The 63,322-nt window shown below is 45.4% G+C and overlaps 4 protein-coding genes across 5 annotated transcripts; 3 read left to right on the forward strand and 1 right to left on the reverse strand.

Annotated features, from left to right (window-relative positions):
• Window positions 1-6,994: 6,994 nt before the first annotated feature.
• LOC123489194 (von Willebrand factor D and EGF domain-containing protein-like) lies at window positions 6,995-17,026 on the reverse strand. Its single transcript, XM_045219854.1, has 13 exons — window positions 17,010-17,026; window positions 16,925-16,965; window positions 16,214-16,404; window positions 15,058-15,289; window positions 14,316-14,381; window positions 13,358-13,590; window positions 12,824-12,913; window positions 12,475-12,637; window positions 12,032-12,249; window positions 11,580-11,653; window positions 11,162-11,435; window positions 10,613-10,815; window positions 6,995-7,145 (listed from the first exon to the last, which is right to left on the reverse strand). The coding sequence occupies exons 1-13, from the start codon at window positions 17,024-17,026 to the stop codon at window positions 6,995-6,997; spliced, it is 1,953 nt and encodes a 650-aa protein (XP_045075789.1).
• Window positions 17,027-17,090: 64 nt separating this feature from the next.
• LOC121560988 (uncharacterized protein C2orf78 homolog) lies at window positions 17,091-19,026 on the forward strand. The gene is made up of 2 exons (XM_041873740.1): window positions 17,091-17,166; window positions 17,489-19,026. The coding sequence occupies exons 1-2, from the start codon at window positions 17,118-17,120 to the stop codon at window positions 19,024-19,026; spliced, it is 1,587 nt and encodes a 528-aa protein (XP_041729674.1). The 5' UTR covers window positions 17,091-17,117.
• Window positions 19,027-20,304: 1,278 nt separating this feature from the next.
• LOC121560983 lies at window positions 20,305-33,517 on the forward strand. Its single transcript, XM_041873734.2, has 5 exons — window positions 20,305-20,848; window positions 32,007-32,413; window positions 32,570-32,654; window positions 32,855-32,997; window positions 33,434-33,517. The coding sequence occupies exons 1-5, from the start codon at window positions 20,305-20,307 to the stop codon at window positions 33,515-33,517; spliced, it is 1,263 nt and encodes a 420-aa protein (XP_041729668.2).
• A 5,260-nt stretch (window positions 33,518-38,777) lies between these two features.
• LOC121560989 (ADP-ribosylation factor-like protein 4A) lies at window positions 38,778-41,495 on the forward strand. Of its 2 annotated transcripts, none has more exons than XM_045219853.1 (2): window positions 38,778-38,854; window positions 39,851-41,495. In XM_045219853.1, exon 2 carries the CDS (start codon window positions 39,954-39,956, stop codon window positions 40,554-40,556), a length of 603 nt encoding a protein of 200 aa, XP_045075788.1. In that variant the 5' UTR covers window positions 38,778-38,854; window positions 39,851-39,953; the 3' UTR covers window positions 40,557-41,495. The 2 variants fall into 2 exon arrangements, with proteins under 2 accessions (XP_045075788.1, XP_045075787.1); XM_045219852.1 differs by lacking the exon at window positions 38,778-38,854 and adding an exon at window positions 39,155-39,384.
• The last annotated feature ends 21,827 nt before the right edge of the window (window positions 41,496-63,322 follow it).

The following is a 63,322-nucleotide window of genomic DNA, read 5'->3' on the forward strand; positions in this document are numbered from 1 at the left end:
GACCCAGAATTACAGCTGCTGCGGAAAGTTCACATTTAGGGGTTAACTGGCCTCTGGTGCAGCCCAAATAAATGCTTCACAGGTTCAAGTAGCTAGCATCAACATCAACTGTTCAGAGGGAGATTAAGTGAATCAGGCCTTCATGGTCGGTGCTGCAAAAAAACCACTACTAAAAGGACACCAATAAGAAGAAGGCTTGCTTGGGCCAAGAAACAGCAATGGACATTAGACGTTGAAATCTGTCCTTTGGTCTGGAGTCCAAATTGGAGATTTTTGGTTCCAACGCCGTGTCTTTGTGAGGCATGCGGTGATCAACTGGTTGATCTCCGCATCTGTGGTTCCCACCGTGAAGCATGGAGGAGTGTGATGGTGTGGGGGGTGCTGCTGGTGACACTGTCTGTGTTTTATTTAGAATTCAAGGCACGCCCATGCAAAGCTATGTGTGCAGCATTCTGCAGCGATATGCCATCCCATCTGGTTTTGCGCTTAGTGGGACTATCATTTGTTTTTCAACTCAACAGATATGACTCCCAAAAAACACCTCCAGGCTGTGTAAGGGCTATTTGACCAAGAAGGAGAGTGATGGAGTGCTGCATCCAGATGACCTGGCCTCCACAATCACCGACCTCAACCAAATTAGAAATGGGGTTTGAGATGGGTTAGACCATAAAGTGAGAAGGAAAAGCAGCCAACAAGTGCTCAGCATATGTGGGAACTCCTTCAAGACTGTTGGAAAAGCATTCCTCATGCCAAGAGTGTGCAAAGCTGTCATCAAGGCAAAGTGTAGCTACTTTGAAGAATCTAAAATCTAAAATATATTTTGATTTGTTTAACACTTTTTTGGTTACTACATCATTCCATATGTCTTATTTCATAGTTTTGATGTCTTCACTATTATTCTACAATGTAGAAAACAGTAAAAATAAAGAAAAACCCTTGAATGAGTAGGTGTGTCCAAACTTTTATTGACAATATTGTATATGAATTAAAACCAAAGAACAAGGTGCTAACCCCGCTAACCTTCCACGATGTTCCCCATCTCCAATCATATCCATACGAATAGCCCTTCACACTTGAAGAACCTGAATGAGTGGGCCTGGGGCACACCGGAGCAGGGCGAGTCCGCCTGGAGTCACTATAGAGTCGATATTCCCTGACCCCGTGGTTGAGGTCAGGGAGTCCAGGTCCACCTTGCTGCTCTGACCTCTGTTGTGATTGGTGGTGGAGACTCTGGTGATAGTTTGGTCCTGAGGGCTAATAGGTGTCTTTCTCTCCATGGAGGACACTCTCTTGCTACCCGATGAGGGCCCCTCAGTTTTCCTCCTTTTCTGGAAGGAGGAAGAAGAGGAGGAGTTGGAGGTGGTGCCAGTGATTTCCCTACTGGAGTCTTCTGTCATGAATCATCTTCTCTGTTGTGTGGCTGGCTATCCACCAGCACTGGAAGTTAAGAGGATAGAGCTTGATTTTTATGCTCATTTATTATAACTCAATTCCTCTATCAACTAACCCTATCAATCCATCAACTAAATGATCAGGTGACCCTTCTCACCTGTTGTGGTGCTTCTACCAGTGTGTCCGTTGCCATGGAGCCCAGTGGATAGGGTTACAGATGTACCCTATGGACACATGTGTGCTCTCGAAGCACTGCACCCCCTGGTGTTGTGGTTGTCTGGAGCAGGGCCTGGCCTGATGGTTTGCGTGCCAGAACCTGGTGACCTCCAGTGGGTACAGCAGGTGCGAACTGCGGGCACTCTGAATAGGCTCATAGTCATCACCCTTACCCACTGGGAAGGCTCTGATTCAACTACATAAAGGAGAAGAGGAGGTAGAATATAATTACTCACAGTCAATATAAATATATTGATGAGAGAATGAGGGTAAGAAAGAGAGATACAGAGACAGGGAAAAAAACAGAAACGTGGGACCCACTGCAACTCTTCCCGTCCCAGTGTAACCACTCTGGACAGGAGCCACAGGTGAATGAGCTCAGTGTATTGTTGCAGCCCACCCCAGAGGAAGGCGGCTCTGCGGCACATTCATCCAAATCCCTCTCTACAGGTATGACCTGGAACACAAAAAACAACATAAAGTACACAGCCTTACACACACAGGATGTAATCTACTAACAAAACATCATACTCCAAATTCACTGAACCAGAAAAGAAAATGTGGCCCTGCTTGTAGGCTATCCACACACTGAAAGAGTGGTCCTAAAAGTATACTTCTTAGAATGCATATCTTCATAACCAAAGAATGATTAAAAGTAATAAAGCATCTGAGACCCAGAAAAAGTCCAGAAAAGCATCAGACACCCAAAGTGGTGCAGTATTGGCATGGACAGCATGCACAACATACAAATATGTATTCCTCATTAAGCAATAATGCCCGAGGAAGTGTGGTATGAATTGATATGCCACAGCTGAAACTGTTCTTAAGCACGACGCAACGTGGAGTGTAATCTGTCATTAGCAGTATTATCATTCCACCCATATTCACCTAAAACCCCCAAGATGCCTTTTTGCTATTATGAACTGGTTACCAACATAATCAGAATAGTTAAAATATAGGTTTTGTCATACCCGTGGTATACGGTCTGATATACCAGCCAATCAGCCTTCAGGGCTCAAACCCCCAGTTTGCAATTCTGTTTTTCTGTCATGTACGTACATATCATTCGGGGGGACAGATGCAGGAGAAAGAGTTGGGTCGTCTATACACTTGGCCATGCGGCAGGGGTTACAGGAGTTTACAGTCGTCTATGTCCTCCCTCACACACCTGTCCCCTCTGAAGCCAGCGGGACAGATACATAGGTACTCCCCCACTGCAGAGAGGGAGGTTGATGTTGTAACACCAGGAAGCTCTGTTCAGACAGCCACAAGGGCCACACAGAGACCTGGGGACACACAGTGGAATAGGATATGTTAGTAGAGCTTGGTATCTGAGGTAAGCTACAGAACATGGGTAAGTTACTATATCTTGGTTACATGGGTAAGATGCATGGGTAAGGTACTGTGTCTTGGTTTTGAATGTCCTGCTAGTACAGTAAGGCTAGCATAGCCTTGGATACAGGACATGCTCATACAGTATGTGATCTTTGACGAGCAATGATAATTACACATCTAGAGCTCCCTCTCCATATTTAGACCTTTTAAGCGTCACTTTCAACAGCCTGTTGGCATGGTAAGCGAGACTAACCCACTACTGGACAGAGGCATGCGTCTCAGCATTGTGTCATCTCTGTGTTGGTGGGCAGAAAGGTCTATTGTGGAGGTGGAGGTGGCAGCGTCAGTAGCCTTCCAGATGACCAGGCCAGCGGGGGAGGGAGGCGAGTCACTGGGGCCTGACTCCAGAGTGAACAGCACATAGAGCCCTCTGGGTCCTGAGCCTGCAGCTGGTACACAAAGTTCTCCCCTGGGACGTCTGCAGACGCCCTGGGCTACCTGAAGCTGCTGGGGCTGAACTCTCTGCCAGGAGCAGAACAGTATTTAGTAATAACATAATAATAACCTAATACTTTAATAATTTCGTAAGGTAAAGGCCATATTCATATTTGAGGAAATAATGTTCCTTTATTTCAACTTGTTTTATTGATATGTTTTATCGATCTTTTGTAAAATTTTAGATTTTCTGTTTTCATTCCTCGTTCAAACCAGTTTAATCTGGAGTGGTTTGGCCTATATTTTATATTAACAACGAAAACTAAAATCAAAACACAACAAAAAGAAGGCATTGGAACACATTGAATCAACCACAATTACAGTACACCAAAGTACTTTAAGTTTCTGTAATTACGCTGACCTCAATCACACCTTATTCCCCTACAGCATGACCAACTCTGAGCTGTTGACATGTTTACATATTCCAGAAACCATGCAGCCATATTGTGTTCTCTGTGACCGTGTGCTCTCGTCCAGTAGTTGGTGGTAGCAATATGCCTTTTCCGATTTCAGTTGGCTTGGTATGAAGTTGTATACAGGTGCATTTGTATAATATTAAAAGTAATTATAAAGTACTACATATTGTAGTTTAGTAGGGGGTGCTGTCTTACTCTCAGCGGTGGACCATGTGTCTTGGAGGAGTCTGGTCGGCATATCAAGCAAGGGCTTCTGGGATTTCGGTCTCCCTCTCCATACCATACATGTATCCAATGTTGCATGTTTTCTCCTGGGGATCGATACACCTTAGCAACACAATTGGCATATATCTGTTTGCCTTTTGAAAACATCAAACATCTAATCTTGCTCATTCAATTAGGAACCAGGAACACTTTTCGGACCAAAAGAGAACAGGGCTAGCATTGACCTACTGCATACACACGCAAGTGAACCTTGATTGGACTAAAACACCTAATTGTTTCCTGTGTTCAGGTCTCATGCAGAAGGTAATCTATGCCAGCTTCAACCCTATCATCTCACCCACACCACTTCTATATGGACCTCCAGCATACATTAAATGACAAACAGAGCATTGGCCACTTTTTGTTTGGGTGATAAATGTTCTGTTTGAGTTCTTCAGAGGAAACTGGTTGGACACATAACTACGAGAAGTGGTGCTCAGGTAGCACATGGAGATGTGGAAGCACGCATTCCTCAGCCTGAAGTGTCCCCACTTGCGCCACATAGCCCTAGCTTTGTGTGTGGCGTCGTGTGTTAAGGCGCTTCCAGGCTGGTCGTGGTAAGTTTACTGCATCCCCCACGCGCTACCACTCACATTTAGTTTAAAGAAGGGCCAGGCCGCATTGCTGGAATTTCCTGGTGGGAAAGGGGCCTGAAATGGCTTTCGCCTGAACATCTGTTGAATGTCCCACAACATAATGTACTGTTCTGTTGAATGTTAGTGGCTGAAAAAAGAACACAAACTACGAGAAGTTGATTCTATACATCCACTCCAGGCTGAGAACACTTCCTCAATCAAATTGGAAAACACAAGGAATTCTAAGGACATGAAAAAAAAGGAAAAAGTTAACTGTTAGAAGTCTTGAATCATTTACAAATCAGACTCTAATCATTCAAACAACACATTCTGATCTTGCTACCAGAAACGTTGCTTGATACCATTAAAACCCTGAGAAAAAAAACAAAGAGAAACCCACCCTCGAGGTACAGAGAACGTCAGCATTGAGCGTGCAGATCTACAGGTCCATCGAACGGGGTCAGGATCTTGGCATTGCTGCCTAGCCGTAGCATCGTTGGACACCTGCCAAGACAATGTTGTAATGACTTACTTATCTAGTGACTTCTCTGTAATAAATATTTACAGAAGCTACTACTATAAGTAAGTTATCTTGTCCGGGTTTCACCATCTTAAAAACATCTGGTAGGTGTCTGCAAACAAACCATATCAGAACACTAGACCAGAACACTGCCCTACTCAAATAGTACTATTGTTTAGGGCTCTGTTATCCAGCTGTATTTTATGGGTCATTGGCCCATTCCCAAATGAGTCTGTGGACCCATTGGTGGAGTTGGGGCCTTTTGGGTCACAGCTTAAACTGGCAGTTCCTGGTTAGAAATGGCAAAAACATTACTGAGATGTGCTGCATAGCGTTGTTCCACCTGACTTTGATCTGCCGCGTGCGGGGGGTCCGTCGGTGGCCACTATCCGGGTCCATCGCCTGCCAGTGGGTTGTCTGTACTCCAGGGAGCCGACCCACTCCAGACCTGACACATCCAGGAAGGTAGCCGGGAAAACGGGTTCGTCCAGGTCCACTCACCATCCACAAGCTGGACACACGCAGACAGAGACAGGCGGGGGTCAGAAGTACTGTGCTACAGAAAATAATATCACGAAGTATGGAGGTGTGTGTGTGTGTGTGTGTGTGTGTGTGTGTGTGTGTGTGTGTGTGTGTGTGTGTGTGTGTGTCGGTGTGTGTGTGTGTGTGTCGGTGTCGGTGTGTATGTGTGTGTTTGTGTGTGTGATGTGGTATGGTACCTTTTCCTTCAAAATTCACACTTGAGGATTCATAGGAGTCTTTGAAGCCTTGTCCAAAGACCTGTACAGTGGGAGCAGTCACTCTGTCTGACATCACACAGTGTCCCTCGTTCTCAGCTCTGTGATCTCTGGAGTCTGGTCTTCCCATCCCAGACGACACCAGAGACAGACAGAAATAGAAAGCAAAAAAAATGCCAGCAGGTTTTTTAATCGCTTTACTAGGATTAGCTAATTACTGTGATATGTCTTTCATTTTGATTAACTATAAGCCAAACCCTGGCCTAGTGTTGACTTACAATATGTATGATTGACTTATAGATGTGTGTTACTGATCCAATCCTGCCCTCTTCTTACCAGAGATAACGCTGCAGTCGTAGGAGCCGAATCCGGGGAAGCACAAACACCCCCACTCGGAGCACTGCCCATTCCCATTACATAGATTAGGACACTTGAGGAAGGACAACATGTCCTGGTGCTCTCCCTCTCTCCCCCTCTCCTCCACTAGCCTCCTCTCACACTCGTTCTCAAGCAGAGGCAGAGTGGCGCCCACCCAGGCCTGGTCGTCCTTTAGCTGGAGGTCGCTGACGCACATAGCCACCGCCTGGCTCACTATGGCCGGGCCTAAGAGCCGGCCGCAGCCCAGGGCCACACTGGAGTTAGCCACCACCCGCTGGCACTGCACCCTGGCCTGGAGCTGTGTTAGCCCAGACGGGGGTGGAGCCAGGTGTGGAGGAAGGGAGGACTCGGGCTGGGCTGCCAGCTCGTGGTCCTCTGGGAAGGGAAGTAGGTGAGCCCTCCAGGTCGGACTGGCTCAAGCTCTGGTAGGGCGTGTTGGGGAGGAACTGGTAGGGCTGGCGCCTTCACGGCTTCTCTGGTTGTTGGCTCCATGGCTGGAGCCTGTTAGGGTAGAGCTCTCTCTCTCCAGGCTGGGAGGCGGTGTCTCGGCCTGGCCATGCTGGTTGGAGTTCCCTGAGGGGGTAGACATGGTGGCCTTTGAACAGCTCTACTGAGTTGATGTATTCGGCAGTGACATCTAGCGAGTGGGGATTATACTGTGGAGTCTCACGTTGCCGTGGTGATAACAGGAGGAGTCGGAGCCAGGGATTGGCTGAGACCTGGTTCGCGGGATTTGGGGCGGGACTCTTCTTCACAGTTACAGTACCTGTGAGGGTTTGGGGCGCTCTGATAGGCCGGAACGGTGTCAAACAAGCTGCTACCAGGGGAGGGAGTCTGCCAGAAGAGAAATACAAACTCATCAGTTAGGATTTCTAGTGGAAATACATCACAACCACAGCTGAAAGAGCTCATGTACAGTACCAGTCAAAAGTTTGGACACACCTACTCATTCAAGGGTTTTTCTTTATTTGTACTATTTTCTACATTGTAGAATAATATTGAAGACATCAAAACTATGAAATAACACATATGGAATCATGTAGTAACCAAAAAAGTGTTAAACAAATCAAAATATATTTGAGATTTGAGATTCTTCAAATAGCCACCCTTTGCCTTGATGACAGCTTTGCACACTCTTGGCATTCTCTCAACCAGCTTCACCTGGAATGCTTTTCCAACACTCTTGAAGGAGTTCCCACATACAGTGGGGAAAAAAAGTATTTAGTCAGCCACCAATTGTGCAAGTTCTCCACTTAAAAAGATGAGAGAGGCCTGTAATTTCCTATCATAGGTACACGTCAACTATGACAGACAAAATGAGAAAAAAAATCCAGAAAATCACATTGTAGGATTTTTAATGAATTTATTTGCAAATTATGGTGGAAAATAAGTATTTGGTCAATAACAAAAGTTTCTCAATACTTTGTTATATACCCTTTGTTGGCAATGACACAGGTCAAACGTTTTCTGTAAGTCTTCACAAGGTTTTCACACACTGTTGCTGGTATTTTGGCCCATTCCTCCATCAAGATCTCCTCTAGAGCAGTGATGTTTTGGGGCTGTCCTGGGCAACACAGACTTTCAACTCCCTCCAACGATTTTCTATGGGGTTGAGATCTGGAGACTGGCTAGGCCACTCCAGGACCTTGAAATGCTTCTTATGAAGCCACTCCTTCGTTGCGGGCGGTGTGTTTGGGATCATTGTCATGCTGAAAGACCCAGCCACGTTTCATCTTCAATGCCCTTGCTGATGGAAGGAGGTTTTCACTCAAAATCTCACGATACATGGCCCCATTTATTCTTTCCTTTACACGGATCAGTCGTCCTGGTCCCTTTGCAGAAAAACAGCCCCCAAAGCATGATGTTTACACCCCCATGCTTCACAGTAGGTATGGTGTTCTTTGGATGCAACTCAGCATTCTTTGTCCTCCAAACACGACGAGTTGAGTTTTTACCAAAAAGTTATATTTTGGTTTCATTTGACCATATGACATTCTCCCAATCCTCTTCTGGATCATCCAAATGCACTCTAGCAAACTTCAGACGGGCCTGGACATGTACTGGCTTAAGCAGGGGGACACGTCTGGTACTGCAGGATTTGAGTCCCTAGCGGCGTAGTGTGTTACTGATGGTAGGCTTTGTTACTTTGGTCCCAGCTCTCTGCAGGTCATTCACTATGTCCCCGTGTGGTTCTGGGATTTTTTGCTCACCGTTCTTGTGATCATTTTGACCCCAAGGGGGTGAGAGATCTTGCATGGAGCCCCAGATCGAGGGATATTATCAGTGGTCTTGTATGTCTTCCATTACCTAATAATTGCTCCCACAGTTGATTTCTTCAAACCAAGCTGCTTACCTATTGCAGATTCAGTCTTCCCAGCCTGGTGCAGGTCTACAATTTTGTTTCTGGTGTCCTTTGACAGCTCTTTGGTCTTGGCCATAGTGGAGTTTGGAGTGTGACTGTTTGAGGTTGTGGACAGGTGTCTTTTATACTGATAACAAGTACAAACAGGTGCCATTAATACAGGTAACGAGTGGAGGACAGAGGAGCCTCTTAAAGAAGAAGTTACAGGTCTGTTGAGAGCCAGAAATCTTGCTTGTTTGTAGGTGACCAAATACTTATTTTCCACCATAATTTGCAAATAAATTCATAAAAAATCCTACAATGTGATTTTCTGGATTTTTTTTCCTCAATTTGTCTGTCATATTTGACGTGTACCTATGATGAAAATTACAGGCCTCTCTCATCTTTTTAAGTGGGAGAACTTGCACAATTGGTGACTGACCAAATACTTTTTTCCCCACTGTATGCTGAGCACTTGTTGGCTGCTTTTCCTTCACTCTGCGGTCCAACTCATCCCAAACCATCTCAATTGGGTTGAGGTCGGGGGATTGTGGAGGCCAGGTCATCTGATGCAGCACTCCATCACTCTCCTTCTTGGTAAAATAGCCCTTACACAGCCCGGAGGTGTGTTGGGTCATTATCCTGTTGAAAAACAAATGATAGTCCCACTAAGCCCAAACCAGATGGGATGGTGTATCGCTGCAGAATGCTGATGGTAGCCATGCTGGTTAAGTGTTGAATTCTAAATAAATCACAGACAGTGTCACCAGCAAAGCACCCCCACACCATCACACCTCCTCCTCCATTCTTCATGGTGGGAACCACAGATGCGGAGATCATCCGTTCACCTACTCTGCGTCTCACAAAGACAAAGCGGTTGGAACCAAAATCTCAAATTTGGACTCCAGACCAAAGGACAGATTTCCACCGGTCTAATGTCCATTGCTCGTGTTTCTTGGCCCAAGCAGGTCTCTTCTTCTTATTGGTGTCCTTTAGTAATGGTTTCTTTGCAGCAATTCGACCATGAAGGCCTGATTCACACAGTCCCCTCTGAACAGTTGATGTTGAGATGTGTCTGCGACTTGAACTCTGTGAAGCATCTATTTGGGCTGCAATTTCTGAGGCTGGTAACGCTAATGAACTTATCCTCTGCAGCAGAGGTAACTCTGGGTCTTCCATTCCTGTGGTGGTCCTCATGAGAGCCAGTTTCATCATAGCGCTTGATGGTTTTTGCGACTGCATTGAAGAAACGTTAAAAGTTATTGAAATGTTCCGTATTGACTGACCTTCATGTCTTAAAGTAATGACGGACTGTCATTTCTCTTTGCTTATTTGAGCTGTTCTTGCAATAATATGGACTTGATTTTTTACCAAATAGGGCTATCTTCTGTATACCCCCCCTACCTTGTCACAACACAACTGGTTGGCTCAAACGCATTAAGAAGGAAATAAATTCCACTAATTAACTTTTAAGAAGGTACACCTGTTAATTTAAATGCATTCCAGGTGACTACCTCATGAAGCTGGTTGAGAGAATGCCAAGAGTGTGCAAAGCTGTCATCAAGGCAAAGGGTGGCTATTTGAAGAATCTCAAATACAACATACATTTTGATCTGTTTAACACTTTTTTGGTTACTACATGATTCCATATGTGTTATTCATAGTTTTTGATATCTTCACTATTGTTCTACAATGTAAAAAATAGTGAAAATAAAGAAAAACCCTTGAAGGAGTAGGTGTGTCCAAACTTTTGACTGGTACTGTAAATGTTCAAAATGATTAATATCCAAAAGCCTGCTCCTGTTTTGCAGATCTAAAGAAACTGTATAGGCATAGGAATTACAATGAAAGCTGCAATGCAATCATTGGTAGGCTGGTTAGAATCTGCAAACTCCATAAAGTTAGGGACTAGAGGTTGATTTGAGATTTGGCATCAGACTAACCTCCATTCAGAGATGAAGGCTGCTACGTCTTCATTGTCCAGCGCTGCGCCCCCTGCTGTGTGGAGGTCATTGTGCGTCTGTCCGTCATACGTTCCACACAGGCCCTCGGTGTAGCCCCAGTCTGAGCTGGGGGCCCTCAGGGTCAGACTCATGCCCCAGTCAGACACATCGGCACACACAAATGCCCCAGACGAGAAGGTAATCTACAGCACAGAAAGAAAGGGGATTAGATCCTATTGTATTCTGTTGTATTTCATTTGATTTTACTCTATTCTATTGAGACTAAATTATTTTCTGCTTTCCAGTGCTTCGCTATATCATCACAGTCTGTATCATATCATAATTAGCATAAACAATTGAATCCCGACTTTGCACTGTAAGTTTACACTGCCTTTCACAACACCCTATTGGCTAATGACTACTTCCTGTGGGCGTGGGCTTCCACTCAGTAACCTTTTATTTTTCCTGGCACCACCAACTCATCAGAGGACAACTTTATTTTTAAAAATGTTTTAATGTTACATTTTATTTACTTATTTATTCACTCACTGTGACTTTGCGTCCTTGGTAAGACTCAGTGATGCGGATGCCGCTCTTGCCCACGTCCCTGTTCTTCACTGACAGGTGCGGCCTGGTGTCCCCCAGCTCGCCGTTGCACATGTCGAAGGCTATGACGTCACCGCCGTCCCTCGCGACGAAGCCGCACATGCACGAGGCGCCGTGGACCACGCTCCCGCACTCCCACTGGCGCACATGGACCTCGAACGGCTGCCGCGTGCTCTTGTACAGCACAAACGTCCCAATCTGGTAGTTGTCATACTGCCTGGAAGGAAATGCATTAAATACATTACAGTACAGTATCAGTTACTGTAATGTGTATTCTTGTGATTGTTATTATATTTGCAGACTAATATTGCCATGACTGCATCTATCATTTATGCTGACTAAAAAGGAGTGATTGAAGTACCTGCCATCAAACGTGATGATGTGAGGATCAGTGAAAGAGTAGCAGTATGCAGAGGGAACATCCTTCACTGTGATCTGAAAACACAAAGCAGATATCACATATCAAATATAATTTATTTCATTTTCACATTCAGCTATCTAGATGAGAAAATAAAGTGTATACAGAACATGCTTATATGATTGTGTTGGCAACTTACAGTTTGTGTATGGGCAATTGTACACTATACAGTATATACAGCATCATAGCATATTCTCCATTGAGTGAGTTAAGTGTAACAACCTAGACTGGTCCCAGATCTGTTTATGCTGTCTTACAAAGTTTTATGCCAAACAGTGTGACAATGACCATGGGAGTTGGCAAGATAGCACAAACAGATCTGGGACCAGGCTAATAAAAACCATCCCCTCTCCTCCCAACCCATCACAAGGTTTTTTTTCTTCCAGTTACAGTACCTGGACACTCTGTGGTGTGTAGCCGCTCCAGAGGAAGTTGGATGTGACGATGGGTTTGACAGAGATCTGTGTCGTCCTGTCTCCGTCCCTGAGGAAGTCTGTGACAGCGCTGAGGTGAACCAGGGCCTGGCTACACACCCCGTTACGACACCCCAGGCTCTGGGAGAGATCCACCTGGCACGAGGACAACACCACATCTGGACCCAGCAGATCCTCTCCTATGGAGGAACAAATAGATCATTTAATGGTTGTTGTCGTTGGCTTTGTTTTTGTCTATTTCGTAGGGATACCGACATGTCAGAATGCGTTGTCACTGGAGAATCAAGACGCTATGGAAATCAAACGTATTGCCAAAATCAGTTATTAAAAATACTAAATTGTGAAGAATATAACTTTACTGAGGTGATACTGTGAGTATGCAGGATTACTTACGAAGCCTTTACCTTGATTGCTTGTACTCAGGTGTAAGGAGAGAGTACACTGCTCTGTGGAGGAGGAGGAGGAGGAGGAGGAGGCATCGCCAGGGCAGGGGACAGGGATGGTACTCTCCACAGTCAACTCATAGTCCTTCCCATCCTCAGACACAGTAGTCACCTCTGGTCTCAACTGCAGAGACAAGTCACAAGAGACATTCTGACTAACCAGTGACTACTTAAAACAAAAGGAGACACACAAACCCAGACCCAGAGAGAGAGACAGACAGACAGGCACGCCCGCACACACACCTTACACACTTTACACACACTCAAACACCAAATCCTTGAAATAGTGTTCTCTATCTCTTTGATTTACCCTGATCCCGGCGAAGAACTCTTTGCTCTCCACTGGGGTTCCCTGGATGTCCGGCGAGTCCAGAAAAAAACTGGAGCAACTGCAGTAAATCTGACAGAGAGGGAAGGACAGCCACAGCCGTTCAAGAGGAAGAGAGAGGCTACAGTTCAGGATGTATAAAAGCCTTTACAGTTGAAGCCAGGTGATAGACATGATACCACAGTAAAACAAAACAACATGTCTGACTAGAGTTTCATAAAAGGATGACAAGACAATATACTGTTTAACTTTGATGGCCGGTGGCAATCTAGGTTTTAAACACGGCCAGCTCTATCGCTCTATATCCTCACTTGTAAAACAAATTCACTTCAGTTTTGAGAGAGAGCTCGGAAGCTAGCATTGTTTTTGCGTTTGACTGTTTTACAAGTGAGGTAGAAGCTACCCATAACCGCAAGTCTCGAATCAAATTGCACTACCCTCGATCTTATCCTTAACCATTAGAGAGAGGAAAGATATCTGACCCTGCGTCAGTGGTTAGGGGTAACTTCTACCCACCTTGTCCCCCAGTCGGAGGTTGATCCCGTCCAGCTCGATGAAGGCAAAGGTTTGGACAGTAGTCTCCTGTTTCAGTTCTTCTTTGGTGCCTTGGGGGGAGAGGCGAGACCAGGCCACCACATAGCCTAGGGAGCTGTTCAGGCTGTGGCCTTCGAAGCTGCACTTCAGGTAGACGATGCTCCCAGAGAGCTCTGCTACTATCACAGGCACCGCTGGGGAAGGAGGCTGTTTAGCTGGAAGGGATAACGGAGTCGTGTTCAGTAGGGTAAACCGTAACAAAATGTTTAGCAACATGTTTTATTTGACAAAATTAGACTGAATGTCTTGTTGGACAAAATGGGAAGTACCTACCAGTTGCACTCAGTTTTCTTCCTACTGAACATGTCCCTGGTATTTACATGGATATAGCAGGTAATCATTTATACAGTATTTGGGTGATATGAGATGGTTGTGTATAATACAAGCTTGGCTGAATGTTTTTGTCTTGTGACCCACCAAGTAATCAAAATCAATATTTCAGGCAAGGAACCAGTCATCAGCCACAGCCCAACAGTGGGTTCCAACATTTTGGTCTATTTCTGTAACCCTAATCAGGGAAAGGGGCCAACCATAACAAACCAAAACAGTAGGTACCTTCTCCTATTTATAGTATTCCTTCCAACTTGATAACTTCTCTTGTGTGAATTAAAGTTAATTAAACCATCCACCTATGTCCCCAGCCCCCCTCCTCCTTCGCCATAAAACCAGAGGAGGGATAATTCATGACCTCAGTGAGAGATGTCGTCATGGAGATCGTCATGGAGATGGGGCGAGGGACGCAGGCGGCAGGACACACATGCTTAGCTCATTAAGAGGACCTGTGAGGGGCCTGTTGCTGCATTCCACACCGCCTGGCAATTCTGACGTGGCTTGTTGTGGTGTCTGACTTTAACAAGGGCCTCCTATAGACCTCACTCACCTTTACACGTTCCATCAACCTCCACCTCGTCAGGACCACACACCACCGCCGCAGAGTCTGACATCTCTGCATGGTGAATAATAGCAGGACAATTAACAGACAATGAACAATGGTGGTCGTAACAGTTAACGCTACAGAGGTCTGAATCACTAGCACATAAATAACAGTTGAATGAGTTACATGCAGTTAGTGCTAATTCTCTAGTGTTTTTGACAGTTGTATCATGTCACCTTTACATCCGCTATTACCACTATAAGAATTCCCTCTTAAATAATTAAATTAGATCTATTCTATTCTAGGAGCATGTCCAGCATTTAGCAAACACTTTTAAAGAAACCTACAGCACTGTCACGTTTACATTGACACATAAAGAGATCAAAGCATAGAGCATTGGCAATACGCTATGAAAGTGATGCAGCATTACATCATACTTCCGGGGTCAGCCCTAATCTTTTGAATGGGCTTGACGATTATACCATCAAATTCATGAAAACACGGTCATTTACACAATTCTATTTGTGTTTGTGGATGAATTGACTTCTGCCAGATAGATGCCTTTTATGACATTTTGGCGCTGAAGACCATTGCGCTACGTTTCTGCCCATTGAAGACCCTTCAAAAAGCCTACAAAAGAAAAAAATGACTTCAAGGCTACTTCCTGGAAAATGCAGCCTCACTTTCATAGCGTATAGAGCTCCTCATTGCCTCCACCTAAACAGACTATCGTAAACAGCTGCTGTACCCTGTGCGCAGTAGCCCATGCAACCCTGGGTGGGCTGGAGCAGGTAGACGTAGAAGTCTCCACAGTTGCGCACGGTGACAGGGATGCGGAACAGGCAGCAGTCCTTACTGCTGCTGAGGAAGAACTGCCAGGTGGCACAGGCCGTCAGTTGCGTCACCTCCAGGGGCCGCGGGAGGCTCTCGCCCTCCCCCAGAGACAGCCACACTGGGGCCTGGGTCCCACAGTGGTTCACCTGGTGGACACAGATGAAGACAATGGAGAACAGAATAAGACTACTTGAGCCTGGTTCCAGATCTGTTTGCACTGTCTCGCAAACTCCTTGTCACTCATTGTGACAATAAGTAAGACAGCACAAACATGTCTGGGACCAGGCTAGTTTATACTGGGTGGTAATAATACAACTACATGGGTAATGATTGGTAGGGCGACACTTTGCAGGCAACAACTGCAATATGACACATGACAATGCCCTGGGAAGAAGAGGAAGCTGACACCTATGATGGATCCTTCAGTCTGCAGCACAGCAGGCAGCCCAGGTAAAATGAGGAACTGAAAATGTTTCCTGTCTCTCTCGTCTCTCTCCTGTCTCTCTCCTGTCTCTCGCTCTCTTTGGTCCTTTGCTTAATGCTAATACCATCCCAGTCTCCTTGGAACAAAGAGCCTATGTTCACTTCAAAGGCCAAGACTAGCACTCATGTTACCACTGCAATGACTGGGCTACTCACTGAAAAGTACTCTAGTGCAAGAAGAGCTAGCTTATATCATTGGGACAATGCTCTTCTGTACTGTTCTGACTGAGGCATAGCATTTGCTATGAAAGACCACCTAAACCAGGTGTGTCAAACTCATTTTTCCCCGGGGGCCACAATTGGTCTTCAAGGAGGTCCGGAGGGCGGCACAATTTAAAAAAAATATATTTCCTCGCCGTCAAAATATGTAAAAAAGATAGTCCTCTAGCCATCGTTTTTTGGAATTTCCAATGCTCCCTGACTGTCTAGCTTTCATTTCGGTGATTATTAGCAAGCTGGATACAGTCAAGAAACAATATGGGTGTTTGCGACACATTGGGGGATGGGGTGACCTCCATACATTGTAACATGCTTTGAGACCTAGAGAGAAAAAATACTATAAAATAAAACGTATTATCTGTATTTACCTCCACACATTGTGTGGGCATGCTGGCGGGCTTGTCAAAGATCTGGAACTGGTACCAGCCTGGTATGAGGGAATGGTCACAGATGAAGTCCTGGAGGGCTGACTGCTGTAGGCTGCGGGAGCTGAAACTGGTGCTGCGGTATGGGTTCTGGAGCAGAGAGTGACCCCCCGGAGCACATTCTGGGGGCAGCACTGAGGATAGACACAAGCAATCAAATATAGCATAAACATGAGTGAATAAGGTGTTGCTGTGTTTTCACTCAAAGCATGTACACGCGCACGCATATGCACACAAGTTACCGATGCCAAGTTACCCCCTCAACACACACACAATCAACTGAGTTAGAAATGAAACACTATGTCAATACTATGTTGCAACCATGTAATAACTAGGCCTAGCCTAATCATAACAACTGTAAAATAGGAGTTATGGGATTATGAGACAAATGAATGTTGGAAATATATTGATCTTGGTGATCTTGTTTGTACTTTTGTGCAAAAAAACGACAGTTAACAAAACAATGATTTTCTGGAGATGGAAAGTCTAGGAGTTGTGACTAGAGGTAGTACAGCTACAACCAGACGTTACATTTCGTAGCAGGTTAGGAGAGCATTTTAGCTAACCCTAACCCTAACCGTTTTCCTAACCTTAACCTAAGTCTCCTAACCTGCCACGTTAATTATCCTAACCTGCTGCATAAATTATACTAACCTGCTACGAAAAAGTCACTTCTGGTCGTAGTTGTACTCCCTCTAGTCAGAACCAAGTAAAAAATGGTGACATCATAGAGTGACACTGATATTCTAGGTGCATCAATCAAACAATTACTTGACAAAACAACGAAGTATTTTCAAAAAATATTATGTTAAAATATCTAAAATAACAAAAATAACTGTTTATAACTATGGAGGACCCTTTCCAGAGTAACGCCTTCACACCTGACTCAACACAAGGTAAGTATTTTCTGTTCAATTACAATTCAGAGCTCTCAAAACTGGCTGTTAGCTTTTAAGCTCTCTAACTACATTTTACATTTTTACATTTTAGTCATTTAGCAGACGCTCTTATCCAGAGCGACTTACAGTTAGTGAGTGCATACATTTTTTTTATAAAAAAAACTATCTATGCTTTATTCTAAAGTTGGCATGAAATTATCATTTTGGATGACAGAAATTAACAAGGCAAAGGCATAATGACTTTACAAATGCATTCATTCATAATAAACTGTACAAAATATTTTGTGAATAAAAAAATGATAATTTGGTTTCCTTTCAGGAAACAGCTTGCTGGCAGGACAGATAACTCTGGTCATAGATCACAGCACAAACCCTCCGGTTGTAACAGCCCATTTCCAGCAGTCTCCCAATCATCCCAATCTCCCACATCACTATCTTCATCATCACCATCAACCCATTCCTTCTCATCCTCAAACCCATCAACATGCTATCTATGGCACATTGTTGTCTACCAAAGGTCAGCCCCCTCAGCCACCACCAGTGCCACAAATCTGGGCAGTATGCCCCCCACCAGGGTACATATATGTGGCTGCACCAGCACCAGCACCTGCAACCAACATTACCATGGCACCTATTGACACAACACTGAACACTGGCAATCCAGCTGTCCCATTGGAGGAGGCTACTAAAAATAAAGAGGAGGAAGCAGAGCAGGGAAGAGGGGAGACAACAAAGAAGACAGCCATCTTTGGAGAGGTTGGTGACAGTAGTGATGGCGTGAACAGTGAAAAGACAGAAGGTGAAAAGAGGGATGGTGAAGGTGTAGAGGAGAGTAATCCTAGTCCAGTGAAGTGTGCTGTGAAGGAGGTGGTTCAATGTGCAAGGAGAGATGCTGCAGATGGAGGTGGGGACAGAACAGGTTCAGACATTTCATCTGCCAGGAAGCAGAAAGGTAGCGTTAAGGGGGCTAAATTAGAGGCGGGGCCTACCCCAAAGGCTCCCCGACCACCCCAACCTCCAAGGAGCCGTCTGGGTCATCAGATGATGCAGTCTGTTCAGGTCTTCCACAAACTCGGGGTCAAAGCTCAGACGTCCAATCAGTCCAACCAGTCCATTCCCAATGAACAAATGACAGAAGAAAAAGTCATTTTGATGGACCAGGAACTGCTAGACTTTGAGACGATTCATGTTACCGTAGCAAACTGTAACTCCTCAGTGGTGGAAAAAAGAATACGAGATGATGTAGATACTATTGGGGCATCCCAAGCTGAACATCCTTCGTCTGCAAAACCAACTGTCTTTGACAACCCAATAACACTTGACAACCTTTCACAGAAGTCTGCTAGCTGCACAACCAAGTTTGTCTCCCCATTCTGTCAGAGTAGGCAACCAACTTCATTAGGGGGAACAATCCATAGCGACCCCACACACTCCCAACCCTTCGCACCACCCACTACCCAAAACCACACCCTGTTCAAAGCCCCCAACCCTCACCTAAGGAGAAGGTACCGTGGTTCTCGCCATCAGTTTCCCTCATTACCCAACACGTACCATCACCCAACCCCTCCTGGGCAGCATGGGAGGTTACCCCCCCCTGATTCCCTCTACTTCCCCAGCCCGTGGCAGGCCTCGGTGCCCATCTCTCTGTGGCAGAGGGAGGAGAGGGAGGACATGAAGAGGAAGACCCAGCAGCAGAGAGAAAGGGTGTCCCGGATCACCAAACAGGGCTGGGACCATAATGTGTTCATCAACAGGGAGCAGTACACTCTGGAGAACTACCTGAGTAGTCCCACAGTACCCATCCTGAAGGGCACCATGAGTGCCTGGAAAAAACTAATGGAGATCTGGAATAAATGAATGGCCATTTTTTGTTTGCACGTGTTTTGTGTATATTTTCGTAAACTATAGTGATGCACAGGGTATACTACAAAAGATGGTAAAGGTGGCTCACTTCTATGTCTTCTACATTGACTGTCACTGTACTCTATGCATGTCACGGACAGTCGTGTTTCACTAATTTAATGTGATGTGATTTACAGGGAATTGTCAAATCCACTATGCACAGTGAGGAGCTCCACTTTGTATGTGATTGTCTTCTACTTCCCTTACATCTATGTTGTAATCTAATGTATCCAATGACAGTTCCAGCTCGGAGCAGGAATGTTTGGTAGTTGCCACAGTAACATCAGCTGTGTTCACCTCAGTAACAGTTCTGACATCACAGTCAGGTAATGGTGGAGCAACATTCTAAAAACATTCTAAAATGTGCTACTGATGCTCTTGATTTTATGTAGGTTTGTCCTTTACAATGTGTCTGACATAAGAGCAGAGGATGAAAATGAACTTTCAGTACAATTACCAACAACAATTATTACAGCAAGATCATGGTAAGTGTATGTTGTTTGAACGTCTTTTTGTTCAGTCTAGAATAGTAGCAGAACCACAATACAAAAGATTATGAAATAATCAGAAAATGCTTCACAAAGAAAGTGTACTTAGATCGTACTAGCATCAAATATGATTACTATTAATTGCAAGCCTAACAAAAATAGATAACCTAGATGGTCATGATTTCTCAAATATTTAATAGCAAACTAATTTGATTGTCTTCAATATACAGGACACCCTTCAAATATGGGCCTAGATTCTGCTGTTCTTGCAAACATTTCCACAGAGGCCTACACCTCTGGAGGTATCATCCAGCCATCTACACAATTGATTGATTATGTCTACACTCCACACCCTCAGCCCCTTCCGATGATGCCTATTGGACCAGCCTGGCCCACCTGGTCCTCACAGCCATATCCCCAACCATACCACTGTGCTCCAACCATGGTGGGTGTTGCTATACCTCCCATGTCAGTGGTTGATCCCAGCATCCCCTCTATGGTGATGGAAGGAGAGAAGGAGAAGAGGCGACGAGCTGTTAGGTCGAGGCCAAAAAGAGACCCCAACAGTTTCACTCGGAAATATAGGAGATTGATGGAGGTGATGGGCAAGACTGGAACCAAAATTGACAACACCTCTTATACAAACTATCAGAGGTTTGGGAACACAAACGATATGTATAAGAGATGGGATGCTACTGATATGGTCAATCTTCCAAGTCAGGCAATTGAGGCCCAAACAGAAGATATGGGTACCTCTGACAGAGACTTGTGTCAGAAGCAGAAATATATGCTAATGGTTAATGAAGAGCAGAACAGCATGAGGGAAAAGAGAGACGAAGACAAGATGAATAGAGAGCAAGATGGAGAGAAAACCCCAAAAGTGAGAGCTGTGGGACTGAAAGGCCAACATGAGATGAGCATGAGTCAGAGCATTCGCAGCCAAGTGAAAAGTCATAGCCCAACTAACTATGACACAGTGATGGCAGTCGGACAGGACGTTGCAGGTGACGACAGGAGCTTTCAGAGCTACCCTATCATCGTTCACTCTCAGCAGCACCTGGTCAGTCCGTCTCTCTTCAGCCAAGACGGGAACTCTCACAGTCAATGTCCTGAGATACCCTTCAGCACCATATCCCTGTCAGAGTGTGCAGCCCTCATGGACACGTGTCTCTTCCCACCTTGGCCACAGGGGTCAAAGGCTTTTGTAGTTGGAGAAGACACAGAGACAGGCTTGGCCCCTGCTGCCTCCAATGACAGGTCAACAGACTGCCATAGCAATGAGAGTCATAGTAGGTATGTGCCCTTGGATGACAGCACCTTGATTGATGAACTTTACTATCAGTACACATGCGACAGATCTACAACATTCTTACCAGATGGACAGGACTAAAGAATGGAGAGAGCAGGTTCAAAATCATCTGAGACTTTTGAAAATGTTTATCTGGCTCTAATAAATTATATATTTTCAGCATTCAAAACTGTATTGTGACCTTTTCTTCCATAGCTACGGGACATTTATCCCCCCGCTCATAATAGTAGGCGTACTGTGTTCACAATGTTCATCAAAAACCATGTCCTTTGAAAAAAGAAGCTTGAAACCCATTGGTAGTCTACAGGTAATTTTCGCACTTCATTTTACGGTCTACATACAATTTAGTCCCAATGTAGCATTATCAGTTAATAACATTAGCATATCACTTACCTGTTTGAGAAAACATTGTATTTGGGAGTAAAATGATAAGGAAATAAAAAAGTTTCACAACTATTTGAAGTTTCATCGTTCACGAGCCAATGTGAAGCCTTCCAAAATGACCACTGACAGACCACGGTTTTACAAAGGTCCTTGGCTCCTCAAAAGGTATGCTCAGTTCAGCTGCCTTCGGTTTTCCATTAGGCTAAAAAAGGAGTAGGGATAGGCTGAAATAAGATAAAATCAAAGACACAGCCGAGAGTCAAAGAAAGTCCGTTTCTAGGAGGTTCGCAAGAGCTGATAAAAGCACTTCCCCGGCACACCGGACTGCGGCGCGTGACAACAAACTCCACGAGCAATAGCAGCATCATATTAGGAGGAGCATCCACTAACCTTATCTCGACCGAATCTACAGCGGCGACTGTTTGGACAAGGACAAGTGATAAGAGTATTGAAGTCGGGGACTATTCAGCTGTATCAACAGGAAAGTGGTCGAGTCGTCATGATTGTGGTCATTCATTCACTGAGAACTGATGCAGCTTTCCATTGTGAGCAAATGAAATAAAAGTAGAATTTTGATGCTTTTTTTGTTGTTGAAAATAATGGACTGTTATTACAATGTTTGTTCTTGGCACAATGTTATTAGTTATGATTGATTTTTCCTCTGGACTGTAATTACCACTCAACAAACTGTCTGTGAACTCTACCCAAAACACATAATTTTGTCACCGTTGGTGCTGCTGAGTGGATGACATTATGTTGTATACTATCACCTTTACAAATGCATAATAAACAAAAACAACGGAAATTAATTATAGCACTGCAAATTTATGACAATATCATTAGTTGATTGAAATGTTAACACTTGACCAATTTGACCGAGCTTGGCAGGTAATTTGCCTTTTAATTATTCTGCAGTATACTATAATTAGACACATTCCATACTCCCACGTAGGACCAGAACAAGTATGGTTAAACTGAATTTACCACAGGCAAAGAGGTGTACAGCCTATGAAAACCTTTTTTCCCTAGTCATCCAAAAAATGTGTTGTTTTCTCTCTAAATATCCAACGACAATCTAGGCGATAATGATTTCCATCCACTATGCAGTCATGGGATGTTTAGTCACTACTCCAATCCACTAAACCAGATGATCATACTGTATCTTTCAGGAAAATGACTCGGCCAAAGACTGGGATTTTGGATAGGCCAGATATCACTTGGGCCAATGTAGCTCACTCTAAACTGTATCCATTCTCATTTTAAAGTGCATTGTGCAACCATATACCTTACAGCAGTGGTTCCCAACCAGGGGTACTAAGACCCCTTGGGGGTACTTGGCCTATCCACAGGGGGTACTTGAGAAAACTTATGAGACCATAGGCTTACTGGTAAAATGCACATGAGGGGGTACTTCAGGGGTACTCCGGGCAGAGCAAAATTCAGTTGGTGGCACAGTAAGCAAAAAAGGTTGGGAACCACTGTGCTTACAGCATTCCAAGATCTCTTTCAGTGTTTAGATTTGACCTGACAATGATCGCTCAGTTTGAATTGTTTATACACAGATGTAGGATATTAATTTGAGCCAGTTTGCTACAGCATGAAAATAATCCTGAAGCAATATGTGAATTATTATGTGGATTCTAATATGGAAATGTTTTGTAGGGGCTGATACATTTTTTGTTATGGCAAATCAAGTCTGACATTTCTAAGTGGAAATTACAAATGTTGGAAGATTTTTTAAACCTCGAATACACTACATGTTTGCTTTTCATTATGTACTGGGAAATTATCAGCAACAATAGTGATCAAATTAAGATTCTACATCGGGAAAAATGGGAAATGCTATTAATTGCTGAGCCTCAGTTGAACCTATAATATAACGGCAATGTGTGTGAGACATAAAAATGAGTCAGATCACCAGAAACCAGATGTTGAATTGTGTTTATAAAGACTGCAATTTTCCCATAGCTGTGGACATCATTCAATAGCACATTGAAATCCCACACTGACATTTGTTTGAGAACTGTTGAAATTACATAACACATTATTAAATATCTCTATAAAGTCAGGACTGATACCTTAATGGGGGGGTTCAGTGGGCTCAAAGAGCTCATGAAAAACAAACAAACCAATCAGATGGGTGATCTTTTTTTTCTGAAGGTCATAGAATGGTTTTCACATGATGACCTTTATATTCTGCTGGAGAAAGGTTCTCTAACCGTCTTGTCCAGGGCTTTCTCCTTTCGACTCTCAGGCAGAGGGAGGAACAACCTCTTGCTCGTAAATCTCCTGGACCATCAACCTATGAGAGTCTGGAAAATCTATCAGGTAAAGCACAGATATTCCCCCTCATGCAGTTTCTCTCCCATAACAAGTAATTAGGTCAAATCTTGTTCATTCCTAATCACTTTGTTTTTCAACCATGTGAACACTGTATACAATCATGTATAAGTCTAATCTTGGGGGAAGAATAAGTGATCTCACCAATTAACAAATACAGGTAACTGACAATTTGATAGTTTAATCTAAACACGTGACCTCATTTTGTGCAATTTTCCCCATCACAATCAGTTATGCATGCATGGAGTGAGGAGAAAATAACACTACTTCCTATACCTCCTGTGGGAAATCTGATATCAGCTAATGGAACCATGGAACAAAACCAGTGTGTAATTACCTTGACCTTCGCTTACAAACCCTGATTGCACAACTTCATGTACACACAACATGATTTTGGTATTTATATTGTTTATACTTTTAGCCCCTAATTTGTGCAACACAAAACGCGTCCCTCTCACATACAATATTTACATCACAGTGTAAAGCCTACTACTAAAAAAAATATAAATAAAAAAAAATGTGGAAAGTGGTTATCCCACTGGCTATAGGGTGAATGCACCAATTTGTAAGTCGCTCTGGATAAGAGCGTCTGCTAAATGACGTAAATGTAAATGTAAAGCACACACAGTTTTAACTATTTCACCAACAGAACAAAACAAAGGAAGCAAAATACTAAAGATAAAGACAGAACAGGCTCCATGATTTATGGCACAAGGAAAAGTAAATGATAGCTCTAGTGACAGGCCTTACAGGGCCATTAACGGACTGACCTTGTCCATGTAGCCCAGTGGTGTTGCAACAGGGAACCACTCAAGAGGCCAAAGCCATACACATGTCCAGACATGTTGTCACGATCGTCGGGTACAGAGGACCAAGGCGCAGCGTGAAAGGTGAACATATTTATTAAATAATGATAACACGAACAAAAACAACAAATGATAACGTGACGTCCTCGGTCTAACACAAACCACACTGGAACAAGATCCCACAAACACTGTGGGAAAACTGGCTGCTTAAGTATGGTTCCCAATCAGAGAGAACAAGCAACAGCTGATACACGTTGCCTCTGATTGAGAACCACACTGGCCAACATAGAAATACAAAACTAGAACAAAAACAAATGAAAACTCACACCCTGGCTCAACATACTAGAGTCCCCAGAGCCAGGGCGTGACACATGTGCTCACTTGCCCAGCCCACTTCTGCTTATTGAAATAAATATGGCACTATGGAGAAATTGAGAAAGTGATGCTCATTATAATCAATTGCCAAGGAGGAGGTACTGCTGAGCAGATTGGTATATCGACATTGTCAATTGTTATACAGACAAAAAGGATGGGAGGCTATTATATAACATTATAAAAACGATGGAAATAGTTTCATTATTTTACTAGACACTATGCAGTATTAAAGCTGTCGATATGCATGACCTTGTTTCTAGTGCCCTAGCTGCACAGTAAATAAAAATAACCCTCACACTGCTTGTTGTGCTCCAGAAACAACCTAAACTATGAGGTCTTCATCAGGTCTCATGTCAGTTGCTGACCTCTGAACTTTTTAGATATGCATACAGTGTTCCACCCTTTCTGACATGACATCTAAGTATGACATTGACCCAGCACCCTGATTTACACTGCAACCTGTTCACTGAAATGAAAGATGAAAGTACTTACTTAAACCCAATGCACTGGGGAAATGAACCTCCCCTTGACCCTTTGATCGCAATGGAGAACTACATCATACTGTTTCTTCACTTTAGGTCTTGTTCTTGTATAATAATTACATAATGTCTCAATTAACTAGGCAAACAATCCCGGTCGAGGAGAGAGACGGCTTCTCCATTTACATTTACGTCATTTAGCAGATGCTCTTATCCAGAGCGACTTACAAATTGGTGCATTCACCTTGTGATAGCCAGTGGGACAACCACTTTACAATTTTTGTTTTCTTATTTTTTATTTTTATTTTATTTTTTTGTTGTTAATTTTTCTTATCTTTGAAAATATATATTTCTTATCTTTTAATTTGTAATTTTTTAGAGTATATTTTTAATTTTAATTTGTTTTATATATATATATATATATATTTTGTTTGTTTATTTTTTATTTTTCAAAAAAAAAAGTATTATTATTATTATTAATATATATATATTTTTAATTTATTTATTTTTACATTTTTGTGGGGGGGGGGGGGTAGAAGGATTATTTTTATACTATCCCAGGTATTCCTTAAAGAGGTAGGGTTTCAAGTGTCTCCGGAAGGTGGTTAGTGACTCCACTGTCCTGGCGTCGTGAGGGAGCTTGTTCCACCATTGGGGTGCCAGAGCAGCGAACAGTTTTGACTGGGCTGAGCGGGAACTGTGCTTCCACAGAGGTAGGGGGACCAGCAGGCCAGAGGTGGAAGAACGCAATGCCCTTGTTTGGGTGTAGGGACTGATTAGAGCCTGAAGGTAAGGAGGTGCCGTTCCCCTCACAGCTCCGTAGGCAAGCACCATGGTCTTGTAGCAGATGCGAGCTTCAACTGGAAGCCAGTGGAGTGTGCGGAGGAGCGGGGTGACGTGAGAAAACTTGGGAAGGTTGAACACCAGACGGGCTGCGGCATTCTGGATGAGTTGTAGGGGTTTAATGGCACAGACAGGGAGCCCAGCCAACAGCGAGTTGCAGTAATCCAGACGGGAGATGACAAGTGCCTGGATTAGGACCTGTGCCGCTTCCTGTGTAAGGTAGGGTCGTACTCTGCGAATGTTGTAGATTATGAACCTACAGGATCGGGTCACCGCTTTGATGTTAGCGTAGAACGACAGGGTGTTGTCCAGGGTCACGCCAAGGTTCTTTGCACTCTGGGAGGAGGACACAATGGAGTTGTCAACCGTGGTAGCTAGGAAAAGGAAATCGCTAAATGGCATATAATATTATATGGCGAGATCATAATAATAATAATGGAGCGGGCAGTCCTTCCCCGGGAGGAAGAGCAGCTCTGTCTTGCTGAGGTTCAGCTTGAGGTGGTGATCCGACATCCACACTGATATGTCTGCCAGACATGCAGAGATGCGATTCGCCACCTGGTTATCAGAAGGGGGAAAGGAGAAGATTAATTGTGTGTCGTCTCTGTAGCAATGATAGGAGAGACCATGTGAGGATATGACAGAGCCAAGTGACTTGGTGTATAGAGAGAATAGGAGAGGGCCTAGAACTGAGCCCTGGGGGACACCAGTGGTGAGAGCACGTGGTGCGGAGACAGATTCTCGCCACGCCACCTGGTAGGAGCGACCTGTCAGGTAGAACGCAATCCAAGAGTGAGCCGCGCCGGAGATGCCCAACTCGGAGAGGGTGGAGAGGAGGATCTGATGGTTCACAGTATCAAAGGCATCAGATAGGTCTAGAAGGATGAGAGCAGAGGAGAGAGAGTTAGCTTTAGCAGTGCGGAGAGCCTCCGTGACACAGAGAAGAGCAGTCTCAGTTGAATGACCAGTCTTGAAACCTGACTGGTTTGGATCAAGAAGGACATTCTGAGAGAGATAGCAGGAGAGTTGGCTATAGACGGCACGCTCAAGAGTTTTGGAGAGAAAAGAAAGAAGGGATACTGGTCTGTAGTTGTTGACATCGGAGGGATCGAGTGTAGGTTTTTTGAGGAGGGGTGCAACTCTCGCTTTCATGAAGATGGAAGGGACATAGCCAGCGGACAAGGATGAGTTGATGAGCGAGGTGAGGTAAGGGAGAAGGTCTCCGGAAATGGTCTGGAGAAGAGAGGAGGGGATAGGGTCAAGCGGGCAGGTTGTTGGGCGGCCAGCCGTCACAAGTCGCACTGTTGCATGTGTTGCTTTTTTGATTTCTAAGACCAAACATCCTCTTTCTAGACAAAGATAAAAGTAGTCCTACCTAAGGGAGGAGGGGTGAGAGGGGAGACAGTTGAAGGGATGGGCGGGAATAGCTGGATCTAGGACCCACAGTCACTTTTGTGGCTGCGCTTAAACAACGGTAAAAACAGACGGCGGGTTCTGGTACATCAGTCAGAGACGGGCTGTGGCCCAGGCAGACAGAGGGGCGTTGAGCTGGAGGAGAATGGCTGGGGAGGAAATAGGAGACCGTTTAGTAATGAACCCAAGCAGTTAATGGGAGAACCATTTCCACAGCCCACCTCCACAGTCCAAACATATACCATCGGCTGCCATTTGTTCTTTGTATTCTCAATCTGTATTTAGCTTTGCGTCTTTTTCTTTCTTTCAGTACACCTACAGCTACCAGAGATATCTCTCTGTTTTACAGCGTGATTTGTCTGGGCTATTCACTTTTTTGTGTTCAGACAATATAGCAATTAGGCACCGTTGACAGTTCTCTGCTTTGGCACTCTTCACTAACTTACTGTGGGGTTAAGTGGGATGTGTTTAAGTGTACTTAAACAGAGGGTCAACACTGGCCTCTCAGGTTGACAGCTTTGACAAAAACCCACAATAATTGGTACAACCGAACCTTGAGGGCATGGTAGCTGTAAAGGACACTGGATACAATGGCGAGCACTATTCTAAGACACAGCTGAAAAGGCAAAGGTTGAACCAAGTGCTCTATCTCAGCTTTATAGGGGCATTAGGGTCAACTCCTTTACAGGGGCTGTATGGCCTGTATCGGGTTTCCTGTTGCCTTTAGCCTCTCCTGTCAGCTGTCCTGATGGGCCCAAATAAAAAAGCCACCACAACAACTGCGTGGATAAACTCTCCCACATGCAGATATGTATTTGTGTAAGGGGATCCCCTCCACTTTACGTCTGACCCCAATAAATTGCAGCTGTGACCTCGGACCTCCTCTGTCTGTGTCAAGACCGAGGTTCCATCCTCATTCGCTATAGGATATTGGGAATCTATCAGGAAAAAAAGAGAGTAAGGTTTCTTTCAGAATGCCAATTTTTTTTTTTTACTCATAGCACAATTGACCATTATAGATGGCTGATAGCTTTTATTTGTTTCATAGAACAACGAACAGGACTTGGCATAGCACAATGGCAACTGAATACCATGATCAATGCAGTTATGGTTTGTGTATGTTTCTCTTAGTTGCCTAGAGAGCACTGACCTGAATGGAGGAAACAGCCTTGACGATAAGTCATTATATTATTCTATACACCGTAATGTCCAACAACTTCATTGTTGCTTGGGGATAAAGCTGACAAAACACTGAGATGTGACCAGATCCATTTCACAATGACCACAAAATGTTGATGGAGGGGGCTACTCATTTTACTATTGGGCCAGTTGTTACAAAGACATAATGAAAGATGGAAATGTATTGTGCAGGACAGAACTTGCTGGTGACAGTCTGACTTGTCTGGGAGGCTTAGTCTGTAAAAGTGTCTCCATGTAGCTATAGTAGACATAAAACAGCTGTCTGATTCAGAGAATGATAGCAAGTCAGGGTCTGGAAGAGGCATAATCTCCGCATGCCAAGTCCTGGCCTGTCTCTAGAGGGTTTCTGATGAAGCATTCATTATGAACTCTTTACTTACCAGGTAGGCTACACTGTGTCTTACTGATGAAAATACGCCTCGGAATTTAACTGAAATAGTGAGAGAACTGCTGAAATACATATATTTACATTTTACATTTTAGTCATTTAGCAGACGCTCTTATCCAGTAAGTGAGTGCATACATGTTTTTTTCATACTGGTCCCCCATGGGAAACGAAACCACAACCCTGGGGTTGCAAATGCCATGCTCTATCAAATGAGCGACACAGGACTATATTACGTATAACAAGAGACATTCCCTCTCTACATCTATGCAGACTCCTCTTTCTCTCTCACACACACACAGAAGAGCCTACCCAACTGATGTTATCAACACACACTACATACTTTTCACTTAGAGTATGTAGTGCCATCTAGTGGTTTCTTCTTTACCTCACCCCACCTGACAAGAGGTAAGCTATTGGAGACCAAATTAATAATTCAGAAATAATTAGAAATGCCCTCTGTCAACCTGGACTCAAGGGTAGACCTAACATAGTAAAGGTAAATCAGGCACACTCCAATTAGTATGATATGTTACGTTTCGTATGGTATGTATTAATTTGTGGATGTCCATCATCCATTTTGTATGATACGTTATGAATTACAATTCGTACAATATGTTACGAATTTGCAAAACGTATGATACACTATGTGGACACCCCTTCAAATAAGTGGATTTGTCTATTTCAGCCACACACGTTGCTGACCGGTGTATATAATCGAGCACACCGCCATACAATCTCCATAGACAAACATTGGCAGTAGAATGGCCTTACTGAAGAGCTCAGTGACTTTCAACGTGGCACCATCATAGGATGCCACCTGCTAGAGCTGCCCCGGTCAACTGTAATGCTGTTATAGTGAAGTGGAAACGTCTAGGAGCAACAACGGCTCATCCACAAAGTGGTAGGCCACACAAGCTCACAGAATGGGACTGCCGAGTGCTAAAGCACGTAGCGCGTAAAAATCGTCTGTCACTATCGAGTTCCAAACTGCCTCTGGAAGCAACGTCAGAACAAGAACTGTTCGTGGCCGAGCAGCCGCACACAAGCTTAAGATCACCATGCGCAATGCCAAGCGTCGGCTGGCAAGCGTCGGCTGGAGTGGTGTAATGCTCGCCGCCATTGGACTCTGAAGCAGTGGAAATGCGTTCTCTGGAGTGTTTAATCATGCTTCACCATCTGGCAGTCTGACGGATGAATCTGGGTTTGGCGGATGCCAGGAGAACTCTACCTGCCCGAATGCATAGTGCCAACTGTAAAGGTTGGTGGAGGAGGAATAATGATCCGGGGCTGTTTTTCATGGTTCGGCTTGGCCCCTTAGTTCCAGTGAAGGGAAATCTTAATGCTACAGCATACAATGACATTCTAGACGATTCTGTGCTTCCAACTTTGTGGCAACAGTTTGGGAAAGGCCCTTTCCTGTTTCAGCATGACAATGCCCCCGTGCACAAAGCGAGGTCTATACAGAAATGGTTTGTCAAGATCGGTGTGGAAGAACTTGACTGGCCTGTACAGAGCCCTGACCTCAACCCCATCGAACACCTTTGGGATGAATTGGAATGCCAACTGCGAGCCAGGCCTAATCGCCCAACATCAGTGCCCAACCTCACTAATGTTCTTGTGGCTGAATGGAAGCAAGTCCCCGCAACAATGTCCAACATCTAGTGGAAAGCCTTCCCAGAAGAGTGGAGGCTGTTATAGCAGCAAAGGGGGGACCAACTCCATATTAATGCCCATGATTTTGGAATGAGATGTTTGACGAGCAAGTGTCAACATACACTACATGATGTTACAAATTCCAATTTGTTGTGGCTAACGTTAGCTAGGTGCCTAACGCTAACGTTAACTAGGTGGCTAAGTTTAGCTAGGCTAGGGGTTAGGGTTAAGGTTAGGGGAAGGGTTAGTTAACATGCTAAGTAGTTTCAAAGTAGCTAAAAATTAGTAAGTAATTAGCTAAAATGCTAAAGTTGTCCATGATGAGATTCAAATACGCAACCTTTGGGTTCCTAGATGTTGGTGTTATACGCCCACCCATCCAACCCGACTAAGTAACCTTCTGTTTTATGTATACCAAACGTAACATATCATACTAATTTGAGTGTCCTGGATTTACATTTACTATGTTACGTCTAATCTACGAGACCAAGCTGCCTCTGTCCACACATCCTGACTGTGTAAATTACCATATTATTTTATATTCTGTTACTCATAGCAATTCAGTGATCAAACACATTTGTGAACAGACAAACACTTTTGATTTAATCAAATATTCTAAGAAGCTACACTAAAGTTCACACATTCGAAAACTACCCTTCAGGATAGAAAGTCTACCAAGCGCAGACCGCATTATTTCATATGCCTCAAAATTGCTTAGTCAGTCTTTACTAATCTGACGGGTCCTTAAGTTTGAGGGTTGATATTGGCATTCAGAGGGCACATTGTTCCTTGGTTGCTAGGAAGTTCATGTTTCTCTTCTAGCAGAGTCTCCTGCTGTGCTCAGCATTTTGCATATTCTTTATGGAAAGTCTCCAGACCCTGGTCACTTAGCAACCACTTTTATTGTATTGAACACTTTCTCCCTGTGTTGTCCCTTACATAACATCAAACAGTGCAACCTGAACTTGAAACTTGCAGTGATTTCTGAACATGTGTCTTCTGTAACAGATTGGTGTCTTTGAAATTCCAGGTAAGAGTAAAATGATTTATCCCTGGTCAACGCTGCTTGATGTTTTTAAAAGAGGTTGAAGAAAAATGTGTGTAATGTTAGACACTTGAGAGCTTTCTACTTCTTATTGTTGGAAGTTCAATAGCCCTTCTTTTTTTCTTTGCACCTGAACAGGTTATCGTTCATTCAATTTCAGGACTGAGATATCACAATGACCTCTAACAGTTATTTGGATCCTTCAACATCAGTTTATTTTAATAAAAAGACAGTATTTTCTGCCAACCTGAACTTGGCCACCATAAGAAGCAAAGGCTTTATCCGTCCTCATTCTCCACATCAGGTTGATCCATGGAACTTGAAGCCACCAGATTTCTCTCCTAAACTCTACACATCTCTGAGTGTCCCTCGAAGGAAGAACACAAAAAATACACACCAACATTTACTGTCACTTGCCTCCAGTGAGACAGCCTTCAGAGTGGACAGAGTTACCCCAAACATTCTACTTACCGAGATTGACCAGAATAAGAAAGCCTTGCCAAAGTTCAGTACATCATACAGACCTCCTGGCTCTTTAGAATCCAAGCTGATGTTCGTTAAAACAGGGAAATACCCTCCTGTGACCTACAAGAACCCTAAACCACATAACTTTAGACCGGTATGGTGCTGGAACATAACACCTTCCTTAACATGTTCATTGTGATTTCTATTAATGGTACAAAATACTGGTACTAAATTCTTGCCGTGTATGATTCTAACACAAGATGGCAACAAATATATTGAAAATATTTTGCTCTGAAATATTTCAATTCAGCTTGCTGATGACATGCCAAATATAGTTACTGCAGCTGAAAGGGATCCTGGTCACTTGAACTTCAAATCTCAGCACCTGAGTATAAGTAAGTCAGCTTTCCTGGATATTGGTGTGTAGACACTGCTCTATTAGTGTAATTAGACAATTTCCTAAGCATCATCCATTTATCATTTGAAAGCTATGTCCATGGCCTTTTATCAAAACTATGCCTACATTACACTGATGTTGCACAGAAAACTCAGCAATATCCTGCCGACTGTGACACTGGTTTTCATTCTACTCCAGTTAGGGGCACCAGATCGGACACAGACATTTACTCAAGGGAACCTTTGGGGAAGATGGACACCTATAAGCCAACAGAGCCCAGATGGGAGGCCAGGCTCACACTCCCTAAATTGCCATGGCCCTCAAAATCTGCCTCCTACACTGTGAGTGGGCTGGTTTATACCCAGCCTGGCTATAGGCCCCACACCATTTTAATTCAATGCTTTCATGTCTGCTTCAGGCCATTTCAGTAGCGTGAGTGTTGAATTGGTCAGTTACCATGTTATTATGCTGTTAAACCCAAAAGTGCTAAAACAAAACGATTTCCCCGCCCGCCACTGTTTTGGTAAAAAGCTTAGGGTTGGGGCTGGAGAAATGTAACCACTCTTAAATTCATAGACAGAGATATGGATATCAAGGACTGACCATCCATGATGTCAAAATTATTGTTTTAACTATATGTTTTAAAGCTATACAGTGTAGGGTCATCTTTAAGCCATTCAAAAGCCTAGAGCATAAGGCAAACCCATAATAAATATAGTATATTCTGCGTCAAGTTTCTACTGATATACATTTTCTGAAATATTTTCTTCTTCTCAGAGACACAGGCACAGACGCGGAGTGTACAGTGCTTTCATGGACAGAGTAGAGGAGAAGATCTCCAGCTCTTGGAAAACTGTCTGACACTTTGATCTCCTAGGTCGTCTATGGAGTCCACAGCTGTGCAGTGATAAGTGCATTGGCTCCCCTAAAATGTCCAGTATGTTAAACCAAACAATATGTTCTAATCTGGGTGTGTGAAAGGCATGGCTGAAATATTTGCATTCACAGAAAGGAATCTTGCAGGCTATAGCCTAATGAAAATACTTCAAGGTATCATGAAAATACAATAATTGTAGGCTAGACTATAGAGTTCATTGCAAAACAATTGCCCTTGCCATGACTCTTTTTGAAAGATATGTCAGTTTTTAAAAATCTAGGCCTAATAGGAATCTATTCTCTCAGACAATAGGCAACAAAGATAATCCCAGTAACTGGAAAATGTAAACAATGTGTGTTATTACAATGCCATTGAAACTCATTTCTAAAATGTAGGCCTATATGCTATTAAAGTGGACAATTGGAAAGCAGCTAATCTCGGTTAATCCAGAACTAATGTCTTGAGTAATTGGTCAGAGGCTCAATTAAATTATGGGTCCATACGTGAGGGAGGGAGAAGGGAACAAAGAGCTCCACCCTCTCTCTTTGCAAATTAGGGGCAAGTCTATAGGGCAAATGATCCTTCCCCTTTCCGAAATTCTAAAGCACCGGAACTAATGCTGCTCTTTATCTCACACATCCCGTTGTATCATGACAGATCTATGGTACCATTTATGTTTATGTAGTCTGTCCACGAGAGATTAGAGAGCAGCCAAACTAATTTCGGAACCCAGAACCAAATTATTGCAAATGTTTGTTCATGTTACTAGCGATTACATTTACATTTTAGTCATTTTGCAGACGCTCTTATCCAGAGCGACTTACAGTTAGTGAATACATATTTTTTTATACTGGCCCCGCGTGGGAATCGAACCCACAACCCTGGCGTTGCAAACGCCATGCTCTATCAACTGAGCTACATCCCTGCCGGCCATTCCCTCCCCTACCCTGGACGACGCTGGGCCAATTGTGCGCCGCCCATGAGTCTCCCGGTCGCGGCCGGCTGCGACAGAGCCTGGATTACAAGCACATCCCTATTGCTAAACATGCCCCACATTTGTAGGATATATACAAATTCACATTTGAGAAAAAAGTTATGTATATTTAGAAGTTGTAGCCTACACATTGTATTCCTGACCTGGGGGGTATACTACAAATCAGGATCAATTATTTCGCCAGCTAACTTTTATAAGCAACAATAAATAAATTGGTTTTATGGTTCATTAAAAAAGCTAAACTTAGATATGTATTTTCGTTTGTTAAATCAATTAGACCATGACCATGTCAAGCTTATCTTTCTACAAAATACAAAAAATATCCGAATATTTAGACAAGTTAGCTGGCTAACTCCATAATCGTGTTTTGTAGTATACCCACAGATTTCTAAACCTTGTTATAAACTGGGTGGTTCGAACCCTGAACGCCGATTGGCTGAAAGCGATGGTATATATTTTTCCTGTTGTAATTACGTTGGTAACCAGTTTATAAAAGCAATAAGGCACCTTGGTGGTTTGTGGTATATGGTCAATATACCACGGCTAACGGCTGAATCCAGGCACTCGGCAGGTAGCCTAGCGGTTAAGAGAGTCAGGCCAAATATTGAAAGGTCGCTGGTTTAAATCCCCAAACTCACTGGGTAACAAAAATGAACGGTCAATGTGCCCTTGAGCTAGGCACTTAACCCTAATTGCTCCTGTAAGTTGCTCTGGACAAGAGTCTCTAGTAAAAATGTAAGATGTTGCGTCATGCTTAAGAACATCCCTTAGCTGTGGTACATTGGCCATATATCCCTCTGCACCAGAGACTATGGATATACTGACAAGATACAAGTCTCTCTGCCCTAACAAAACCTTTGTCGGCAGGCGGGCTGTCTAGCTCCCGCCTATCCTTTCTTTGGATTGGTGGATACATCTCATTATTGTAATCCTTTTTTAATATTCGATTAGGGTTGTTGACGTCAACTGCCTGTATTCAATGGAGAGAGATGCAATGTTACTAGCCTCATGCCATGAGTATGCATAGCCATCTCCAATATAAAATGTTTTTTTTTCTCAAAGTTGCCTACTTATATCAGTACACTCGTAACAACTTACGAAACTTCTAATCGATCAAATTAGAAGCAAATAAGCCATTAATTTTTTTGTTGACTAAATTCGACACTCTCATTGACCTCCATATAAAAACTCCTTGCTTGGTGTGCGAAACAACGCCACCTGCTGTAGGGATACAGATTTTCCGCCGAGTTGGGCCTCTTTCTCTTCCTCTGTCTGTTTGTACAAAAACTGGTTTGACCAGGATGGCGCGCATTGGTCATGTCCACATTTTACCCACAGGTACTTGTGCTGAATAATTACAATGTTATTTGTTGATGGGTGTTTGCCTAATATCTTTCTTTGTTGAATATGTATGTGATATTATGTCCTGATGTGTTGAAATGTATTATGTATTGGCTAGTGGTATTGAAACTAGTGAAGTATTGATTAGGCTATTTATTTTAATTGAGGAAATACCTGTTTATGTGCATTTTGGATTATCCCAGTGTTAAGGGTTGGGTTATTTTTTTTACCTTATTAGCCTCTGGTGGCTCGTTTTCGGGAGAGTTCAGATAAACTCAGCTGTGTGAGGAACTGTAGGCACTTTGCCTAGTTTGAAGGCACTCTGCCTAAAAGGAAGCTAACCTTCTGCACCTGTAAATAAATACCACAATTTTGGGCATTTTGCACCTGATTCCGTCTGACTACTCCTTCACAACTCCTTGACAAGACGGCCAGTGCAATCCAAGATCACTGGGACGTCCCTAACCTAACCCATACCTTAACCATTTTAAATGTAAACTTCAATGGGGGGCTATTTATAAAAACATAGGCTAGCGTATTTATTAAAAGTACTATAAAATATATCATATATAATTAACATTATTTCAATAGATACCACAGGATTAGAATTTATACAATTAATCTTGTGATTAATTGTATAAACCTCTCTTTCGTAACGTCTGAGATCCCCAGAGATTGGAAAGCTGCCGCGGTCATCCCCCTCTTCAAAGGGGGTGACACTCTAGATCCAAACTGTTACAGACCTATATCCATCCTGCCCTGCTTTTCGAAAGTTTTTGAAAGCCAAGTTAACAAACAGATCACCGACCATTTCGAATCCTTAGAAAGAATACATTAATGATTAAACATAATAAGTTTGTGCTGTACTGATATAGATTGTTTAACATAACAAGCTGTGATTAATGTGAGGAACCGTTAGGGGTAGGCTGAGACAGACTTGTGACTCCACACACACACACACACACTGCCTCTTTGTTAAACTGCTCAAGGACATGTGTACTGCTACAATGAAGAAGAACAAACTATGTCTGAGGTTGCTGACTCGTGACAAGTTGTAAAGATAACAACTAATGCCCGGCAACAGTGAAGCGCCAAGGGGCTGGGACCAGCAGCGCCAACGATAGGTTGGGTAAGTTTAAACCACACCCAGCCTCTATTCTGACAGGCCCAGCAGGGAGCGGGAACTATCTCTGTCAGAGTATTTAAAGAAGAACTTATAACAATAGCTCAGTTCTCTGTCTGCCCCTGCGTGGTGTTTCAGTGGGCCCGTATATACGGACATCATATTTACCATTCAAGTGTTTGCATTAATTAAAATACTAGTCTATTTTAGAAGACGTGTATTGACTTCTTTTTGTTCCTATACCAGATTTGAATTGACGCAATTTGACAATAGCCTTGGTTTCTCAAATGACTGCCTCACCTGGTTCACCAACTACTTCTCAGATAGAGTTCAATGTGTCAAATCGGAGGGCCTGTTGTCTGGACCTATGGCAGTCTCTATGGGGGTGCCACAGGGTTCAATTCTTGGGCCGACTCTTTTCTCCGTGTATATTAATGATGTCGCTCTTGCTGCTGGTGACTCTCAGATCCACCTCTACGCAGACGACACCATTTTGTATACATCTGGCCCTTCATTGGACACTGTGTTAACAAACCTCCAAACGAGCTTCAATGCCATACAACACTCCTTCAGTAGCTTCCAACTGCTCTTAAACACTAGTAAAACTAAATGCATGCTCTTCAATCGAACGCTGCTGGCACCCGCCCACCCGACTAGAATCACTACTCGCGACGGGTCTGACCTAGAGTATGTGGACAACTACAAATACCTAGGTGTCTGGTTAGACTGTAAACTCTCCTTCCAGACTCACATTAAGAATCTCCAATCCAAAGTTAAATCCAGAATCGGCTTCCTATTTCGCAACAAAGTCTCCTTCACTCATGCTGCCAAACATGCCCTAGTAAAACTGACTATCCTACCGATCCTTAACTTCGGCGATGTCATTTACAAAATAGCCTCCAACACTCTACTCAGCAAATTGGATGTAGTCTATCACAGTGCCATCCGTTTTGTCTCCAAAGCCCCATACACTACCCACCACTGTGACCTGTACGCTCTTGTTGGCTGGTCCTCATTACATGTTCGTCGTCAAACCCACTGGCTCCAGGCCATCTATAAATCACTGCTAGGCAAACCTTATTTTAGCTCATTGGTCACCATAGCAACACCCACCCGTAGTATGCGCTCCAGCAGGTATATCTCACTGGTCATCCCCAAAGCCAACATCTCCTTTGGCCGCCATTCCTTCCAGTTCTCTGCTGCCAATGACTGGAACGAAATGCAAAAATCTCTGAAGCTGGAGACTCTTATCTCCCTCACTAACTTTAAGCATCAGTTGTCAGAACACCTTACCGATCACTGCACCTGTACACAGCCCATCTGAAATTAGCCCACCCAACTACCTCATCCCTATATTGTTATTTATTTTGCTAATTTGCACCCCAGTATCTCTATTTGCACATAATCTCTTGCACATCTATCATTCCAGTGTTAATACTAATTGTAATTATTTTGCACTATAGCCTATTTATTGCCTTACCTCCATAACTTGCTACATTAGCACACACTGTATATATATTTTCTGTTGTATTTTTTGACTTTATGTTTTGTTTTACCCCATATGTAACTCTGTGTTGTTTTTATCGCACTGCTTCGCTTTATCTTGGCCAGGTCGCAGTTGTAAATGAGAACTTGTTCTCAACTGGCTTACCTGGTTAAATAAAGGTGAAATAAATACATAAATAAAATAAAATAATTATCATTATAAAATCAGTATGCGTGGGATATATTTTGTACCATTGACCAATCAGTTTGAAAGTAAACAAGATAAGGATGCATCATGGGGCGGCGCTGTTTAGCGTGTGGGCAAACCAAAACCAAGCCACATGCGACACACGAACACTGCAACAAAATAGAAAAGCGGTAAGTTAGACATTTTTTATAGTTCAATAAGTTGTTCATTTTAATACATTCGTATCACAAACTATTTTGTGACTTTTCTTTTACTTTTTGTTTTATTTTACTACGACTTTTTACGAATATAGCCTTCAGAATGCTTGGCTTGGCTTGCTATGCTATGTTAATAACCATTCGTCATGATTATGGTTAGACTTTGACCTACTACCAGATACGTTTTTATTATAGGCATGGTTCATGTTGCATATTTACATCTATTGGCTGGAATAATGACGTTACAGCAACAGGTGATGGGCGTGTTTTGAATGGGTACATTATTGATGGGGCTTCCAGTTAAACCAATCGGTTGCTCGAACGTGAGCATAGTTTTACACAAATTGCACTGCAGTATTATTCTATGGGAATGAAACCGTCTAGTAAAAATAATAGAACGCTGCTGATCGCGCGACAGTCATCAGAAGCCCTGGATTGTGAATATTGGATAACATGTTACTGGACCTCGTGAACACAGATCCGCATATTCAGAGTGGATAGATGTAAGTGATGCCCTGCAAGAAAATGTCTGGCTGGACGGAACGGTTGTAGCCTATGATAAAGATTCATGCCGCAATTTGAGAGCCTGGTATCACGTCAAGTGACGTTGCTGGCTGTCAGCATCTGTATGCCTGTCGACTTAATTTTAATTTGCGCGCCTATCCTTGGCAATAGGCTTGTGCATTGCTGCCGCCTAAAATTCAAGTGTGTAGCGTACTTTGACAAAGTCCGGTATTTCTGCATGGTATTTTCATTTGAGCCTATATAATTGAGGGTGTCTAATGAATGTCATGCATTTGGCAGTACTTAGCTCATATGCTGCCCTCAATAAGTGAATAACACCTGGATAACTGATTTGATCACCTATATATATGCTATAGGTATTCTGTGTCGATTTAAGTTTATGTGGTAGACTTATATTTGTGTCCTATCTTTGCTTGGCTAAAGTAATATTTGTTTTGTTTTTAGGTCACTGCTGCAATCCATTTGGAATATAATCAGTGCCAATCATCGTTGTTGGAGAAGTGGACCAACCCTTTTATTCCACCTGTTCTTCCCCACATGAGAAAAGATGGGGAATGGATTATCTGAACCACAGACTTTCCTCTCGAGAATCTCTTTCTTTCAGTCGTTCCATATCGCCATTTTGGGACTGGACTCTGCAGGTAAAACGACTGTCCTGTACAGGTTGCAGTTCAATGAGTTTGTCAACACAGTGCCTACCAAAGGCTTCAACGCAGAAAAGGTCAATGTGTCTTTGGGTGGCCACAGGACGGTGACCTTCCACTTCTGGGACGTAGGTGGTCAAGAGAAGTTGCGTCCATTGTGGAAGTCATACACACGCTGTACCGACGGCATCGTATTCGTGGTGGACTCTGTAGATGCCGAACGCATGGAGGAGGCTAAAACGGAGCTCCATAAGATCGCCAAGACCGGAGACAACCAGGGAGTGCCACTGCTGGTGGTGGCTAACAAGCAAGACTTGAGGCACTCTCTGAGCCTGGCTGAGATTGAAAAGGCGCTAGCTCTGAAGGAACTGAGCCCTGGCACGCCCTGGCACCTGCAGCCCACCTGTGCCATCATAGGAGACGGACTGAAAGATGGCATGGAGAGACTCCATGACATGATCCTTAAACGGAGAAAGATGCTCCGCCAACAGAAGAAAAATAGATGATCAAGCAGTGAACTGAATCTCTTGTTTTAAATGAAGGACACAAGGAGATGTTCTCGCACCTGGGTGGATATAGGAGTTCTCCCACAGGCTTGGCACACTGAGTTTTATCAGTCAATGTTAAACTGTAGGTATATCGTGTCTCAGACAGCAAAATGTCTTACTTCATCTTAAGTATTTCTTGCATTTTAGTGGTTGAGAAAGCACTATGAAGGTAAAGGATTTGGGGTTTATGATTAAAGAATGGTTTTGATCCTTGGTATTAGACCATTAGTAATGGATATTTCAAAATCGAATACCAAAAATGACATGAGTTTGATGAAGAACAGAAAGAATATGTCACCTTTCTCTACAAAGGTTAGTGGAAGGACAACAAACACGGTCTTCCTCAAAGGGAACTTTTGAACCTTGTAAGCTACTTTTAAATGTTTTCTTCCTTCTCAAAAGGAAGGTACAGTCTTGCGCTTTTTGTCTGTCTAGTGTCTGTCTGTTTGTTAATGCACTTTAGATGACCTTTTTTGATGATGGAGTTTACAGCCTTGATGTTTCCCAATAGAGCTTATTACACATAAAGTTTAGTTGCATCAAAAGAAGCCAACTGTAATATGCTACTGTACTGGGTCCCTATTGGCCACATGGACAATAGATGGGATATGTTTTTCATGTTTTCATCTTTAATAAAGCCTCTTTACAGCACTGCTTTTGTTTTGTATGAAGGATATATTGCTATTTTGATTATTTGTCATAATATTTTTTGAGAAGTTCCGCAGATCTGATAAGCCTGATGAGATGTTTAAAATGTATGTCCTCTGATTCTCATATTTGAAAGACACTGAAGTAAATCAAAATGAATCTTGGTTGCTCATGCTCACACTTTGTACTGATGGATAATGAATCTCCCTTATTTCTCTTTCTGAAAGTAAACAAGACGCATATGATTGAGGTGATGGTGGTTGAGTGTTTACTTGCAGTGTGATTATAGGGCCTGGAGTCCTTTTATGTTTTCTGGAGCCAAGAGGCTCAGTAATGCAGTCAGGGCAGTCTACTTTGTGTACGCCAGGCCAGACGACATACCCTGTACAACAGGCTGGGGCAGGAGGGGGCTGGGGGAGGCAGAGCATTTTTGTGATGGGGGAGAGGCTGTTGTCACATAGCTCAGTGAAGTGATGCCTGTTGCTCACCCATCCCTTTAGAACAATTGTAACCCTGTACTGTAGAGCAACAGGGGGGAGCAACAGTTGACCTACTAAATATAGTGCTATATTTACATATGTTTCCCCCTGTTGTTCTGTTCTTTACAATGCTCCACTTCAAGTGCAGAATTTGCTCTTGGTTCATCAGACATATTTGACAAAATTATTAGACCTGGTTGTAATGGTCCTGTATGTTATAGATGCCATTTCAATGTCATTTCTTTCCTAATTCAAATGATATTAGTAATATTAAACCTACACCACATTTTACAATGTCTATCTTTGATTGATATGCATCAGGTTTCAAAGAAAGACAGTACTGCCCTCAGGTCCACGATTAATGTTGAGGTGTCACTCCTTGTCTGTGTTGAGCAACTCTTCCCAGTTTGTTTTCCAAGGAAGGAAACCCTGTTGGATGGCAGCAACATATTCCCGCTATTCCCACTTCCTGCTCTCCGTTCTAGGAAAGGGAAAGGGAGGTCTTGGGAGTGAGTGTGAGTCTGATCATGGGACTGGTCACTCCTTATCCCTGTTTTGGGGTCAGATCCTGATACGGGCCTGGTGGCAGGGTCTCTTCCCTTTGATCCGCTGATGTAATTAACTAGGGATTAGGATTGGACATAGCTTTGGAAATCCTCAAGTTGGTTCCCTTTCCCACACTGCTTTTGCTGACTCAATTATAAACTAACATGGAAAAGTAATATTCATGGACTGTAATAGCCGTCGTCACATGATATCCCTGTGCCCAACTAGTTTCCTGGACATCTAGGTGGTGGTTTTATTTGACCGCTTAGCCCTAGCTGAGGTCAGCTCGGTGACGATAGTAAGTCCCTCTCCTCAGTAACAGGATAACTGTAGGGAAGGCATTGTCTCACGTCTGCACTGGCAACTGTGAGTCGCGTTAGGAAGACAATGGTAGGAAAGGAGAAAACCACTCCTCATTCCACTAATCTACTAGCTAACCTTGAGATTAGGCATGTCATGCTTCAACTCACTTTCTCAAAATGCAAGGAAATGTACATCAAGTCTGTCTCCTGGAGCAAGTCAGAATAAAATATTTTTTGGGAAATGTTTTCTCTACCTGTGTAATAAAAATATATTTTCTCTAACTGTGTATACATTTTCAAGCTGTGTACACTGTACTCAAGGGAAGTAGCAATAATGCATAATCCTCTCTGCTGCTTATTATGCAGGGTTATCATAACAGGATTCATCTTTCTTTTTCCTGTCTTAGCGAGCGAGTGGCCTATTTACATGTGAATTCTTCTAGCGTTCTAGCAGCCTCTCTGAAAGTAGGGTGAACGGGGCCACCTGCAAGGGGAAAGAAAAGGGGAAGGAAAGACAGACAGAGAGAACTCTAGAGAAGCTTGCTCTTGCTCTTCATTGGTGTAAGGAAGCTCTCTTTCCATTAATCCTCAGAGGCATGAAAAGAGAGACTGAGAAAAAGTTAACAGGACCAGATGGGCGTATAACAGGGTTCCCCAACTGGTGCCCCGTGGGTGATTTTATTTGGCCCCCATGTTTTCTGAGCAAAAAAAAGAATAGACTGCAAACACCAGCAAATCAGATCCAAGCTGATCCATCCGCTCAAGAAAAGGTCAGCCTGCGGCTTAATCTAGTTGATGATCTCTGGCGTATAATCTATCGTTGGTCCCATAGATCCATTAATTAGCCTATTCATTAGGGATTATAACTTTCTGTATCATTGTTCCTATTATGATTGTGTTCCTGGAAGTTATCAATTTAATATTCTGGGTCTTGGAAGTCATGGGAATTAAAAACCAATAACCATTGTCTTGTCCTTGCTGTTGTTGCTTGTGGTGATTCTTTTGAAAAAATATTGCTCAGTTGGTTTGGATATCAAATCAAATCAAATCAAATTTTATTGGTCACATGCGTCGAATACAACAGGTGCAGACATTACAGTGAAATGCTTACTTACAGCCCTTAACCAACAGTGCATTTATTTTAAACAAAAAAAGTAAGAATAAAACAACAACAAAAAAAGTGTTGAGAAAAAAAGAGCAGAAGTAAAATAAAGTGACAGTAGGGAGGCTATATATACAGTAAAATAAAGTGACAGTAGGGAGGCTATATATACAGGGGGGTACCGTTGCAGAGTCAATGTGCGGGGGCACCGGCTAGTTGAGGTAGTTGAGGTAATATGTACATGTGGGTAGAGTTAAAGTGACTATGCATAAATACTTAACAGAGTAGCAGCAGCGTAAAAAGGATGGGGGTGGGGGCAGTGCAAATAGTCCGGGTAGCCATGATTAGCTGTTCAGGAGTCTTATGGCTTGGGGGTAGAAGCTGTTGAGAAGTCTTTTGGACCTAGACTTGGCACTCGGTACCGCTTGCCGTGCGGTAGCAGAGAGAACAGTCTATGACTAGGGTGGCTGGAGTCTTTGACAATTTTGAGGGCCTTCCTCTGACACCGCCTGGTATAGAGGTCCTGGATGGCAGGGAGCTTTGCCCCCAGTGATGTACTGGGCCGTACGCACTACCCTCTGTAGTGCCTTGCGGTCAGAGGCCAAGCAGTTGCCATACCAGGCGGTGATGCAACCAGTCAGGATGCTCTCGATGGTGCAGCTGTATAATTTTTTTGAGGATCTGAGGACCCATGCCAAATCTTTTAGTCTCCTGAGGGGGAATAGGCTTTGTCGTGCCCTCTTCACGACTGTCTTGGTGTGTTTGGACCATGATAGTTCATTGGTGATGTGGACACCAAGGAACTTGAATCTCTCAACCTGTTCCACTACAGCCCCGTCGATGAGAATGGGGGCGTGCTCAGTCCTCTTTTTTTTCCTGTAGTCCCACAATCATCTCCTTTGTCTTGGTCACGTTGAGGGAGAGGTTGTTGTCCTGGCACCACACGGCCAGATCTCTGACCTCCTCCCTATAGGCTGTCTCATCGTTGTCGGTGATCAGGCCTACCACTGTTGTGTCAGTCGGCAAACTTAATGATGGTGTTGGAGTCGTGCCTGGCCATGCAGTCATGGGTGAACAGAGAGTACAGGAGGGGGACTGAGCACGCACCCCTGAGGGCCCCCGTGTTGAGGATCAGTGTGGCAGATGTGTTGTTACCTACCCTTACCACCTGGGGGCGGCCCGTCAGGAAGTCCAGGATCCAGTTGCAGAGGGAGGTGTTTAGTCCCAGGATCCTTAGCTTAGTGATGAGCTTAGAGGGCACTATGGTGTTGAATGCTGAGCTGTAGTCAATGAATAGCATTCTCACGTAGGTGTTCCTCTTGTCCAGGTGGGAAAGGGCAGTGTGAGTGAAATAGAGATTGCATCATCTGTGGATCTGTTGGGGCGGTATGCAAATTGGAGTGGGTCTAGGGTTTCTGGGATTATGCTGTTGATGTGAGCCATGACCAGTCTTTCAAAGCACTTCATGGCTACAGACGTCAGTGCTACGGGTCGGTAGTCATTTAGGCAGGTTATCTTAGAGTTCTTGGGCACGGGGACTATGGTGGTCTGCTTGAAACATGTTGGTATTACAGACTCAGTCAGGGACATGTTGAAAATGTCAGTGAAGACACTTGCCAGTTGGTCAGCAAGATATCGTGCTGGCAATGTGAATGTGATTCTATTATTCCTACAGAGTATCTGGGCTGTTTTGCTATGCATAGAAGTCAGTGCTGCCTGCATGTTCATGTGATGGCATCCCCTGCCTTACCCTGTGTGGAAGACTCTGAAAGGCTCATTGTCAAGGTGATGATTGCTTTGTCAGCTCTGTGACTGAGAGGGCTTGAACGTCGGCAGCTGTGACCTGAATGGAAGACTGTCTATGTGAGAGAGGGGGACAGAGACAGAGAGATGATGTGTAGATTACTTTGTCATTCTCTCTGCCATTTGGCCATACACACACACACACACACACACACACACACACACACACACACATACACATATAGTGTGTATAAAAAAACTCCCACCAGTCTAGTCATTGTGAGGCACAAGCCTGTGAAATCTGGCTTTCGTCTCGTTTGTGCATGAAGGATTAGGACAGGGGCAGACTGAGGTCCCCATAGCTTTGTAGTGGCTCCATTGTCTGGTGGCAAACGTCAGAGAAAGTTGTGACCTGTAAAGCAAGGGTTCAACTCAAATGACTGATTGTTTTGGTGAGGGGATGCTGGAAAAAATATATTTTGATGGCGGCAGCTCAAATCTAGATAGGCAAGTTATTAAGTATTTTTCCAATTATTGTGTCTCTCCCCAACTTGTTTACTTTGAACTCTGTTTCAGAAACATGACACATACATTGTTTTGTCTGCAAGGTCCCTATCTGTTTCGCATTGATATTCAAATCAGCCTGTCATTGTTAACCTTTTAAATGCATATTAAGGATGTCAGACATAAAATGAAGTTGCAATCCAGGGTTCTTCTGAGAGGTTTGTTTAATGTGCTATATGATACAGAAGTTAATGCCGTTGCCCCTCATGACTTGGTTATCTTCTTTGTCCCATTGCATTCAATTCTTGTTCTATACAGTATGTCTCTAATGTCATATCTAATGGATGTGCTAGTAATCACATTGGATCATAATCTAACTCTTAAACATCAGTGTGCAGAATAACGTTTTTGACAACTTAACCCTAATTGCTCATGTCTCCCTGGATAAGAGCGTCTGCTAAATGACGAAAATGTAATTCTATTCCATTCCATTTCAGTTGTAAGGGGTAGACATATCAGAAACGTCTCTATTTCTGTCCACAGAAGGTAGACATTTGGCAAGCCTTTTCTATGAGACACTGTGGGGGCACCCTAATATTTGCAAGGTAATTCAACAGCCGTGCCATAAAGACTATTTTTAGGAGGAGTTCATTAACTACAAAGAACATTGGGATTGAAAAATGGAACCAGACACCTTTAACAGAGTCTAGGAGGGGTCGTATTGATGTTGCCCAATCATTTACACTCACCACTGACTGGCTAGGGGTGCTCAATCTGTTTCGATTTCCATGGCACTCAGGGATGGCCCTCACTCTAGGAGCTCATTGCTTTCAGGCTGAGGCTCTCTGCTTTTGTACTCTGGTGTTTTAGAGGGGTGCTGTACAAGTGCACCATCTGCCCCACAGCCACATCAAAGTCAAGATAAGAGAGCAATTGATTGGGTTCAGTGGAGTCTGCGTTTAATGGGTCTGCACTCAAGCATACCCCTTATCTGTCTCAGCGCCTCTCTTTTTTTAATGGCATTAAGAGGAGATGTCTGGTTAATCTATCTCTCTCACTCTGTCCTCAGCTGTCGGCATGGAGAGCTAGGAACTGTTAGCAGGCTGACAGAATCTGTGAAAAATAATTCAATTATCTTCAAACCCTTGTCTTACAGTGTCAGGGCTTGATTTGTAGGCTACAGCTAGCAATTTGAACATTAGGGTTGTGTTCGGCTTTGAAGAATGTTGTTGAACCAAAAGCGTGTGTGCTAAAGTAACTTGCAAGAAAGGTCCCACTGGGCACAGAGCGTCAATTCAACGTCTATTCCACGTTGGTTCCACGTCATTTCATTGAAAATATAGTGTAAAAAGACGTTGATTCAACCAATGTGTGCCCAGTGGGGTACCTCGAATGAAGTACATTGATCTGTTCATAGTAAAGGTTTCATGTTTGATCAGCTTAATCAGTTTTGAAACACAGCTGTGATATATGTCAGCTAGTGAACCCAAATATACAATATTAAAAGAGACATGAACTAGAATGATAGTGTAGGTTTCAAATGAAGTAGACACAGGATGGGACCCCTTACTCTCTCTCTCTCTCTCTCTCGCTCTCTCTCTCTCTCTCTCTCTCTCTCTGTCTCTGCTCTCTTCTCTCTCTCTCTCTCTCTCTCTCTCTCTCTCTCTCTCTCTCTCTCTCTCTCTCTCTCTCTCTCTCTCTCTCTCTCTCTCTCTCTCTCTCTCTCTCTCTCTCTCTCTCTCTCTCTCTCTCTACAAGTGAAAACTCATGGGGCGGTTATTGCCCTCTGAACCCCTTAGTCATAAATCAAACTAAATTAAAGTCAGGATCCCCAGTCCATCTGGTGCCCCACCCCCTGGTAGCAGAGCCTTGCCCTGCCGCTGCCCCTGCTCTCCCTCTGCATTCATCACTGCTTTTCTCTGGAGTGCTCACTCATCGGGTCCAACACACTGGAACCCTACTGTCTAGCAAGGCGCAACAGGCTGCCAGGCAGAGAAACCCTGTTATCAGGAGGAAGCAAGGGGATTCTTCTTTTCTTCAACTCAGGTTTCTTCAGATTCTCTCTCTCTCTCTCTCTCTCTCTGATGGATCATATGGAAGCAATTACTGTATGTTGCATGCAGAGTTAAGCCTCTCATCACTTTCTCTCCCACTGTTTTCATGAACCGTTCACTCTCAAGTCACCCCAAAGTATTCAAGCATTCTCCCATGCTTGGAGTGAAGACCAAATTAGGGTTATTTGCGAAACCACCACAGTATGTATGCTAATATGCTGTTTATCAATGACTGCTATTTGATAAGTCACAATCAGGATGTTACCAAAGAATAATGGACAAGTAGCAAGTTGCTAATTCATTGAGCCAATTAAATTGAGCAGAACAACTGTGACCTATCCAATGTGAAGATATACAGTATGTTCAGTGTTAGAATTATTTGGCATACTATTGGCCTAGAAGCTGCTCTATGGCATTGAGGGAAGTGAAGGGCCAGATAACCTGTAGTGGACTCCCTAGTAAAGCTGTGGTCTTATCTTCCTTTAAAGAGGGTAATCCTCTTGGTGTTACTGGTCATTTGCTATGTCCTTAGTGTTGCCATGTGACCTATATGCAGCTCTCTGACACCACTGACCAACACTTTCAGTTTCATATGAATTCGACATTTTTAGTATGTTGTAAGCTGTTTGGTATTGTTCTTTGAATTAGACCCAAGACCTTGAACACATCTTGGTTTGTCCTTGATTGCAATGAACATGCTAATCCAAGCATTTACAGTCCAACCAATATATACATACACATATATTTTAAGGCCTACTGTAAGAATAGGTAGAACTACAAGTGCAACAACGTGCAGTGAGAGGACTGAGTGGATGGTGATTCTCTTGCCTAATGCATTAGACTTGGCATGCTAAGATGGACAAGCATCCAAAGGTTGCTGCTCTGCCATCCTGAGACACACAGAACTCCTTGTGATCATTATGGCCGTTTTCCCTGTTCTTTTCTGTGGAAAACCATTATCATTTTCTACTGTATGAGCACAGGTGGTTCCTGTTCAATCTGTTTCCTGCTACTGCTGTGGTCACAGTCTCTTTCCTGCTTTTACCTCTCACAACTTCCAAATAAGGTCAATACTGTAGACCTTTTCTAACACCTTTAAACAAAAGTGTTTTCATTTCTTGAATTGATACACTAATAAAGAAATATATTGGGTTTTCTAACACCATAATTGTAACATGTGAACCATAGAAATACAATAACGCTATTCTATTTCATGTGTTCCTCATAACCAAAGAACATCCCATTGAATGAGAGAACAACAAGATAACTTGATAAAAGTTGAATTCCTCTGTCTCTTTGAAAGGAACTTGACTCTCCACAATTCCATAAGAAGCTACTCCGCCCAGGCGCCCACCATGGGATCAAACAAACAGATTCCTTTGAGCAGTACTTTGTTACAGAAATGAAAGCACAGCGATAATGACTTTGTGATGGTAGTTGAAACTCTAGCCGAGCCTCTCAGTGCCAGATCTGAGGCTGTAAACTGGAAGCTCATTAGCAGTATATCTCTCTGGCTGCACTGACTGAACACAATGTAGCTTTGTCTCTATGCAGTCTGGGTCTTTGATATAGTGAGGCACTGTGCTGAGAAAGACAATCTGACTCAGGATGAAGACACTTCAAAAGAGGGCTGGCTCCACCTTTACCTCTCCCTGAAACCACAGAGGACACTTAGGGGTTGTCCATCATCCCCCCTCATCAAAGGCAAGGACAGTCCAGTGCCTATCTCCCCTTAAACATTAGCTCAAAAGAGATTGTAATTGTTGCATTTCATCCTACATATGTGGTCACAGATGAGATGACTACAGGTGCAATACCCCAAAAGTGGAATCTGGTTCTTCACTTAGATGATTTTGGGAAGTTTTGATACCCTGCTACTGACACTTTCCTTCTTCACTGGAAGGCTGGCATGCTTGTTGAGATTGATCTTGAAGCGTGGCCGACTTGCTCTGGGCAACACAATAGCCTGGCAGGTAACTGGAAAAGTTTGAATAAGAGGAAAAGTGAATTACTCAGAAACAGGAAGGCAATTAGCTAGCAGATTGGGAAAAACACTCAGGGATGTTAGCCAAACGACACAGAGATGTCCGCTGCACTTAGGCTAACTATCTGTCACCGGGGGATAACATCCCATCCCATACTGCTTGATGTGGTGTGTTGTTTGTGTTGTATTCTGAGCTGTGGACCTTGAGACAATTACAATTGGCCTCTTGGTTAGCCGGACAGTAAGTCTGCAAAGGCTGTCATTCAGAGTCGAAGTGATTCTGCAAATGTCTGTTCTCACTGACACCCAGTAAAGAATGATAATACTCAATATAAGTTGAAAACCTATTTGAGATGGTTTGCATGTGAATTTATGTATTGAGTTGTGGTCAGCAAATCCTAATTTTCCCAAAACTTTGATACAAAGTTGAAGAAAAGTAAAAGCCAAACCCTCTAAAACCCCATATTACTTACAAAGAACAACTGTTTGTATTTGTTAACACTTTGCTCACTCCTGAGTGTTATTTGAGTTCAACTGTTGTCCTTGTCCTCACAATGGGCCCCTCCGGTGCGAGAAGGAATGGGTGGGTGGTGTTGTGATTTGGACTAGCTCTACTCAGGACCTGTTTCGCTAGAGCAGGTGCTTCCTTGTACAACCAGGAAGTCCTCACCAGCGGCAGAGCACACTGTTCACTGATGGACAAACAACAGGCATGTGGAGAAAGGGAACTCTCTGGGCAGGAAAACCCATTGCACATGATACCTCATCAGCTATTGTCAACATCTCAGCGTTTTTGTCATGTGAGGGCATACCGCCAGAAGATCTGGAGATCATCAATGATAGAAATACAGTGGTTTTATTTTGGCATAGAATGTGACATTTTTTTGACTTGCTGTAAGTCTGGATGTAACGATCCCGGCGGTCTGAGTCGGGTCCTGTCTGGTGACGAGTGTTTCTGGTCGTAGCTCCTGTTTCCCGAGGGTTCGGGAACGCTCCGGGGAGCGCGCTTGTTTCCGCACCTGCTTCCCATCAGCAATCGGCACACCTGGGCCTAATCATCACCCTTCTTAGGGTCTGGCCCAACATCCAGTTCCTGCCGGATCGTTAGCCATGAACAGTATGTTTTGCCGGCGTATCAGCCTCAGTACTAGAGTTAGTTTTTGTTGTTTTGTTGCACCCTGTTGACCTGCCTGGTACTTACCTCCGTTTTTGTTCTCCCCACAGTCACTCGTCCGGAACCTCTACCCAACCTCTGCCTGATGGTCGGCGGCTGCCGAGCCATCATCGGATCAACCACTGGACCCTCTACAACTCCTCCACGCCGCCGCTCTGTTCCCTGGATTATTTCCCTTCACCCTTGGTTCAGTAAATAAACACTCACCTTTTGACACCACTTACCTTGTCCTGGTCTGCTTCTGGGTTCTGGCTTAGTAAACCGTGACAGAACGATCCGGCCAGTAATGAACCCAGCGGACCTGGACTCTGTTCGCCATGCTATTACCCAGCAGGAGAAGATGTTGGGTCATCATAGCACGGTACTACAGGAGATCGCGTTGTCAGTTCGAACCTTTCTACCGGTCTGACGGAGGTCCAGAACCAACGCAAGTGGCCGGTGGAGGATCCACTACCGGTTTCATCCATCTCGCCTGCCGCTTCTGAAGCTGTGGCCATCCGTGAGCCCAAGGTTCCGACGCCGGATAAATATGAGGGGGAGCTGGGAAGATGCCGTTCCTTCCTTATGCAGTGTGGACTAGTGTTCGATCTACAGCCCTACTCTTATGCCACAGACAAGGCTAGGATAGCCTTTGTGATTGAGTTGCTGCGTGGTCGTGCGCTGGAGTGGGCTTCAGCCGTTTGGGAACGACAGGATCCCTGCATGGCTTCATACCAGGGGTTCACGACCCGAGATGAGGAAGCTCTTCGACCATTCCGTCCGAGGGAGGGACGCAGCTAGGCGCCTGTTTTCGCTTCGCCAAGGAACTCGCAGCGTGGCCGACTTCGTGATTGAGTTCAAGACGTTGGCTGTGGAGAGTGGGTGGAACGAGGAGTCTCTGCAAGCGGCCTTTTACCAGGGTCTGTCGGAGCAGCTCAAGGATGAGTTGATCTCCTATCCGAGCCTAGTGACCTGGACAGCTTGGTAGCCTTGTCCATTCGGGTGGATAATCGAGTCCGAGAGCGAAGGAGGGAGAAGCAATGGGGTCCGTCCAATCGATCAGTTTCTCAGTTCCCAGTCGGGTCGGGTGGTGGACCAGAACACATCGATCATTCTCCACCACAGTGGATTAGTGGAGAGGTCCTCTCTCCCGATCGGAACCCATGCAAGTGGGGCGGCACGGGTTAACCAAGGAGGAGCGTCAACATAGACGTAAGACCAACTGCTGCCTCTACTGTGGTAGCTCGGGACATTACATCTCCACTTGTTCCCGGCGGTCGTCAAACTGCCCGGCTCGCTAAAGTTGGGAGGACTTTTAGCGAGCCAGTTTCAACCTCTCAGTACCTCTGTCAGACCCCGCTTCCCGGCTACCCTTGTGAACAGGAATCAGAGCTTAGCGCTTAACGCTTTTATCGATTCAGGTGCCGATGGAAGCTTTCTTGATGCCGAGTTGGTGGAACAGCTGGGGCTTTCCAAGGAGCAATTGCCGGAAGCCATTGAAGCGACCACTCTGAACGGCAGTAGTCTGGCACGTATCACGATGAGGACTGAACCCGGTTAAGATGCGGTTGTCAGGGAATCATTCTGAGATGATTTCATTTTTCATTCTGCCGTCTTCCCATGTTCCTCTGGTCCTTGGATACCCCTGGCTGAAGGAACACAATCCCACGTTCGATTGGGTGACGGGCAAGGTAACGAAGTTGGAGCCTGGATTGTCATGCTAACTGTCTCAAGACTGCCTGCCCCATTCGGTTCCCAGTCAGGTGATTGAGGCTAAACCTCCAGATTTGTCCCTGGTTCCCGAGACATATCACGATTTGGGGGAGGTTTTCAGTAAGCAGAAGGCTCTGTCACTCCCTCCCCACCGACCATATGATTGTGCCATCAACCTGGTCCCTGGAGCTGTCTACCCCAAGGGAAGGTTATACAGTATCTCCCGACCTGAACGTGAGGCGTTGGAGACCTACATCAAGGAGTCCCTAGCTGCTGGTCTCGTTCGTCCCTCGTCATCACCCCTGGGGGCAGGATTCTTCTTTGTGGGTAAGAAGGATGGCTCTCTTCGACCATGTATTGACTATCGGGGGTTGAATGACATCACGGTCAAGAACAAGTATCCCCTGCCCTTGATGAGTTCTGCCTTCGACTCCTTACAGGGTGCTACGGTGTTCACCAAGTTAGACCTACGCAATGCGTATCACCTGGTCCGGATCAGAGAGGGGGGACGAGTGGTTGACGGGTTTCAATACACCGATGGGGCACTTGAGTATCAGGTGATGCCGTTTGGACTGACCAATGCTCCAGCGGTATTCCAGAGTATGGTGAACGACGTCCTGAGAGATATGATCGGTCTCTTCGTGTTTGTTTACCTGGATGACATTCTGATCTTCTCGAAGGGAACCTACCGACCACGTCCAGCATGTCCGGCAGGTTCTGCAGCGATTGTTGGAGAATCGCCTGTTCGTGAAGGGCCGAGAAGTGCGAGTTTCACGCCCACACAACATCCTTTCTCGGGTACATCATCTCCAGGGAGAGATTAGGATGGACCAGGAGAAGGTTAGAGCGGTTCTGGAATGGGCCCAGCCCGGTACGAGATTGCAGCTCCAGAGATTTTTGGGGTTTGCGAATTTCTACCGCAGATTCATCCGGGATTACAGCCGTGTGGCCGCTCCATTAACTGCCTTGACTTCCAGCATCAGGACCTTCAAGTGGAATCCGGAGGCGGATCGAGCGTTTCTGGATTTGAAGAGGCGATTCACCAACGCACCGATTCTCTCTCAACCGGACACGGCCCGTCAGTTCGTTGTTGAAGTGGGACGCGTCTGATGTGGGAGTTGGCGCCATCCTGTCGCAGCGATGCTCCACGGACAGTAAACTCCATCCCTGCGCCTACTACTCGTCGCCTTTCACCTGCGGAGAGGAATTACGATGTGGGTAACCGGGAGCTTCTCGCGGTGAAACTTGCCTTGGAGGAGTGGCGCCACTGGTTGGAGGGGCGGAGCAACCGTTTATTGTCTGGACTGACCACAAGAATCTTGCTTACGTGCAATCGGCGAAACGTCTCAACTCCCGTCAGGCCAGGTGGCGTTGTTTTTCGGACGATTCAAGTTTGTCCTGACGTTCCGACCTGGGTCTAAGAACGGCAAGGCGGACGCCTTGTCCCGGATGTTCTCCAAGACGGAGGAGAGTGGGTCCAAGACCGAGACTATTCTCCCCCGGAACTGCGTCGTGGGAGCAGTCATGTGGAAGATTGAGGAGGAGGTGCTGGCGGCCCTTCGGACTCAGCCCGGTCCCGGTAACGGTCCACCCGGTCGGTTGTTTGTGCCTGAGTCGGTTCGTCCTGCTGTTCTCAAGTGGTCCCACGCCAGTAAGATGGCTTGTCACCCTGGCGTGGCTCGGACTATGGCGTTTCTTCGCAGACGTTTTTGGTGGCCTGCCATGGCCGAGGATACTCGGGGTTTTGTTGCTGCCTGTCCAGTGTGTGCGCAGAATAAGAGTACCAATCGGCCCAGCTCTGGACTACTTCACCCCCTTCCTATTCCCCGGCGTCCATGGTCGCATCTGGCCCTGGACTTCGTCACGGGGTTGCCCGCTTCTGAGGGAACACGGTCGTTCTGACTATCGTGGACAGATTCAGCAAGTTCGCCCACTTTGTGCCGATTGCCAAGCTTCCCTCTGCCTCGGAGACGTCCCGAGATCCTGGTTAGGGGAGGTTTTCAGGGTCCACGGTTTGCCCAGTGATATCGTTTCCGACCGTGGCCCTCAGTTTACCTCTGCTGTCTGGAAGTCCTTCTGTTCGGCCATTGGAGCTACAGTCAGTCTCACATCTGGTTTTCACCCCCAATCCAATGGTCAGGCGGAGAGAGCCAACCAGAAGATGGAATCCACGCTACGCTGTCTGGTCTCTTCCAACCCCACCTCCTGGGCCTCTCAGTTGCCTTGGGTTGAGTATGCCCACAATACTCTCCCTACATCTGCCACTGGGATGTCTCCCTTCCAGTGCCTGTATGGCTACCAACCTCCCTGTTCCCTTCTCAGGAGAAGGAGCTCTCAGTGCCTTCTGTTCAGGCCCACATTACGTGTTGCCACCGGACCTGGCATCGGGCCAGAAAGGCACTCCTTAGAGGTTCGGACCGGTATCAGCTCCAGGCGAATCGTCGCCGGATCCCGCTCCCACCTATACCATCGGAGATAGGGGTTTGGTTGGCCACACGGGATCTTCCGTTACGGACTGAGTCTAGGAAGTTGTTACCGAAGTTCATTGGTCCGTTTGTGGTGGAGAAGGTGATCAATCCAGTGGCAGTTCGACTCAAACTACCGAGGACGCTCAGAGTCCATCCCACCTTTCATGTCTCCTGCCTCAAGCCTGTCCTCCTCAGTCCTCTGTTGCCTCCTCCGCCTCCTCCTCCTCCTCCTCGGATGATCGGAGGTGGTCCTGCCTACACGGTGCGGCGCATCATGGATTCCCGACGGCGGGGCCGGGGTTTCCAGTATCTCGTGGACTGGGAGGGGTATGGTCCTGAGGAGAGGAGTTGGATTCCGCGGCGACAGGTCCTGATCCGGATCTCATCAGGGACTTCTACCGCCTCCATCCTGGCGCTCGGGGAGTCCGCCCCGGTGGCGTTCGTCGGAGGGGGACTGTAACGATCCCGGCGGTCTGAGTCGGGTCCTGTCTGGTGACGAGTGTTTCTGGTCGTAGCTCCTGTTTCCCGAGGGGTTCGGGAACGCTCCGGGAGACGCGCTTGTTTCCGCACCTGCTTCCCATCAGCAATCGGCACACCTGGGCCTAATCATCACCCTTCTTAGGGTCTGGCCCTAACATCCAGTTCCTGCCGGATCGTTAGCCATGAACAGTATGTTTTGCCGGCGTATCAGCCTCAGTACTAGAGTTAGTTTTTGTTGTTTTGTTGCACCCTGTTGACCTGCCTGGTACTTACCTCCGTTTTTGTTCTCCCCACAGTCACTCGTCCGGAACCTCTACCCAACCTCTGCCTGATGGTCGGCGGCTGCCGAGCCATCATCGGATCAACCACTGGACCCTCTACAACTCCTCCACGCCGCCGCTCTGTTCCCTGGATTATTTCCCTTCACCCTTGGTTCAGTAAATAAACACTCACCTTTTGACACCACTTACCTTGTCCTGGTCTGCTTCTGGGTTCTGGCTTAGTAAACCGTGACACTGGAAGAAATATTCATGGTCTGTCATGACAATAGTCAAGTCAACATTTCATCATTCCTAAACAAAAGATGCAAGACCAGTCTATAAGGAAGCGGTTTGATTTTGAACCACATAGGGGAAATCCCTGTCCACATACCACTCAGATTCCACACCGCCTATGACGCTTGAGCTATTTGAATTGCTAGTGTGCCATCAATTGTCGTATACATTAGTGGATGGTGTCCTATTTCTGCACAGTTACTAATGGAGAGAGGGAGAATGTGGGCTGGTTCTGTTTTATTCCCCCATCAGCTGTCCTGTCTCACAGCAGGAGGGATACCCCCATTCCCCCTTTTCTCCCTCTCTCCCATTCTCTGTCACACACCCACTCTACGCAGAGAGACAAGCGGTGCTATAGGCTAGGGAAGTAGGTCACAACCCAGCCAATAAAACACGTGTCCATGCAGAGCACAGGAGGTTGGTGGCACCATAATTGGGGAGAACGGGCTCCTGGTAATGGCTGGAGCAGAATTAGTGGAATGGTATCAAATACATCAAACACATGGTTTCTATGTGTTTGATGCCATTCCATTTGCTCCGTTCGGCCATTATTATGAGCCGTTCTCCCCTCAGCAGCCTCCTGTGATGCAGAGACAGAGCAAGAGATGTGTCCTACTTGAACTCCAATAGAAAGAAAGACATTCTGAGCCTCTGGGACCTGAGTGGAGTAAGATTCAACAGAGAGGTCACACTAAGGATTGTGTTACTGATCATACCCAATCTACCAACTAGCCGAACATTTGTTGAAGGCTGTTTATTCGCCATTGACACAAGACGTGCTATGGTTCTCAGTTATCTAACTAACCTTTTTCATAACACTCAGGAAAATCAACATCTTCCTCCTGGCACTTATAAGAACGAGCTTTCCACAGAAATGGGGATGTCCTTTCTGATGGATTGCAGGAGGTCTCCCTAAATGAACGTTTGAATTATGCAGGGCGACATTTTGACAGGTCAGAGTATAATTTCCTGTTAACCCAATCACTGGACAGATTAATGGACATTTAGATTTAGATCCATGGAAATTAGGCCATGTGGTTCACATTGTAGACATTGACCAATTGAGATCTGTCAGCTTAATGGGAAAGACAGTAAAGACAGTAAATAATAAACAATCTCAAACTGGCTTATTGTGTGTTGATTACATAACAAGTCTGCCCTGTAAGTTTAAAGGATAGTCAATGCTCACTTCGCTCACAATGACTTGGTTTAGTCATTCGGAAGCACCAATGTGAAAACAGCCCTCCCTCTAACAGTATTGACCAGCTACACCTCGTAAGCAAACAAGACACCATTCATTATGAGATAACCCGTCATGATGTCATTAAACAAACAAAGCAGAGAACCTAATAATAACAAAACTCTTCCTGATGTTTTGTTGACGTTGTCCTTACCAGTGGGTGTTAGCTCATCCACAATGGTCAAAGTCTAACTCCAAACCCAATGTTTTGTGCCATGCAGTCTAACAAAACAGTCATTACATGTAGTGGTGCTAAACATTGACTGCTACAGGTACCTACCTGCCTGTGGTCTCATTCAAAGATAGTATTATATAGTAGGCCTCTGTCATTTTCAGCTTTGCCGAAATTACAGTTGTCAGTATGATACTTTTGAGTGTAATGACCCAGGATTAGAGCATCAGGTGTGTGTTTGTGTGTGTGTGTGTGTGTGTATGTGTGTGCGTGTGTGTGTGCGTGTTCGTGTGTGTGTTCTGGGTTGCATGTCCTGCTCTTCCCATTTATTCTAAAGTTTATACATTCAGAATGTTGGCACTCCTGCATCATTCTAGAAATCATCATCACCATGAAAACCATTTCTAAGTCATCTATTGACAATACTGTCAGCTTCCTGCCTCCTGTTTGTCTCCGGGCCTCTAGAGGTCATCTGTGTTCCCCTCTGCCTTAGTTCTTCCTCGTGTGTCCTAATTAGCTTGATCCAGGTCACCTGTGCCTTGTTTCCCCTTGTGTATTTTAGCTGTGTGTTTTCCCCCTTGTTTCTCACTTGGTTATTGAGTCCTGGCTATGTGTCTCCTGCTTTGTTCCACCGTGTCTTTCCAAGTAAGGTTTTCTAAGTTATCTTTAGTTTGTTTTCTCTCCCCTCGTGGAGTTATTTTGTTTTGCCTCCTGTTTTGTTAACATACCTCTTTCTGAGAAGAACTTTTGTTGGACTATTTGTGAATGGCGAAGAACCTTTGTTTTTACATTAAATCTACTGGCCTGGAGTATTGCCTGGGTGTTTCATTTGGGTCCTACTACACCTCCTCTGTGGCTAAGGGGTATTACCCCCAGCTCTCCACATCTGAGACCGGAGTTCTAGCACGGCTTGTGACAGAATAACCAAGTCAATCATGGACCCAGAAACACTCAGTTCCCAGGACCTGTTGGCGGTGATCACTCGACATGAGGCTTCTTTCCAGCGCCATGAAGCCGTTCTCAGTCCGACAAGAGGAGCTGATGGCTAGACATTCTCAACTCCTGGCCGAAATGATGAGTTCCCTTCACCAGCTCTTTGAACGCCTCCTTGGTCCTCTCCCTTCCCCAGGTCACCTCCCAGTGACGACAGGCCTTCTCGGTTGGCGGAGCCCCGACTACCACCTCCCAAGCCCTTTTCTGGGGATCCAAGCTCTTGCCAGGGTTTCCTCACCCAATGCTCCCTCACCTTGAGCTCCAATCCTCAAGTTTTCCCACAGACCGTTCCAAGATTGCCTACATCATTACCCTTCTTTCAGACAAGGCGCTCGCCTGGGCCTCTGCGGTGTGGCAGTCCCAGGAGGCCTGTTGTGATTCCCACACTGCATTTGTAGAAGAGTTCAAGCGGGTGTTCGATCATCCTGTCAGTGGGCGGGAGGCTTCCAAGCGCCTACTGTCTCTCCGTCAGGGCTCCCGAAGCACGGCAGATTTCGCCATTGATTTTTCGGACCATAGCAGCAAGGAGCGGATGGAATGATGAAGCGCTGAGGGTCTGCTTTCAGGGAGGGTTATCTGAGCCCCTTCAAGATGAGTTAGCCACCCGAGAACCAGCTGGAGATCTCGAGTCCCTCATAGCCTTGGCCATCCGCCTGGACAATCGTCTAAGAGAGCGGAGAACGGCTCGCCGCCAGGTGTCTCAGTCCCAAGTTCCTCGGAGCAGCTCTGTTTCTCCTGTTTGGACTCCGTCATTCGGAGCTTCCCGGCTCCTGAACTGCTCCAGGATTCCCCGGAGAGCATGCAGTTAGGCCGTTCCAGGCTTTCTCCCCAATGAAAGGGAACGTCGCATGAGGGGAGCCGTCGGTGCCTCTACTGCGGGGTTGCCGGCCACTTCCGATCCACTTGCCCCGAGCTTTCGGGAAACGCCAGTCCCCGCCCAGCTACAGGAGGGCTGTGATGGGGAGAATTAGAGCTCCTCCTACTAACGCTGTCCTGGCTATTCCAGCCACTCTGTCCTGGGAGGGCCACCAGCATCGGGTCCAGGCTATGATCGATTCCGGTGCCGCAGGTGATTTCCTGGATGTAACCTTGGCTAAGGAACTTAAGATCCCTACCCAACTACTTCCTCATCCCCAGGCAGTTACAGCCTTAGATGGCAGACCTCTGGAACCAGGAAAGGTTACAGAGGCGACTCAGTCCCTGCGACTTACCATCTCTCAACACCAGCAGGGAGGAAACCTTCTATCTTATTGACTCTCCCGAGTATCCTATTATCCTGGGTCACCCTTGGCTATGCAGACATAATCCCCAGATCGACTGGCCTACTGGCACCATTCTAAGCTGGGGTCCCACTTGCCAACTCACCTGCATGCTTCAGAGTCCCTCAGCCCCTAGTACCCAGTTTCAAGAGTCTGTTGACGTCTCCCTAGTCCCCAGTGTTTACCATCGGTTCAAGGCTGTGTTCAGCAAGGCCCGGGCTACTTCCTTACCGCCTCATCGCACGTAAGTCGCTCTGGATAAGAGCGTCTGCTAAATGACTAAAATGTAAATGTAAATGTAAATGACTGTGCCATTGATCTACTCCCTGGGTGCTGCCCTCCTAGAGGTCGGATCTTTTCCTTGTCCTCCCCCGAGCACGCAGCTATGGACACCTACATTAAGGAGTCCTTGGCAGCCGGCCTCATCCATGCCTCTACTTCCCCGGCTGGGGCGGGCTTCTTTTTTGTTGAAAAGAAGGACGGGGGTCTTAGGCCTTGTATTGATTACCGGGGACTCAACAAGATCACGGTTCGGAATCGATATCCTCTTCCTCTCATGGCCACTGCTTTTGAGCTGCTTCAAGGGGCTTCCATTTTTTCTAAACTGGATCTCCGCAATGCTTACCATCTCGTGCGGATCCGGCAAGGTGACGAATGGAAGACGGCGTTTCAACACGCCCACAGGGCACTATGAATATCGGGTGATGCCGTTTGGGCTCACCAATGCCCCCGCAGTATTCCAAGCCCTGATTAATGATGTTCTCCGGGATATGCTTAATCTGTTGCGTCTTCGGTACCTGGACGATATCCTCATCTTCTCGAGGTCACTGAAGGAGCATGAGGGGCATGTTAGCTCGGGTTCTCCAGAGGCTCCTTGACAATCACCTCTATGTTAAACCTGAGAAGTGTGAATTTCATGTTTCTCCGACTCAGTTTCTCGGGTTTATTGTCACTCCCGGGCACCTAGAGATGGATCCCAAGAAGGTCGAAGCGGTCCGCAGCTGGCCCACACCTGCCACGGTCAAGGAGGTTCAACGGTTCATTGGCTTTTCTAACTTCATCGGAAGTTCATCAAGAATTTCAGCTCAGTGGTAGCCCCCTTGACGACGCTTACCAAGGGAGGAGGGACCAAGGTTCACTGGGGTCCGGAAGCAGCAGGGGCCTTCGAGGATCTCAAGCGCCGCTTCACGTCTGCTCCGATTCTGGTGACTCCTGACCCAGAAAGACCTTTCGTAGTAGAGGTGGACGCCTCAGAGGTGGGGGTGGGAGCCGTCCTGTCACAGAGGGGTGAGGATGGGAGATTACACCCTTGTGCCTTCATGTCTCGCCGCCTGTCTGAGGCCGAGCGCGCTACCACGTGGGGGATCTAGAGTTGCTTGCAGTAAAACTGGCCTTGGAAGAGTGGCGCCATTGGCTTGAGGGGCTCAGCACCCGTTCCAGGTTCTCACAGACCACAAGAACCTGGAATATCTCCAACAGGCTAAGCGGATGAACCCTCGGCAAGCACGATGGTCCCTTTTCTTTAATCGATTCCAGTTCCTCCTGTCTTACCGACCTGGTACCAAGAACGCATTCAAGCCGGATGCCCTGTCTCGAGCCTATTCTCCGAGGTACAAGAGAAGCCCTTGGCATCGATTATTCGAGGTCTAGGATCGTCGCTTACCTCTTCAGTGGGAACTGAAAGAGGGGTACGAGAAGCCCCTTGTCCATGAGCCCGATCCAGGCGGTGGTCCTGCCCGGTCGCCTGTACGTTCTCTCTCTCTGTTCGGGCCCGCGCCTTGCAGTGGGGTCATGAGTCGCCCTTGACATGCCATCCAGGCAGTGCTCGCACACTGGAATTCCTCCGACGGCGGTTTTGGTGGCTCGTCCATCAAGAAGGACGTGCAGGTCTATGTTGAGGCCTGCCCGGTGTGCAACCAGGGAAAGTCGACGCCTACTGCGACCAGGACTGCTCCATCCCTTACCTATTCCTCGAAGGCCATGGTCACACCTTTCTCTGGACTTTGTTACGGGACTTCCTCCATCCCAGGGCAACTACCGTCATCCTAGTGATCGTTGACCGGTTCTCTAAGGCTGCCCGGTTTATTCCCCTGCCCAAGCTGCCCCCTCGGCTAAGGAGACTGCTGAGCTCCTCATGAACCATGCTCTTCCGGATATTTGGCATTCCCCCTGGACGTGGTCTCTGACCGAGGTCCCCAATCTCGTCCCGGTTTTGGGGCCTTCTGCAGGCTTATTGGGGCCACAGCCAGCCTATCGTCCAGGGTTCCATCCAGAGTCTAATGGCCAAACGGAACGGATTAATCAGGATCTGGAGACCACCCTGCGGTGTATGGCGGCCAGTAATCCCAATGTCTTGGGCCACCTATATCATTTGGGCTGAATATGCCCACAACACCCTCCAGTCTTCAGCCACCGGATTGTCCCCCTTCGAATGCCAGTTCGGTTACAACCCCTCCATTATTTCCAGAGGAAGAGCGCAAGTTGGTGTTCCTCGGCCCAGCGCTTTGTCCAATGCTGTAGGCGGACCTGGAAGAAGGCCAGGTGTATCCTCCTTCGGACCTCCCAGAGATACCAAAGTCAGGCTAATCGACACCGCCGGACGGCCCTAGTTTCCGAGCTGGTCAGAGAGTTTGGTTGGCCACTAAGAACCTGCCCCTCGGGTCGAATCCAAGAAGCTTTCCCAGAGATACATCGGCCCTTTCCGCATTGCTAGAAAGGTTAACCCTGTTTCGTATCGTTTGGTTCTGCCTCGCTCCCTTAGAGTTAACCCCACTTTCCATGTTTCACTCCCTTAAACCTGTCTTGTCTTCTCCTTTTGCCCCCCCACGCAGACCCCCGCCACCTCCCAGGATCATTGATGGCCAGCCAGCCTACACAGTCCGCCGGATACTGGACTCCCGGAGGGTCCAGAACTCTCTGCAGTATCTGGTGGACTGGGAGGGCTGACGGGCCAGAGGAGCGCTCCTGGGTTCCAGCTAGGGACATCCTGGACCCAGGTTTGATCCGAGATTTTCGCACCCTGGGGCCGGGGTGTTCTGGAAGGAACGTCAGGAGTCGTTCCTAGAGGAGGGGTCCTGTCAGCTTCCTGCCTCCTGTTTGTCTCCGGGCCTCTAGAGGTCATCTGTGTTCCCCTCTGCCTTAGTTCTTCCTCGTGTGTCCTAATTAGCTTGATCCAGGTCACCTGTGCCTTGTTTCCCCTTGTGTATTTTAGCTGTGTGTTTTCCCCTTGTTTCTCACTTGGTTATTGAGTCCTGGCTATGTGTCTCCTGCTTTGTTCCACCGTGTCTTTCCAAGTAGGGTTTTCTAAGTTATCTTTAGTTTGTTTTTCTC

Source organism: Coregonus clupeaformis, unplaced genomic scaffold (assembly GCF_020615455.1).
Source record: "Coregonus clupeaformis isolate EN_2021a unplaced genomic scaffold, ASM2061545v1 scaf2833, whole genome shotgun sequence".
Classification (NCBI taxonomy): Eukaryota; Metazoa; Chordata; class Actinopteri; order Salmoniformes; family Salmonidae; genus Coregonus; species Coregonus clupeaformis.

Excerpts from the sequence above, each read along its gene's own strand:
- LOC123489194 (XM_045219854.1), bottom strand. Across the intron at positions 14,382-15,057 it reads CATGGGCTACTGCGCACAGG|AGATGTCAGACTCTGCGGCG; the intron begins GTACAGCAGCTG and ends TTCACCATGCAG. Across the intron at positions 7,146-10,612 it reads GCCTTCATCTCTGAATGGAG|CAGCTTGTTTGACACCGTTC; the intron begins GTTAGTCTGATG and ends CTCCCCTGGTAG.
- LOC121560988 (XM_041873740.1), top strand. The coding sequence starts at position 17,118 with ATGGAGGACCCTTTCCAGAGTAACGCCTTCACACCTGACTCAACACAA. Across the intron at positions 17,167-17,488 it reads CACACCTGACTCAACACAAG|GAAACAGCTTGCTGGCAGGA; the intron begins GTAAGTATTTTC and ends GTTTCCTTTCAG.
- LOC121560983 (XM_041873734.2), top strand. The coding sequence starts at position 20,305 with ATGGGTACCTCTGACAGAGACTTGTGTCAGAAGCAGAAATATATGCTA. Across the intron at positions 20,849-32,006 it reads CCATAGCAATGAGAGTCATA|TTTATTTTAATAAAAAGACA; the intron begins GTAGGTATGTGC and ends CTTCAACATCAG. Across the intron at positions 32,998-33,433 it reads CAAAATCTGCCTCCTACACT|AGACACAGGCACAGACGCGG; the intron begins GTGAGTGGGCTG and ends TCTTCTTCTCAG.
- LOC121560989 (XM_045219853.1), top strand. The coding sequence starts at position 39,954 with ATGGGGAATGGATTATCTGAACCACAGACTTTCCTCTCGAGAATCTCT.